At 43.5% G+C, this 72,089-nt stretch overlaps 1 pseudogene; it reads left to right on the forward strand.

The window, feature by feature from the left end:
• Positions 1–37,884: 37,884 nt before the first annotated feature.
• Positions 37,885–38,698, forward strand: LOC123440393 (annotated as a pseudogene).
• Positions 38,699–72,089: the final 33,391 nt, after the last annotated feature.

The raw sequence follows: 72,089 nt of genomic DNA on the forward strand, positions 1-72,089 counted from the left end.
GGCGCCAAAAATCCTTCTTGATACTTGTGATCTGCGTTGGGTTTTCTGTGAAGAGGAACGGGTTTATCGCATCACAATGTGGCTAAGTATTTCCCTTAGATATGAAACCAAGGTTTATAGAACCAATAGTAATATCAACCACAACCGTCTTCAGTGGCTGCACACAAAAGAACAAACGACTTGCACCCAACGCGGGCAAGAGGGTTGTCAATCCTCTTGTCTTGTTATTTGCAAGCAAGTGAGGTGTGTAGATAGTTGTAGATAATTGTAAATTGAAAAATAAAAATAAAACAAATAAATGGCAGAAAGGTATTTAAGGTTTTATCAATACGTTGTGAATAGACCCCGGGGGCTATAGCTTTCCCTAGTGGCATCTCTGATGGAAAATTGCATACAGTGGGTAAACAAATTACTATTGGGCAATTGATAGAAAAGCGGATAGTTATGCGATTTTCACGGCAATGATCATGTGTATATGGACATCACGTCCATAAAAAAATAGGTCGACTCCTTCCTGCACCTATTACTATTACACGACTCATCGATCGCTATCCAGCATGCATCTAGAGTATTAAGTAAAACAGAGTAATGCTTGGAGAAAGATGACATGATGTAGACAAAGTAAACTCAAAAATATGAATAAACGCCAACGTTTTATCCTTAGTAGCAGCAACACAAGGATGCATCTTGTTTCCTTTTGTCACTTAGATATATAAATTCACTAGGCTGAACCTACCACAATGGAACTCTCACGCCAAAGAAATATCAATTTAGTTGGCCAAACTATTCCAATAGATCGGACAGAATTATGAAGCTATCATAATCATGTGCATAAGAATCATATAAGATTCCAGAAAAGAATCAAATATTTATCATGAATAATTTGAACATAAACCCACAATTCATCAGATCCAACAAACGCAACGCACGAAAGTGAATTACATCATGTGGATCAAAGCGAAGATGTGATGATCATTGTATTGAATATCAAAAGAGAGAGAGATTGCCGTCTAGGTACTGCCATGGACCGGTAGGTCTGTGGTGAACTACTCACACATCATTGTGAGGGTAGCAAGGTTGATGTAGAGGCCCACCGTGATTGATCCCCTCTCCGGTAGGGTGCCAGAATGGAGCTCCAGATGGCCTCCCGCAGGAACACATACTTGCGGATACAAAGTGTTTTGGGACTCCCTCTGATGTTTTTAGGGTACCTGAGAATTTATAGGCCAAAAAAGGAGTCGGGAGGGCCACGAGAGATACACAAGCCATCACGGCACGCCCCTCCCCAGGCTGAGCCCCGTTGGCTTGTGGGCACACGTGAGGCCTCCATCCTTCTTCCGATGCTCGTTGAACTTCTTTCGGTCCAAAAAATTCACCCAAAAATATCAGGGCAATTGGACTTCGTCTGGTGTGGAAAATCTGAAAAGTGAAAAACACGCAGAAAACATAAACTGGTACTGGGCACTGGGTCAATAGGTTAGTGCTCAAAAATAATATAAACTGCTAAATAAATACCCCAAAAGTATCCTAGAATGATAATATATCAACATGGAACAATAAAAATTATAAATACATTGGAGACGTATCAACCACCACGGCTCACGAGGTGGCATGGTGACCGCACTCGCCTTGGTGGATGTCTCGGAGAATCTCTTGTCCCTTCTCCGACTCGACGCAATGCTGGAACATCCGAGATACGATGTGGTTGAAGAGCTCATTGTTGATGATGGTGTAGGCAGTGGACCACCATTGGATTTGTCGGGCCTCAACCTCGTTGACGGGTAGGTCCCATTCAAGAGGTAGTTGAGGAAGGCTTGCACCCAGGACAAGGCCGCGACCACTGTTAGAACGGTCGCCACCTGTAGGTCGGCTGGGACGGGGTTGGCAGCCGGTAGCCCGGCTGACGCAGTCCCCGAGTCAGACGTGGCACTCCCCGTGTCCGCGCTGGCAGCCTCAGGCCGTGTGGGGCGATTCACGGGTCAGGCGGGGCAGATGTTGAGTTGGTGGCGGCAGCCCCCGGGACGGACGGAGTAGTTCCTGGGCCGGCTTGCCCAGGCGGCGTGCTAGTGTCGCCCGAGTCAGTGTCGGCAACCCCCGGGACAGACGATTCTGGAGACAGCGTGATGGAGGGATTGCGCAGGTGCTCGAGGGACACGCGTGCTAGGATGGGTTGCCGGGTGGAGCTAATCTTGGCGTGCGTGTCGGCAGCTTTGTTGCCGTCTCAGAGGACGTGACGGAATTCACACCCTTCAAAACCGTCGGTCAGCTAGTGTACCAGGAAGCGGTAGTTGGCCATGTTTGCATCCCTTGCATCACATTCACCGGTTACTTGCTGCACCACCAAGTCAAAGTCGCCAAAGCACAAGATGCATCGGATGCCAATCTCCGTGGCCAGCCGGAGGCCGTGGGCGAGCGCTTTATACCCCGCCACGTTGTTCAAGACAATGAAGTGGATCTGCAGGACGTACTACAGTCGGTCCCCCTTTGGAGAGGTGAGGATGATGCCGACCCCGAGGCCGGTGCGCATCTTCGATCCGTCGAAGTGCTTGTGCCAATGTGTGGAATCGGGAGGCGGCGGTAGGTACTCCATCTCTGCCCAGTCAATGAGAAAGTCCACCAAGGCTTGCGACTTGATGGCCGTGCACGACTAATGGGTGATGTGGTGGTTGGCCAGTTTGATGGCCAACTTGGTAAACCGGCCGGCCGGGTCCCGGTTGCTCATGATCTTCCCTAGGGGAGCGGTGCTTACCACCGTGATAGGTGCTACGTCAACAAAGTACTTCCCTGGCAAGGGTGCCAGAGATCCTTCTGTAGTCTCTTGATCTTGCGTTGGTTTTTCCATTGAAGAGGAAAGGGTGATGCAGCACAGGAGCAGTAAGTATTTCCCTCAGTTTGAGAACCAAGGTATCAATCCAGTAGGAGAATCTTGTCAAGTCCAGAGTACGTGCACAAACACAAAAGAGCTTGCACCCAACCCTATAAAGGGGTTTTCAATCCCTCCAAGATTGTTTGCAAAGTGAGATCTGAAGGCGGAAAGTGCAATGAAGTAAAAAGTGTAAGGCTGAAAATATGGTGTGGAGTAGACCCTCGGGGCCATAGTGTTCACTAGAGGCTTCTCTCAAAATAGCAAGTATTGCGGTGGGTGAACAAATTACTGTCGAGCAATTGATAGAACCGTGCAAAGTCATGATAATATCTAAGGCAATGATCATACATATAGGCATCACGTCCGAGACAAGTAGACCGATACTTTCTGCATCTACTACTATTACTCCACACATCGACCGCTATCCAGCATGCATCTAGTGTATTGAGTTCCTGACGAACAGAGTAACGCCTTAAGCAAGATGACATGATGTAGAGGGATAATCTCAAACCAATGATGTGTTGTAGAACATCGCATGGGAAACAAAAAATTTCCTACGCGCACGAAGTCCTATCATGGTGATGTCCATCTACGAGAGGGGATTTCTGATCTACGTACCCTTGTAGATCGCACAGCAGAAGCGTTAAGAAACGCGGTTGATGTAGTGGAACGTCCTCACGTCCCTCGATCCGCCCCGTGAACCGTCCCACGAACCATCCCGTGATCCGTCCCACGATCCGCTTCGATCTAGTGCCGAACGGACGGCACCTCCGCGTTCAGCACACGTACTGCTCGACGATGATCTCGGCCTTCTTGATCCAGCAAGAGAGACGGAGAGGTAGATGAGTTCTCCGGCAGCGTGACGGCGCTCCATAGGTTGGTGGTGATCTAATCTCAGCAGGGCTCCGCCCGAGCTCTGCAGAAACGCGATCTAGAGGAAAAACCGTGGAGGTATGTGGTCGGGCTGCCGTGGCAAAAGTTGTCTCAAATCAGCCCTAATAGCTCCATATATATAGGAGGAGGGGAGGGGAGGCTTTCCTTGAGGCTGAAGGAGCCCCAAGGGCTGCGCCACCAAGGGGACGAGGAGTTCTCCTCCAATCCTAGTCCAACTAGGATTGGAAGGTGGAGTCCTTCTCTTCCTTCCCACCTCCTTTTTTTTCTTTTCTCTTTGATTTTCTATCTATGGCGCATAGGGCCTTCTTGGGCTGTCCCACCAACCCACCAAGGGCTGGTGCGCCACCCCCAAGGCCTATGGGCTTCCCCGGGGTGGGCTGCCCCCCCCCCCGATGAACATCTGGAACCCATTCGTCATTCCCGGTACATTCCCGGTAACTCCGAAAACCTTCCGGTAATCAAATGAGGTCATCCTATATATCAATCTTCGTTTCCGGACCATTCCGGAAACCCTCGTGACGTCCGTGATCTCATCCGGGACTCCGAACAACATTCGGTAACCAACCATATAACTCAAATACGCATAAAACAACGTCGAACCTTAAGTGTGCAGACCCTGCGGGTTCGAGAACTACGTAGACATGACCCGAGTGGCTCCTCGGTCAATATCCAACAGCGGGACCTGGATGCCCATATTGGATCCTACATATTCTACGAAGATCTTATCGTTTGAACCTCAGTGCCAGGGATTCATATAATCCTGTATGTCATTCCATTTGTCCTTCGGTATGTTACTTGCCCGAGATTCGATCGTTAGTATCCGCATACCTATTTCAATCTCGTTTACCGGCAAGTCTCTTTACTCGTTCCGTAATACAAGATACCGCAACTTACACTAAGTCACATTTCTTGTAAGGCTTGTGTGTGATGTTGTATTACCGAGTGGGCCCTGAGATACCTCTCCGTCACACGGAGTGACAAATCCCAGTTTCGATCCATACTAACTCAACGAACACCTTCGTAGATACCTGTAGAGCATATTTATAGTCACCCAGTTACGTTGCGATGTTTGATACACACAAAGCATTCTTCCGGTGTCAGTGAGTTATATGATCTCATGGTCATAGGAACAAATACTTGACACGCATAAAACAGTAGCAACAAAATGACACGATCAACATGCTATGTCTATTAGTTTGGGTCTACTCCATCACATGATTCTCCTAATGATGTGATCCCGTTATCAAGTGACAACACTTGCCTATGGTCAGGAAACCTTGACCATCTTTGATCAACGAGATAGTCAACTAGAGGCTTACTAGGGACAGTGTTTTGTCTATGTATCCACACATGCACTGTGTTTCCAATCAATACAATTATAGCATGGATAATAAACGATTATCATGAACAAAGAAATATAATAATAACTAATTTATTATTGCCTCTAGGGCATATTTCCAACATGATGAAAACCCCATCTTTTTACCCTTGATGGCAACAACACGATACGTGCCTCGCTACCCCTTCTGTCACTGGGTGAGGTCACCACCCGGTATGAACCCAAAACCAAGCACTTCTACCATTGCAAGAATCATAGATCTAGTTGGCCAGGCAAAACCCACAACTCGAAGAGTATTACAAGGATATGAAATCATGCATAAGAGAGATCAGAAGAAACTCAAATAAGATTCATAGATAATCTGATCATAAATCCACAATTCATCGGATCTCGACAAACACACTGCAAATGAAGATTACATCGGATAGATCTCCATGAAGATCATGGAGAACTTTGTATTGAACATCCAAGAGAGAGAAGAAGTCATCTAGTTACTAGCTATGGACCCGTAGGTCTATGGTGAACTAATCACGCATCATCGGAGAGGTCATGGTGTTGATGAACAAGCCCTCCGTATCCGAATCCCCCCTCCGGCAGGGCACCAAAACGTGCCCCAGATGGGATCTTGCGGAGATAGAAGCTTGTGGCGGCGGAAAAGTACTTCTGATGATCTCCTGATTTTTTGTGGAATTTTTGGGGATATATAGGCGCAAACCCTAGGACAAAGGAGGTCCAAGGGATCCACAAGCCTGTGGGTCGTGGCTTCCCCCTGGCCGTGGGGTGAGGGCTTGTGGGGCCCCTGGGGCCCCCTGCCTTGGCTCTCAAGTCTCCTTATCTTCTTTCGTTATGGAAAAAATCTTTTCGGGGATTTTATTCCGTTTGTACTCCGTTTCAAAATCTCCTGTGAAAGGGGTCAAAAACATGGAAAAAACGAGAACTGGCACTTGGCATTGACTTAATAAGTTAGTCCCAAAAAATATATGGAAGGCATGCAAAACATCCAAAGTTTGACAAGATAATAGCATGAAACCATCAAAAATTATAGGTACATTGGAGACGTATCAAGCATCCCCAAGCTTAACTCCTAATCGTCCTCGAGTAGGGAAGTGATAAAGAATGAATTTTTGATGTGGAATGCTACCTAGCATAGTTGTCCTTTGCAACTTCTTTCACGTGACATGAATGTTCAGATCCATAAGATTCGAAACAATAGTTTGCTATTAACATGAAAACAATAATACTTCAAGCAAACTAGCAAAGTAATCATGAACTTTCAAAATAACAAGGCCAAGGAAAGTTATCCCTACAAAATCATATAGTCTGGCTATGCTCCATCATCCTCACACAACTAATGTAAATCATGCACAACCCCGGTATTGGCCAAGTAATTGTTTTCGCACTCTTACTTTCTCAAACTTTTTATAACTATCACGCAATACATGAGTGTGAGCCATGGATATAGCACTATAGGTGGAATAGAGTGTGGTGGTGGTTGTGAGACAAAAAGGAGGAGATGATCACATTGACTCGGCGTATCAAAAGGCTATGGAGATGCCCATTAATAGATATCAATGAGAATGAGTAGGGATTGCCATACAAGAGATGCACTAGAGCTATAAGTATGTGAAATCTCAAAAGGAAAACTAGTGGGTGTGCATCCAACTTGCTTGCTCACGAAGACCTAGGGCAATTTTGAGGAAGCCCATCATTGGAATATACAAGCCAAGTTATATAATAAAGATTCTCACTAGCATATGGTAGTGACAAAGCAAGAAGCTCTCAATCATGAAGAACATGGTGCTATTATGAAGCACAAGTGTGGAAAAAGATAGTAGCATTGTCCCTTCTCTCTTTTTCTCTCTTTTTTCATTTGGGCTATTAGGCCTCTCTTTTTTCTTTTTTCTCTTTTCTCTATTTTTTTATTGTTGGGTTCTTTAGCCTCTTTTTTTTATTTCCTCACATGGGACAATGCTCTAATAATGATGATCATCACACTTTTATTTACTCACAGCTCAAAGCTTAGAAATGACTCTATAGGAAATGCCTCCGACAGTGTACCGGGATGTGCAATGATCTAGCATGGCGTATGACGTTGAAACATCTCGCTAGCTATCTTACGATCATGCAAAGGCAATATGAGAGTGACGGCACAAGTCATGAGACGGAATGGTAGGCGTTGCATGGCAATATATCTCGGAATGGCTATGAAAATTCCATAGTAGGTAGGTATGGTGGCTGTTTTGAGGAAGGCATATGGTGGGTTCGTGTACCGGCGAGAATTGCGCGACCCTAGAGAGGCTAGCAATGGTGGAAGGTGAAAGTGCATCTATACCATGGACTCACATTTGTCATGAAGAACTCACATACTTGTTGCAAAAGTTTTTATTAGTAATCGAAACAAAGTGCTAAACGCATACTCCGAGGGGAAGGGTTGTTAGGTATTAACCATCGCGCGATCCCGACCTCAACACAAAGGATGACAATCAATAGATCAATTAGGCTCCGACTTCCTAACTTAGCGGTTCACCATACGTGCATGCTACGGGAATCACTAACTTCAACACAAGTATTTCTAGATTCACAACACCCTACTAACATAACTCTTAATATTACTGAATCCATGTCTCAAAACTAATTGAGAGGAATCAAGACTTCTCTTTCTACTCAATGCACATGAAGTTGGAGGTTTTTGTATCCTCTTTGGGCACCTATCACATTTGGGACTACTTCCATAGCATAAGCCAACTACCAAGTCACGCACTGCCGTGCTCTAAAAGATATAAGTGAAGCACATAGAGCAAAAGTATGTAGCTCAAAAGATATAAGTGAAGCACTATGAGCAAAAGTATCTAGCTCAAAAGATATAAGTGAAGCACTATGAGCATTCTAGCAAAAATCACGATGAGTGCATGTCTCTCTCTCTCTCAAAAATGTGTGCAGCAAGGATGATTGTGACACAAAAATAAAAGACTCCTAAGATACAAGACGCTCCAAGCAAAACACATATCATGTGGTGAATAAAAATATAGCTCCAAGTAATGTTACCGATGGATTGAAGACGAAAGAGGGGATGCCTTCCCGAAGCATCCCCAAGCTTAGGCTTTTTGGTGTCCTTGAATTTGGCTTGGGATGCCCTGGGCATCCCCAAGCTTGAGCTCTTTCCACTCCTTATCTCTTTGTCCATGAGAACATCACCCAAAACTTGAAAACTTCACAACACAAAACTTAAACAGAAACTCGTGATAACATTAGCACATGAAAACAAACTACCACCTCTTTAGGTACTGTAGCAAAATTGAATTCTATCTATATTGGTGTTGGGCTACAGTATTCTCACTTTTCCATGGCTAGTACCCCCCCCCCGATACTGACCATAGTTTCATCAAAACTTGCAACCAACTCAACAAAAATAGAATCTGTCAAAAACAAACCAGTCTATAGCAATATGTATACTTTGTATACTTCTGATACCTCAAAAATTCTGAACAATTACGACTGCCTGGGAAAAAGGCATATCAACCAGCAGCAAAAAGAATCAACCCAACAGCTCTTTCTGAATAAAAATGAAAAATCATCTCGTGAGCAAAAAGTTTCTGTCTTTTTCCAGCAGGATCAAACAACCATCACCAAGACTAGTCATAAAAGTTTTGCTTGGCTGAAACACAAAAAGAAACACAAAGAACACAATCACAACAGAATGATGATGGTGTGGACGCAACAAAACAGAAAGAAAAAGATAAATTCATTGGGTTGCCTCCCAACAAGCGTTATTGTTTAACGCCCTTAGCTAGGCATTGATAATTCAATGATGCTCACACAAAAGACAAGAATTTAAGCACAACGAGAGCATCATAAAGCATGTGAAAATCACATCTAAGTCTAACATACTTCCTATGCATAGGCATTTTATAGGAAAACAGATTGTCAAGACAACCAATAGTTACCATATGCAAGGAAGAAGAAAGAGACAATAGCAATCTCAACATAAAGAGAGGTGATTTAGTGATATGAAAGTTTCTACCACCATATTTTCCTCTCTCATAATAATTACATGTGGGATCATATTCGAATTCAACAATGTAACTATCACATAGGATATTCTTGTCATGATCCACATGCATGCGAAGTTGACGCTCTTCAAAAATAGTGGGATTATCATCAACTAAAGTCATGACTTCTCCAAACCCACTTTCAATAGTATTGCAAATATAATATTCATCATGAGGTTTACACAAATTTTCAAGATCATAAGAAAAATCATCGTCCCACTCAGGATCATTGCAACAAGTAGTGGACATAGCAAAACTAGCATCCCCAAGCTTAAGGTTTTGCAAATTTTTAGCATGATTGTCACTAATAGAATTTATAGTGAAACCATTGCAATCATGCTTTTCATCCAAGGAGCCGTCATGAATCACTTCATAAATTTCTTCCTCACAATTTTCAGATTCACGCATCTCAAGCAAAACTCCATAAAGATAGTCAAGTGCACTCAACTCACTAGCAATGGGATCAACATAATTGGATATCTTAAAGAGATTAGCAAGTGGATGAGGATCCATATCACTAGATTTTCAGCAAGCGAAGATGCAAGCATATTGAAGGCACATGGCACACAAGCGAACAGAAAGAAAGCGAGAGAAAAGGGCGAACGAAAAAGGCAAACGAAAAAAGGCAAATTGTGAAGTGGGGGAGAGGAAAACGAGAGGCAACTCGCAAACAAAGTAAATGCAAGAGATGAGTTTGCAACACTTACTTGGATGAGTTCTTGACTTGATCCTCCCTGGCAACGGCACCAGAAATCCTTCTGCTACATCAACAAAAGTACTTCCCTGGCAAGGGTGCCAGAGATCCTTCTGTCGTCTCTTGAGCTTGCGTTGATTTTACCTTGAAGAGTAAAGGGTGGTGCAGCACAGGAGGAGTAAGTATTTCCCCCAGTTTGAAAACCAAGGTATCAATACAGTATGAGAATCTCGTCAAGTCCAGAGTACCTGCACAAACACAAAAGAGCTTGCACCCAATGCTATAAAGGGGTTGTCAATCCCTCCAAGATTGTTTGCAAAGTGAGATCTGAAGGCGGAAAGTGCAACGAAGTAAAAAGTGTAAGGCTGAAAATATGGTGTGGAGTAGACCCTGGGGGCCATAGTGTTCACTAGAGGCTTCTCTCAAAATAGCAAATATGACGGTGGGTGAACAAATTACTGTCGAGCAATTGGTAGAACCACGCAAAGTCATGACGATATCTAAGGCAATGATCATAAATATAGGCATCACGTCCGAGACAAGTAGACCGATACTTTCTGCATCTACTACTATTACTCCACACATCGACCGCTATCCAGCATGCATCTAGTGTATTGAGTTCATGACGAACAGAGTAACGCCTTAAGCAAGATGACATGATGTAGAGGGATAATCTCAAACCAATGATGAAAACCCCATCTTTTTACCCTTGATGGCAACAACACGATACGTGCCTCGCTACCCCTTCTTTCACTGGGTGAGGTCACCGCACGGTATGAACCTAAAACCAAGCACTTCTCCCATTGCGAGAATCATAGATCTAGTTGGCCAGACAAAACCCACAACTAGAAGAGAATTACAAGGATATGAAATCATGCATAAGAGAGATCAAAAGAAACTCAAATAAGATTCATAGATAATCTGATCATAAATCCACAATTCATCGGATCTCGGCAAACACACCGCAAAAAAAATTACGTCGGATAGATCTCCATGAATATCATGGAGAACATTGTATTGAAGATCCAAGAGAAAGAAGAAGCCATCTAGTTACTAGCTATGGACCTGTAGGTCTATGGTGAACTACTAACGCATCATCGGAGAGGTCATGGTGTTGATAAAGAAGCCCTCCGTATCCGAATCCCCCCTCCGGTAGGGCACCAGAACATGCCCCAGATGGGATCTTGCGGAGACAGAAGCTTGCGGCGGCGGAAAAGAACTTTCGATGATCTCCTCATTTTTTGTGGAATTTTTGGGTATATATAGGCGCAAACCCTAGGGCAAAGGAGGTCCAAGGGGCCCACAAGCCTGTGGCCGTGGCCTCCCCCCCCCTGGCCGCGGGGTGAGGGCTTGTGGGGCCCGTGGGGGCCCCCTGCCTTGACTCTCAAGTCTCGTGATCTTCTTTCATTATGGAAAAAAATCTTTTCGGGGATTTTATTCCGTTTGGACTCCGTTTCAAAATCTCCTCTGAAAGGGGTCAAAAACATGGAAAAAACAGGAACTAGCACTTGGCACTGAGTTAATAAGTTAGTCCCAAAAATATATAAAAGGCATGCAAAACATCCAAAGTTTGACAAGATAATAGCATGAAACCATCAAAAAATATAGATACGTTGGAGACGTATCAATAGGATGCTCCTAGAAGTAGGGCTTGAGCTTCCGAGCCGCCAAGAACACATCATAGCATATCTTCTGTTAGTGAGGTTAGTTCTACTTGGAGGCAGATAGGACCTTGCTCGGATAGTAGACCGGCCGTTGGACAGGCTGGGCCCGGCCCAGCTTTGACCATTTGACGGCCATGACGATGCTGACCACCCGGTTGCTGGCCATGATGTGGAGCAGCATCGACTCCTTGTCTGCTGGTGGGGCCAGGACGGGTGCGGATGAGAGCGCTCGCTTGGGATCATGGCGCACCTCGTTCGCCAGATCGCTCCAGACAAAGCCGTCTGCCTTTTGAGCAGACGGTAGCGGGGGAGTACTTACTCTCCAAATGGCTGATGAAGCAACTAAGCGAGGCCATGCAGTCGGTGATCTTCTGCACGCCAACCAGATTGATCGGCCAGGCCATGCACTCGAAGTCCCAGATCTTCTCTGGATTGGTCTTGCCCCTCGCTCAGAAACAATGAAACTGAGGAGCTGGGGCGCCAAACACGCACTTCTTCGGGTTTAGACAGATCTCGAACTCGTGCAGCCTCGTGAAAGTCTCTGTGAGATCGTCTAGAAGGGTCTGGCTTTCTATTGTCTTGACCACAACTTCATCCATGTAGACATGCACGTTGTGGACAAGTTTCCTGTAGAGGCATCGCTGCATGTAACATTGGAAGGCGACGTCGGTGTTTTTCAGCCTGAACGCCATGGTGATGTAGCAGAATGCCCCGAAGGGGGTGATAATAGTTGTCTTGATCCGGCTAGTCGGATTCACCTTGATATGTTGGTAGCCTGAGTAGGCGTCCAATAAGGATAGTAGCTCGCAGCCGGCCGTGGAGTTGATCACTTGGTCGATACTAGGCAGAGCGAAAAGGTCCTTGGGACAAGCCTTGTTCAGGCTCGTGTAGTCGATACACATGCACCAAGTTTTGTTTTTCTTTAGCACCAAGACTGGATTCGCTAACCAGTCCGGGTGGAAGACTTCCATGATAAAGTCAGCTACTAGCAGCCGGGCGATCTCTTCACCGATGATTTTCTACTTCTCCTATGAGAAATGGCACAGCGGTTATTTGATCGGTTTGCGTCCGGGTGGACATGTAAGAAGTGATCGGCGTACTTCCTGGGACTTCGGGCATGTCCTTTGAGGACCACAGAAGATATCTGGATTCTCACAAAGGAAGTAGACGAGCTTTCTTTCCTATTTGTCATTGAGGCCGGCCCTGACCACGACATACTTGTTGGTGGGATCGACCGGGTCGGGAGGGGCCCTCTTGGTATCCGGCTAGAATTGGGACTCCCGAGCCGACTGCTTCAGCTTGGCTCGGGCATGGCCAGCTGCTCGCGAGCGAGAGCCACGAGCCTGTTGATCTGGTGCTGCTCCTCGGCTATGAGGAGGGATTCGGCAAACTTGGAGTCGGCCAATGCGCACTCGATCGACTTCTTGTAGTCATCGATAATGGTGATGATGCCATTGGGACCTGACAGCTTCATCTTCACGTAGTCATAGGGGGGACCGCCATGCATTTTGCCACGTCTCGCCGGCCTAGGAGCGCTTGGTAAGGGCTCAAGAGGTCTACCATCTCGAACCAGATGGGCCCGCGGTAGAAGTTCTTCGTCGTGCCGAACAGCACTTCGAGCTGGAGCTTGCCGATCGGGGAGCAGGAGAGGCCGGGGACGATGTCGTGGAACACTGTCCGGGTCGGCTCGCACTTGGACTCCAGGATGCCGAGCTTGTCCATGCTGTCACGGTAGAGGATGTTGATGCTGCTACCGCCTTCCATGAGAACCCGCGTGAAGCGGTAGGTGCTCCGCGTGGAGACGGAGGTGGGGTTGAGTACGAGTATGGAACCGCTTGATAACCCACAAGTATATGGGATTACAATAGTTCTCGAGGGTATAGTATTCAACCCAAATATATAGATTTGACACAAGGGGAGCCAAAGAATATTTTCAGGTATTAGCAGCTGAGTTGTCAATTCAACCACACTTGGATATTTAGTATGTGCAGCATAGTGATCAGTAGCACAGTAATATGATAGTTTTTATAGCACTGGTAACACTAGCAGGAGTAACGGTAACAGTGTTAGTAGTTTTGTAGCAGTTGTAACAGCAGTAGCAATAGTAGAAACTTAGCAAGCACAGTATGTGGAAAACTCGTAGGCACTGGATCGAGGATATTGGTGGACAATATTTATCATATAACAATCACAACATAGGGCAAAACTGAACTAGTTCTCGGTCATCGATATAATGTAGGCATGTATTTCATAAATAGTCATACACGCTTATGGAAAAGAACTTGCATGACATGTTTTGTCCTACCCTCCTATGGTAGTGGGGTCCATAAGGAAACTAAGGGATATTAAGGCCTCCTTTCAAACGAGAATCGGAACAAGGCATTAACATATAGTGAATACATGACTCCTCATACTACGGTAATCACCGGAAAGAATCCCAATTATTGTCACTTCGGGGTATGTGGATCCTAACACGTAGTAGGTGCATATAACTTTCAAGATCAAATCAGGAACATAGATATAATGGTGAAAACATAAATGGTTCAGATCTAAAATCATGGCACTCGGGCCCTAGTGACAAGCATTAAGCATGGCAAAGTCATATCATCATCAATCTCCGAACATAGTGGATACTAGCGATCAAGACCTAACAAAACTAACTCGATTCCATGATGAATCTCATCCACCTCTTAACCAACCAGCAAGGCTACAAAGGGATTACTCACTCCTGGTGGAGAGCATCATGGAATTGGCGATGGATGAGGGTTGGTGATGACGAAGACCGAAGATTCTGCTCTCGGGAGACCCAAACGGACTCCGGATTAGGCCTCCTGATGAAGAACGGGAGGTGGAAGCGGCTCCGTATCGTGAAACGCGATGAAACTTCCTCTCCTATTCTTTTCTCCGGAAATAGGATTTTATAGCGCTGGAATTAGGGTGAGCTAAGCCCCGTGGGCCCCACTAGACACCACGCCACGCCAGGGGGCTGGCGCGCCCTAATCTCTAGTGGGCGCCTGTGGCCTCCCCTCTGGTGGGTCTTGGTTCTAGTAATTTTCATTTATTCTAGAGAAAATCTCCAAAAAGTTTTGTTCCATTCCAAGAATTTTTATTTCATCACAAAAACAACACCATGGTAGTTTTGCTGAAAACAGCGTCAGTCCGGGTTAGTTTCATTCAAATCATGCAAATTAGAGTCCAAAACAAGAGCAAAAGTGTTAGGAAAAGTAGATACGATGGAGAGGTATCGACTCCCCCAAGCTTAACCCATTGCTTGTCCTCAAGCAATTTAGTTGACAAAATTAAAGTGATAAAGAAAAAAAAATACGAACTCTTTTGTTCTTGTTTACATATAAATGCTTAGAAGGCACCCAGGTTTTCAGTATAAATCATGACTAATCATATCAACAATTACGCTTAGAAAATATATTAGCTCATATCAATGGCATAATCAACTAGCGAGAAATAATAAGATAACTCAAAAGCCAGCACTTGGTCAAAACAATCATGATATAATATGACAATAATGGTATCTTGCTAGCCCTTTCTGAGACCGCAAAACATAAATGTAGAGCACCTCTAAAATTCAAGCATCGACTAGACATTGTAATTCATGGTAAAAAAGATATAGTCATGCTGCAAACAAAGACTAACTAGACATAAAGCATGAGGATGATAGCAATTCTCTTCCATTTGGTGATTATTTGAGAAGATGATGAATCAAAGTAAAAATGTCATAAAATTAAAGTAAATAGAGAGTCCCTTCGCCGAGGAAAGAAGGGATTTGCAGTGGTGCCAGAGCTCATAAAAAAAATTAGAGATAAATTATTTTGGGAGGTACACCCTTCCTGTCAATGTTACGACCAAGAGTTATCGGTATCTTCAATGCTAAAAAAATAGCAGCGGTTCCCAAGAGGTAAAAGTAAAGGTTTACCCCCCCCCCCCCTCCACCAACAAACACACTCCATGGATAGCCGAATCCGCAGGTGTCGTCCATACAAACAACAATCCAGGGGAAGTTTTGTTTAGTTATTTGCGATTTATGATTTTGGGATTGGGAGTCCCTTTTTATACCAGCCCCTCTCGTGCAAGGACGAGTGAATAAACATTCATCATGAGAATAACATGTTTAGCATCGAAGATACTAACCGTCCCTTGTCGCTCCATGAGTGGTCCAGGCACGGAATAAAGAAGTTCATTTGAAATATTAGAAGTGGCACATGCAGATTTACTTTGAACAGCAGGGTAATACCACATATAGGTAGGTATAGTGGACTCATCTCGAATAATTTTGTTTCAAGGATTTTGAGACACAAGCAGTATTCCCGCTTAGCATAGGCGAAGGCTAGCAAATAGGTTGGTAAGCGACTAGCTAGAGAGCGAAGACGGTCATGACCATGCTTTATGAATAATCATTGTTGCATACTAGCATGAGTAGGATATAAACACCATGAACATAAATATCATGGAGGCTATGTTGGTTTTGTTTCAACTACATGCGTTAACATTCAGAGGCGGATACCATATCATCATACTACAACACAACCATTTTAATGCATGTTCACATCCAAGATAAATAAATATCCACTCCTAGCTACTTAAGCATGGCATGAACAACTACAATATCTAATTATTATTGCAATCATGTTTGGTCATAATACGCTGAATTATGGATACTGGTCTAAACATATTTACGATAACAAAAACAAGTTGAGTTCATACCCGCATTTCTCTGCCATAGTCACTTCATCAAATATCGTCATTATTGCCTTTCACTTGCACGACTGAACGATCTGAAAATAATAATAGTGCAAGAGTGTCATGGATTAAGCTGGAATCTGCAACATTTTATTCAAAAGGAGAAGACAAAGTAATATGGACTCTTTATTAGATCAATAACAATGCATATGAGAGCCACTCAACATTTTCATCGTGGTCTTCCCCTTAGGTATAACTCAAAGAAGGAAACGAAACTCAGAGAAACACACTAAAATATTTTTGGAGTTTTTAGTATTTCAAGAAGAAAGCAAATTAAAGAAGGGAAAGCTAAAACGAGAAAAACTATTTACACGGGAAAGCTCCCAACAAGTAAAAGAATAAAAGAGAAATCTTTTTGGGTTTTCTGCAAGTTTTTCAAACACACAAGAAGAAGGCAAGAAAATAAATCTAACATGGATAATACAGTGCAAGAGTCTGAACACCGACAACTAGAATATGCAAGCATGAATGTAAAATCGGTGGAAACATGTACTCCCCCAAGACTAGGCTTTTGGCCTAGCTTGGTAATCACCACCTGTAGTAGCCGTCCGGGCTCATTTCGAAGTGTTTGGGCGGTGGCACCACAGAGTCCCAATCCTGGGGCTCCTGCTTGGTCGTTGCGTGGGCGTTCCGGTAGGTAATAATGTCTCAGGCATGATCCACTATCCGTTCCTGCCACTAGAATCAAACAAAGCAGGTGCAGGCAACGGGATAATATCTCGGGTAACCTCACTAAAAACTAAGTTATACGAAAGGTTATCCAAGGAATGATCACTATGAATAAATTGGTGATCAACCATAGACTAGCGATCTAGATAAGCTTGTGGTAAAAGATAGTCATCATGACAAAAAGGGATGTTAAAACGTTTTGCTAAGCCATTGCCATAAATACCATCGTGGATTTTACCCTTAGATTTGTTATTGTGTAAACGTCTAGCAATAATAGCTCCCAAATTAAAGGTGTGATCATTATGGATTGCTCGGTACAAAAGGGCAAGGTCAGGAGCGCTAAGGATACTACCCTTCCCCGCAGCAGTTAAACATTTTATGATAAATAAAGCAAAGTAGTGCATTCAAGGAAACTACAGGCTCAGGGTTGTGGCTTTCGGACACGCCTCTTGTCTCGCAAATTGTTAAAGTGAGCAGGAAATCCTCATACTCAACCGGTTTGGGTTCTCTTAACTCCCCGTGAGAGGGAATTAAACACATCTCACAAAATTTAGTAAGCGGCATTTGGCGGGTTTCAACATATAGATTAAAACGCACTCAAGGTGGATCATACCTATTTATAAAATAGAAATTTTGAACAAAGGAATCATTGAGGGTATGGTATTGGTCACACTCATCTGCAATGAAGTTGGTCGACCCAGCATTTGCCACGAATTGTGCAAACTCATGGTGGAATTCGGCTTGTTCCATGAAAGGAGTTTGCGGCCATTCGCATGGCCGAACCTTTGTCAATTACGGAGTGGTGAGTCCAGCGGCGGATTATTCACCAATAACACCCTTGGCATTTTTTTTGGATGAACTCCTCCTAAAGAGGTTCATTTTTCCAAGAACAAATTTCTGAAATTTTGTGGGTCACAAACTGAAGTTAACAAAACTTCACAAGAATGATAGCAACTACTTATAGCGATGCCTAGAGCCTAAAACAAGCATTCAAACTACTTGGAAATTAAAGAGTTCAACATGCAAGCTCATATACAACAGCACCTAGAGTAGTTAATTACTTCTAAGATAAACCACCTAAGCAAAAACTAGTTGAAGGAGTGGGGTAATTACATACCAAGGAGCAATCCCTCAAAATAGTTTCAGAAATGGAGTTTCAAGCAAAGATATCGAAATCCACGGGTTTTAGAGCAAGAACACGAGAGAGACGGAGAGGTACATGTATTTTTTCGGCACGTAGGTGACAAAGTCAGCTGAAGGAATAAGTGAGTGGACCCCCCGAGGGGGCCACTAGACACGTGGCCACGTCTGGGGGGTTGGCGCGCCCTAGTGTCTATTGGCCGCCTCGGACACACCCCCTGTAGTGTTTTTAGTGCCAGATATTCTCAAATATTCGAAAAAAACATCGTGTGAAAATTTCAGGTCATTTGTAGAACTTTTATTTTTGGGCACCTTTTTTATTGCACGGAGAAATCAGGAAACTCGATAAACATGACATTTATTTTATTTCACTAAAAATGAGAGGAAAAGTAAAATGTATATAGAGAGCTGTGCCTACTTAATTCAACGACCTCATGCCTCTTGAAAATGATTCATTAACAAGGTTGATCAAGTCTTATTAACAACCACTTCTAATTAGCATGATCCCGAAGAATTTTCATGAAACACTAGGTTACCTCAATGGGAATGTGCATATCCCCAAAAATAATTATATCATATTTATTTTTGGCAACAGGTAGAGGTAGTTAAAAACTTTAAATTGTGGTAGTCGAAGATTTTTCAATAACATTAACACCATTCACTTGAAATTGTTTCCTCGGAAAATGCATCGTATGTTCTTTACCATTGACATGAAAAGTGACCTTGCCTTTGTTGCAATCAGTAACAGCCCCTACAGTATTTAAGAAAGGTCTACCAAGTATAATTGACATGTTGTCGTCCTCGGGCATATCAAGTATAACAAAGTGTGTCAAGATAGTAACATTTGCAACAACAACGGGTACATCCTCACAAATACCAATAGGTATGGCAGTTGATTTGTGATCCATTTGCAATGAAATTTCAGTAGGTGTGAGTTTATTCAATTCAAGTATTTTGTATAAATAGAAAGGCATAACGCTAACACCAGCTCCTAGATCACATAAAGCAGTTTTCAGATAGTTACTTTTTATGGGACATGGTATAGTCGGTATTCCTGGATCTCCTAGTTTTTTATGTACTCCATCCTTAAAGGTATAATTAGCAAGCATGGTAGAGATTTCAGCTTAAGGTATTTTTTTTCTTTTATTAGTGATGATGTCTTTCATGTACTTAGCATAAGGGGCCATCTTTAAAAGATCAGTTGAACGAGTACGCAAAAAGAATGGCCTAGGAATTTCAACAAAGCATTCAAATTCTTCATCATCTTTTTTCTTAGTTGGTTTAGGTGGATAAGGCATGGGTTTTTCAAACCATGGCTCTCTTTCTTTGCCATGCTTTCTAGCAAAAAAAATCTCTTTTGTCATAACGTTTATTCTTTGGTTGTGGGTTATCAAGATCAACAACAGGTTCTATCTCAACATCATTATGTGGTTCTTTATCATTGTGAGGTTGAGATTCTACATGAACATCATCATTATCATTTTCATTATCACTAGGTGAATGCGCACTACCAGATTGAGTTTCAGCATCACAGATAGAGATATCATTAGCATTAACAGAAGGTTTTTCTACTTCAGGTTCACTAGAAGTATGCAAGGTCCTATCATTTTTCTTTTTCTTTTTCTTCCTAGAAGGGCTAGGTTCATAAATATTAATTATTTGTGAATCTTTTTCTGTTCTTTTAGAATGACCTTGTAGATATAGTGGATCTTGAGTCATTGTTCCTCCTCTAGTCATTACACTAACAACATGATCATTCATTTTATTAGTCATTTCATGAAGTAACTCACTTTGAGATTTAGCAACTTGTTCTAGTTGGGTTTGAACCATGGAACCATGTTTTCCTACACCTCTTACATCATTGGTGATTATAAATAACAAGTCACTTAAGCGAGCAATCATATCAGAGTTTTGTTTCAATTGTTTCATGACATAGGAGTTGAAATGATGTTGCTTTATAATATAATTATCAAACTCATATAAGCATTGACTAGGATGTTTATAGTAAGGGATGTCACCTTCATCAAACTTTAAAAGAGAATTTACCTCTACCACCTCCGGTGGTGTTTTGAGACCACGGATTTCTTGGATAGGTGGCAAATTATTAACATCTCCAGCTTTAATGCCCTTTTCCTTCATACATTTCTTTGACTCTTGCATAGTTTCAAAACTAAGGAATAAGATACCCCTCTTCTTTGGAGTAGGTATAGGCGGTGGTTCAGGAAGTGTCCATTCATCATAGTTCTTCAATATGTTAGTAAATAATTCCTCAACTTGTTTGACAGTTCATTCCCTGAAAACACAACCAGCACAACTATCTAGGTGGTCTCTAGAAGCATCAGTTAGTCCATTATAAAATATATATCAAGTATTTGAGTTCTCTTAAGAGGATGATAGGCAAAGCATTAAGTAATTGGAGAAGCCTCCCCCAAGCTTGTGGGAGATTCTCTTCTTCAATTTGCACAAAGTTAAATATTTCCTATAAGGTAGCTTGTTTCTTATGAGCATGCAAAAAAAATTAGAGAAGTAATAAATCATATCCTGGGGACTACGCACACAACCAGGAGCGAGAGTATTATACAAAATTTTAGCATCACCCATTAATGAGAACAGAATTAATTTGAGAATATAGTAGTAGCGAATTTTCTCATCATTAGTAAATAGGGTGGCTATATCATTTAGCTTAACGAGATGTGCCACAACAGTTTCACTTTCATAGCCATTAAAAGGATCAGATTCAACAAAAATAATTATCTCAGGGTTGACAGAGAATTCATAATCCTTACCGGTAACAAAGATAGGTGAAGTAGCAACCTTAGGATCATATTTAATTCTAGCATTCAAGGATTTTTCTTTCAACTTGCATAGTAGTTTCTTAAGATCTTCTCTATCCATAAAAGTAAGAAAGTATCTAGCAATTTCTTCATCCATAACATAACCTTCGGGTATTTCAGGCATTTCAGTTCTAGGATAGTTGTGTCTAAAAGGTATTTCATTATTTTCGGTAGCAAGGACTTCATCAGTTTCAACTGTATCATTAGTTTTAGCATGCTCAATTTCTTTATCTCTAGCAACTTTTTCATCAAGAAATTCACCTAGTGGCACAATATCATCAAGAAAGGTACTAGCATCATAAGCATCATTCATAGCAGAGGTAGCATCATCAATAACTTGCGACATGTGAGGATTAATAGCATGTGGTGGAGGTGTCGCAAGTCTATTAAAAACATAGGGTGTATCAAGTGCAGAGCTAGATGGAAGTTCCTTACCTCCCCTCATCTTAGAGGGAAAGATCTTGGTTCTTGTATCTTTCACATTCTTCATAGTGATCAGTAAATAGATATCCCAAGTGACTCAGCAAATATAGCTATGCTCCCGGGTAACGGAGCCAGTAAACGTTCTTGATAACCCACAAATACATGGGATCGCAATAGTTTTCGAGGGTAGAGTATTCAACCCAAATTTATAGATTCAACACAAAGGGAGCCAAATAATATGTGTAGGTATTAGCATCTGAGTTGTCAATTCAACCATACTTGGATATTTAGTATCTGCAGCACAGTGATCAGTAGCACAGTAATATGATAGTTTTGATAGCAGTGGTAACAGTAGCAACAGTAAAGGTAACAGCAGCAGCAGTAATGGTAAAAGGGATAGGAGTTTTGTAGTAGTTGTAACAGCAATAGCAATAGTAGTAACTTAGCAAGCACAATATTTGGAAAAATCGTAGGCACTGGATCGGTGATATTGCTGGATAATATTCATCATATAACAGTCACAACATAGTGCGACACAGAACTACCTCCCGTTAATCAATATAATGTAAGCATGTATTCTATAAATAGTCATATGTGCTTATGGAAAAGAACTTGCAGGACATCTTTTGTCCTACCCTCCGGTGGCAGCGGTGTCCATAAGGAAACTAAGAGATATTAATGCCTCCTTTTAATAGAGAACCAAAACATGGCATTAACACATAGTAAATACATGAACTCCTCATACTACGGTAATCACCGGAAAGAATCCCAATTATTTTCACTTTGGGGTATGCAGATCCTAACACGTAGTAGGTGCATATAACTTGGAAGATAAGATCAGGAACATAGATATAATGGTGAAAACATAAACAGTTAAGATCTGAAATCATGGCAATTAGGCCCTAGTGACAAGCATTAAGCATAGCAAAGTCATAGCAACATCAATCTCCGAACATAGTGGATACTAGGGATCAAGCCCTAACAAAACTAACTCGATTACATGATGAATCTCATCTGGATCTCCATCGACCAGCAGGCCTACGAAGGGATTACCACTCCGGGAGTATAGCATGATGGAATTGGCAATGGAAGAGGGTTGGTGATGACGAGGACCGAAGATTACCCTCTCCGGAGCCCCAAACGGACTCTAGTTAGGCCTCCAGATGAAGAACATGAGGTGGCGGAGGCTTCGTATTATGAAACGTTTTGGAACTTCCTCTCCTATTTATTCTCTAGAAATAGGATTTTATAGCACTGGAATTAGGGTCAGCCGAGCCCCGTGGGCCCCACCAGACACCAGGTCGCGCGAGGGGTGCTTGCGCGCCCTAATGTCTAGTGGGCACTTGTGGCCTCCCCTCTGGTGGGTCTTGGTTCTAGTAATTTCATTTATTCCAGAAAAAATCTCCAAAAAGTTTTGTTACATTCCGAGAACTTTTATTTCTGCACAAAAACGACACCATGGTAGTGTGCGGAAAACAGCGTCATTCTGGGTTAGTTTCATCAAATCATGCAAATTAGAGTCCAAAACAGGAGCAAAAGCATTAGGAAAAGTGGATACGATGGAGATGTATCAAAGCTCAGCGTCGGCATCATGGGCGGGTCGTCCCCGTCTCCCCAGGTGACGGGCTTGTCCGACCACTGCATGTACTAGGGGACCGGAGGGATGACGATGTTCACCTCCTGTGCATGCATGCGCTGCTTGTGCTTGTCGTTGTCTTCTGTGGTGAAGACGGTGTAGGTCGCGTCGTGGCGGGGGTAATCATCCCAGGCCCCGCCGGCTCGTGGAGCACGCGCCGGCGTAGGCGGCGCCGGCTCGGGCGGCAACGCGTCGCCCCGCGCAATCTCAGTGAACCAGCTGCACTAGCAGGCCGTGTGCGTGGTTGGTTTGGCCCCGCTATGGAACTTGGAGGGGTCATCGAGCATCGCCTCGAAGGTGTACTTGGGTTGTGAGGGCTTCTTGCCCTCGTTCGTGCGCTGACGCCGGCTGGAGCCTGGTTCATCTGCCATCTTGCCAACTTCTACGGCGGCGACCTGCCGACTGCCATGTCGGGCATCCGGCTGGTCGGGCTTGCGCTTGCCCTGATCCAGCTGTGATCTACCGTCTACCGGAGCGGCAGTCGGGTTGGCTATGGTTGGCTTGCCGGCCGCGTCAACCAGCACCAGGAGCTTCATGGAAGACTCGTCCACGGCGTACTCGTCGATGATGGCCCTCAGTTGCGCCAGGGTCGTCGGCTCCTGGCGCATAAATTTGTGCTTGAGGAGGGTGCCGTCTCGAGAGCCGTCGATGAAGTACTGGATCACCTGTACCTCATGGACGCCCTATCAACAGTCGCGGAGCTTGGTCCATCATGTGAGGTAGTCCTGGAGAAGCTCCGCTGGCCCCTGGACGCAGAGGGCCAGTTGGCGGGGCCGGCCGAGATGCTTATATGTGTCGGTGAAGTTGCGCACAAACGCCTCATGGAAGTCCAGCCAGCCATTAATGCTCCCGGCCGGGAGGTTGTTGAGCCAGGTCCATGCTGATCCAAGCAGCTTGAGGGGCACGTAGCGCACCGCAACGCGCTTGTTGCCGCTGGCGATGTCGACGGTGGTGGTGTAGTCGGTCAACCAATCCTCGGGCTTGGTCAAGTAGTTGTACTTGGGGGTGTCACTCGCCAAGGTGAAGCCCTTGGGGAATGGTTCCTTTAGGATGCGCGGCTAGAAGCATGGCGGGCCGGTAATGCTTTCTTCCTCAGCGGCTTGTGTAACGCACAAGATGCGATCCTATCCTTATTTTGGTGTGAGGGCCTCGATAGGGATAGAAATGCATCTCGTCATTTCGCAAGAATGGATATCTTTACAAGTAGATGTACTGAGAAGATGATTATATGGAATTGGCTTACACTCGCCACAATCTACATCAAGTTCACATCAGTACAACAACATAATTAATCATCATGAAGTAGAGCAGGGTCCGACTACGGGCGAAATTAAACGACAAAAGAACGACGTCCATCCTTGCTATCCCAGGCTGCCGGCTTGGAACCCACCCTAGATCGATGATGAAGAAGAAGAAGAAACTCCAAATAGAAGAATCATCGTGCTCACGTCAAAGTATTGCTTTACCTGTACCTGCAACTATTGTTGTAGTAATCTGTGAGCCACACGGACTCACCAATCTCATTTCCAAAGGTATCAAGACTAGCAAAGCTCAATGGGTGAGGTATGGTTAAGTGGTGAGGCTATAGCAAGCCACTAAGCATTTATTTGAGGTGGCTAACTTACGAGTACAAGAATAAGAGGGGGATGATCTACGCATAACGAACGTGAACTAATGATGATCAAATGAATGATCCTGAACACCTACTTACGTCAAACATATCCACACTGTGTCCTCGGTCAGAGAAGGAGCTCATAAAAGAGATAGTCACGGTTATGCACATATTTGGCATATTTTATATCACGAACCACTCAAGAAGAAGGATTGAAATCACCTAAATGAACATGAATAAGAATTATGTTATGCTTATCCTTCATCAAGTTAAATTGATGACAAGCAACGGATTTAGCATTCCACTTATTCTTCTTGAAAAAGATTGGGGAGAGATATGAGCACAAAATTGAAGAAGTCTTGAAAGAAACATCGGTAAGAATTTGGAATGAAAGAGGACAACACAAATGAACTAGGCTACAAGGGCAAAGAGAGCATAATTCAATTAGAGCATGCTCGAACAAGGCACCGGTAAGAATTGCAAATGAATGGGCATGCCATGAATGAATGAAGATACACGAGAACAAAGAGATCATGATCAACCTAAGAGAAAAACTTGAATGAGGAACCAAAATAATTGAGAGACAGATGAAGAGACAACAAATGAGAAGAATTTGGCAATGGCAATTCAAAGCTGAGAACGAAGAAATCTTCTGAAATGATGGCCTTCGGAGGATCGAGAAATGAAAACAACTATGAAACACATAAGATAGACATGGAGAATTTCTCATGACCGAAACCAATTCGAGATGATAGCACCAAGCTGAAATCACAATCTTCAAAAGAATGGAAAAAGATTTAAGAGAAACCCTTCTTCAGCCTTACCCGCTGAGAATGAAGGCAAGAATCACCAACAAGAATTATTGAGACATCTGAAATGATGAATAAGGAAAAAGTTGAGCTAGCGATGGAAATTAATTAGAATGGTTCTTCTAGAAGGGATATGACTGATGGAATCCATACTTACGTCATATTTAAAAGAAATAGAGATCTCCGGAAAATATTAGAGGAGCCAGGAAAGATCCTAGGAAGAACCTGTGGGTTATGGGCCCACTCAAATAAAATCACTGTTGAAACAATTGATTAGAAAAGAGAGATTGCACCGGTACAAATAAAACTAGATGAGGTGAGACCCTCGAAATAATTGAAAGTATTTAAAACAAGAAACTTCGGAGATATCTTCGGCACTCCGGTTAGAAAAGAGAGAGATGAATAAACAAGAGAGGCTTGTATGAGAATCACCAACATAGGAAAGAATTTAAAGGATGAAAATGATATGATGAACACGGAAAGCTTGAATTGAATCCACCGGGTAAAAAACAAAATGAAGAAATGATGAACTCGAAACCCCTGAGAATCTTCACAATGAATCACCGGATACAACATAGAAGAGAAGATAGCGGAAGCATCCATGAAATGAACTACACGTGGACGATAACTGAATCATTGAAGAAAAGGGCGGGAGGACGGGAAAAAACAAAGACAACTTGGGATAGATGAGATAAACTCCGGAAAGAAATGAAATATTAGTCTTGCAAATGTTGGCGAAGATTGAATTGAGTTGAAGAGAAGCACTCCGGTTGGAAAAGAATTGACATGACGACTCTGGTTGAAAAGAATTGATAAGACAACTTGATTGGGCAACAGAATTAGCATTCCCATAGAAATATGAGAACACCACTTAGAAAATATATGAAATCACCATTTGATATCTAAGCAACTCGAATTACCATATTCAAACAAAACAAAGGATGAGGCTTACAACACATTCCGGAACAAATTCATGACAGAGATTTCGTTCGATATTTTCGTGGTATTCCACTAGATGTTGAACCCCAACCTCACACCATGCATCTGTTGGAAGATTGTCCTATAAGTAACTACTTGAATTCCCACCTAAGAACTCCCGAAATTTCTGGTCATGCAATGGGGTCCATAGATACAAGGAGTAAAATCCATCACTCAACTCCTAGAAATAACACTAACTCGTCCAGTGTATGACATCCGTCAACACATAACCAGAGATCTTGGAAACTCATCTATCTCACACCCTCGTAATCACAATGATACCAAGTATGGCAGTACATCCGAACTCTCTCCACCACTACTAGTATTGAATCAATTTCGAACATCCTCCGTCCTGAGATACTAAGAAATCCGAATGATAACGATGTGCTCAAGAATCCCATGGAGCTAAACTCCCTGGAAGAAATCAAGTCAGACAAGAGGCACCAAAACAGAACTCCATCACATCGAACTCACATAGATTCCAAAAATATCCGCATGATCCTAAAAAAATTGAGTGAGAAGAGGAGTAGAATTAAAATTATTACGTCAAGATTCCTCACCAGAGCATTGAAGAGGACAAAAAAGAATCCTACGCTCTGATATATAACTAGACTCAAAGCAGGTTTTCACTAGACTCCACTCGGCCAAGTTCGATCAATCAAGGGGGTCCTGGGATCGTAACCTGGCTCTCATACTAACTTATAAATCCCAAGATGTGATCCTATGCTTATTTTGGCGCGAGGGCCGCGACAGGGATAGAAACGCATCTCGTTGTTTCGCAAGAATGTATATCGTTACAAGTACATGTATTGAAAAGATGCGTATATGGAATTGGCTTACACTCGCCACAAGCTACATCAAGTTCACATCAGTACAGCAACGTAATCAATCATCATGAAGAAGAGCAGGGTCCGACTATGGACGAAATCAAACAACAAAAGAATGACGTACATCCTTGCTATCCCAGGCCGCCGGCCTGGAACTCATCCTAGATCGATGAAGAAGAAGAAGAAGAAACTCCAAATAGAACAATCATCGTGCTCACGTCAAAGTATTGCTTTACCTATACCTGCAACTGTTGTTGTATTAATATGTGAGCCATAGGGACTAAGCAATCTCATTTCCAAAGGTATCAAGACTAGCATAGCTTAGTGGATGAGGTATGATTAAGTGGTGAGGCTGCAGCAAGCGACTAAGCATTTATTTGAAGTGGCTAACTTACGAGTACAAGAATAAGAGGTGGTGATCTACACATAACGAACGTGAACTAATGATGATCAAATGAATGATCTGGAACACCTACTTACGTCAAACATAACCCCACCTCGTCCTCAGTCGGAGAAGGAGCTCACAAAAGATACAGTCATGGTTACGCACACAGTTGGCACATTTTAATTAAGCTTACTTCAAGTTATCTAGAACCGGATGTGAAACAAAGTTTCCAAGTTTGCCGCATAACCACGGGCACAACTTTCAGAAATATTTAACCCTGCAGCGGTGCTCCAACTAGTCCATCATAAATTACCACAAGCCGCATAGAAAGCCTCGATCACGAAACTCGTGATCTCCTCGGATTCCTTAGTGGAAAACCTCAATAAGGGGACGGAGACGCTATAGGAACCTGAGGGGAGGTGATCGAAGGTGGCTCAGCCATGGGTAGGGGCGTCATGTTGTGCGGGGCAGCAGCTAGGAGGCAGAAGGGAACCACGGACATGCAGCAACAAGCAGTAGCACGGCAGCCAACGACAGGGGCGGCAACATGATGCAACAAGGACAAAGCTGGAAGGGCGCAGCTCGGAGGAGGCACGGAGGCGCGCGGGCTCTCAAGCTCTATCCGACGGGCGATGTGGCACACGGGTCGCCGACCATGAGAAGGAGATGGCCGGAGCAGGGAGGCGGCCATGGCGATGGGAACGCGATGACAATGGATCAAGGCGAATGGAGCGGGCGCTCGTGATGTTTGGGTGTGAAGGCGTGGAAGAGGTGGGCGCCATGGGAGGCGAGCTCAAGGGAGAGCGGGGCCATGGCGTGGCGAGGAAGAGGCCGAGGGATGGGGCATGAGGCACGGCAGGCGGCTGGCAAGGCGGACCATAGGCGGCGCGAGGAGAAGGAGCAGTGGAGGCTCTGGCTCGCTAGCCGGCTTGCACCATGGCGAGAGGCGAGGTCGGGCGATGGGGATCAAGTTGAGGCTCTCGCTCCTCTCTGCATGGGCATGCGGGGGTTATGACGGCGTGAGGAGGGAGAGACGGGGATCGAGCCGAGTCTCTGCCTGTCGCTAGGGTAAGAAAGGGGCGGCTGAGCTGGGCCATGGTCCAATGGGTTGGCCTAGGTGCAATGGGCCTCTCTCTCTCAAATCTGCCATTGCAAAATAGAAAAAGAATAAGCAAGCAAGAAAGAAGAGTATTAGAGACAGATTTTTGTAGGCACGGGGGTTGATTTTACTGGACTCACAAAATGAGTTTTGATCCAGGAAAATGGAAATAGGCATGTGTGCAAAGTTTGGATTCAAAATCACTTGAATTAAATTCAAATGGGCTTGGATCGGATGTGGGTTCTAGGAAGTTCCAAAAAATGTTGAGAATTATGGTGGTGCTTGGAATAGTGACGAAATGATATATGGGCAAAGTTGGAGGCCAAGAATTGTGATAGAAAAGGCATGGAATTAAAATGCAAGTGACTTTTTAGTTAATTCCGATTAATGGAATGTTAATAGTAGCTCCCTAAAATATCGGGAGGATATGTTATAAAGAGAAACCACCATGTGAATTCCCTCAATTTATATAGATCAAGAGATCTATGCCATTTATTTATTTGAGGTGCAGAAAATTTAATGACATGATGACATGATGCAACACAACAAACAAATAATTTGCATAGCGACAATGAAATAAAAGGGGAATCTTCTGGAGCGTCGGTTCCGAGATGTTACAGTGTGGGGCTCTGCGTGCCGCTCGAGACGGAAACGGGCATCATGATCATCCAGGAGACGCGGGCCAACACGCTCGGCCGTCGGACGCGAGCTCTCGGATGCTTCGTCGCCTAGTCGCGGTCTACCCACTAGTGGAGAAATGGCTAGCCAGAACTCTTGTTGGTGGGGCACCATTTTTGTACAACGTGAGCACTATTTTTACAAATAGCGATGTCGTCAGCTAAGTTGGTACGCCAACTATAGACTATCAGTGTTGGAGTGGATACTTCTGGCCACACCATAAATCTGTTGGCACACGTGCACTTGCCATCTCAAATATAGTGGTGGAATTGCGTTTCTCTACACAATGTAGATAATTAGTTAGTCCTCGCGTGGGAGATTGTGATACGCCAGGCATTATATTTCCATTTAAACTAGTATTTAAGTACTTAAAAAGTATATATGCTAGTTAGAAAATAGCAAAGATTTTATTTTACATTTTGGACATGATTATTGTTAACACTTCTAATTTTGAGTATTCAATTATGTTTTGTCTTTCATTGAACCTAATTAGTAAAAAAATTATTCAGGCTTTTATTGGCTATGGCGTTGCATTTTAGACTCACGTCAGCGACGGCCCACCATAAAAGACCTAGTCCATCACACCTTAGTATTTGCCCTTTCATTTCCACGCCATCTCGACTAGCCGCCACTCATCGCCGCGCCATCGCCGCTCCGTCGCGCCCCTTCGCCGCTGATACGTCCCAAATGTATCTATAATTTCTGCTTGTTCCATGATCTTTTGGGTGACATTGCTATATGTTTTGCTACACTTTTATATAATTTTACACATATTTCAACTAACCTACTAACTCAGTGCACCCAGTGCCAGTTTCTCTCTACTAATGTCTATTAGGCAGGGGCTTTTACCCAATTTTACGAAGCCCCAAAAATTCCAGAAAAATATATAAAAAATCAGCGTAACGAAAGCTTTGAGATCACCAAAGATGGGCCAGAGGGGGGGCCAGGGGCCGCCCAGGCAACCTGCTAGCTCGGCCTACCCCCTGGTCGTGCCAGGAGCCGCCTGGGTGTGCCCCACCTCCTCCGGTGCCCTCCTTTGGCCTATATTTAGACTCCCAAGAGGAAACCCTTGCACAAATTCCAGAATTGCGAATTTCTCCATCGTTCCGCCGCCGTAACGCTTCCGAGATCGGGAGCGTTAGGAGACCTCGTCCCGGCACCCTGCCGGAGGGAAGATTGACCCCCGGGAGCTTCTCCACCCCATGGACGCTTCCCTGACGTGCCATGAGTAGTCCTCCTTGGACCATCGGTCCATGACCAGTAGCTATGTGATGTCTTCCCTCCAATCTTGTGCTTCAATGGTTAGTCCTTGTGATTTTCCCTACATGATCAAGGCATCTATGTAATTCTCTTGCTATTGCTATGCTCGGTTTGTTGGGATCCGATGTATTATGAGATTATGTTCAGATTGTTATGAGTTATATATTTGATTATCCTTTTATATTATGTTCCTTAGTGATTCATGCATGTTCTCCGTTGCTATTTATTGCTTTGGACGAGTAGTAGATTGTAACTCCAAGAGGGAGCGTTATGCATGATTGTGGGTTCATGCCCCTTGATGTCTAGCTTGAGTGACAGAAACATGAGACTAGGGGATGTGTTGTTGCCACCAGGGAGAAAACAACGGTGCTTGTGACCATGGTTGCAAGGATTGTTTACCTTACACATAGTTCGTTAATGCAGTTGTCCGTTGCTTTGAGTTTACACTTTGAGTGGGGCTCGCAACTTAATACCGGCGAGATTTTCTGGATAGATATCTCAAGGTGGATGATTTGTAAGTAGATGCTGGTGAATAAACGGTCTACTTGTCTTGGCGTACTGCCCATTACTATTGAACCTCTAACTATCAAGTAGCATAATTAGCAATGCGGTGCGTTCATAATTTTGTCTATTGCCCAACTATGATTTGTTTACACAAGCATAGTTGTTTATCGTCTTTTGGGAGAGAGACATCACTAGTGAACATCATGTGACTCCGGTCCATATCACCATCATTGTTTACACCTCCATCATTTACCGCTTTCATTTACTTTTCCATCGCAATAACTATTACTTTCCCGCTTGTGTTTTGATCCTTTGCAAACTACAAGGCCAGAGAGATTGACAACCTCTCTGTACTCATTGGGAGCAAAGTTATTTGTTGTGTGTGCAGGTCCACGTCTTCTGCTAGCGCCAGGGTGGAAGACACCTACTTGTTGATCCTTGGAGTCCTCCTAGTTCAATAAACCTTATAGTTACCGTGTGAGGGAAAACTTGCTGCTGACTACATCTCAACCTTCCACTTGGGGTAACCAACGAGGTGCGAGAAGTATATACATCATCTCATCATCAAGCAAAGTTTTCTGGCGCCGTTGTCGGGGACTTCAGTCTTCAAGATAGGGGAGTTGCACGCTATCCTTTACCTTTGCTTTTTAGTCTTGTTAGTTTGCTTTCTACTTTTTGCTTTAGAGTCTTATACCAAAAATCAGAAAGAAAAAAATTAGTTGCTTTGTTCTTGCTTGTTGCCACTGCCATGGGTTCCACTGAGAACACTAAGTTGTGTGACTTCACTAGTTAGGCTTATGGAAAACTACACTCTTAGTTCGCTTCTTGGGAAGGCCGCTATACCACACCCGTGGTAGAGATGTCTCCTCCACCTACTAAATGTATCTCATTCAAAATACCACTTGGGATAATTGAAATAATTAGGAATGATTGTTATGCAGGAGAAGGAACAGTCAATCCTAGTATTCATTTGTTGAAACTTATAGAACTTTGTGAGTTGTTTAAGATTTCAGGTTTGACAAGAGATGGAGTCATGAGGAAATTATTTGCCTTGTCACTGAAAGGAAAATCATTGCAATGGTATACGCTACTAGATGATTCTCACCTACGGGATTGGGAAGAGATTCAGTCTCTCTTTTACTCCAAGTTCTATCCTCTTCATGAAGTCCATGTGGATCATGGTAACAATGCTTTATGTGATACTTATATTGTTGAGTTTCCGACTGAAAATTATTATAAGAAGGGAACATATGCTTATTTGTATTTCAATAATATCAAGTTCCCTCTCTTTATGTCGAAGGTTTTGAAGCTGCACTTGTTTTGCCTTCCTGTGCTTATTACTTTGTGCTTCAATGAATTATTCTATTGCAATATTCCTATGCATAGGAAGCATGTTAGACTTAAATGTGATTGGTATTTGCTTCCTCATGCTCTATTTTGTTCTACAACTCTTATTCCTACGAGAGCATCATTAAAATCTTAAGCCTTTCTTTATGGCTATAAAGAAAGAGCTCTAGGGAGACAACCCTTGTTATCTTTACTTTGAGTTTTTACTTTCAGTTTTAGTGGTCTTGATGCTTGTTAGTACAGTAGAAACATAATTGTATCTTTATTTTTAAGCTTTGTGCCAAGTTATAGCCACCGATTGCAAGAATGTTCAAAAATTTTGACATGTTGTCCAGAAACAGATTATGTCTGCCTGACGGAAAAACTCACCAAAAATCACGAGATCATCTTTTTGATCTGAATTTTTTTTTAAATGCTCTATATAATTGCCTTTCTGGCATCTGTTCTGAGTTTTTTGATTTGAGTTGCAGAAGTGCCTCGAATAAATTATTTACTACCTGTTGTTCTGTTTTTCACAAATTCTGCCCTGTTTTGCGTTTTCATCATTTTGCAAATCCTAAGCTTACTTTTTATTTGCAAAAACCTTTTGGAAATCATGAGAAATGGTATCTATTCATGGAAATCTTTATTTATAGCTGGTAATAAATTATTTTATTAAGGGTACTAACCACTCTAATCAGCTTATGATGAGTTTCGTATGAAGGGAGTTTTCAAGTATGCGATGGGAGATGATGAAAGAAGATACAGGAGTGTAAAGCGCTCAAGCTTGGGGATGCCCCCATGCACCCCAAGAAATATTCAAGGAGACTCAAGCGTCTAAGCTTGGGGATGCCCCCGTGCATCCCCTTCTCTATCAACAATCATCAGTTCGTCCATCTCCATGCTATATTTTTATCACTTCATATGTTATGTGATATGTTTGGAGCGTCCCACTCTTTACCTTTTAGTTTGTTTTAGTTTTGCTTGCTTTTCATAACAAGTCGGAACCTATCCTACCTTGTTTGGGAGAGACACACGCTCCATTCCACTCTAGAACACAACATAGGTTTTCATGCTTATCTTTTTTGTGTGTTCTTCATCTTTCCATAGCTACTGTCATGCTTAGCTCTTTGTTTTCATGCTTACGTTTTTAAAGAGCTAGTATTTAGGTTGCTTTTGGAACTCTCTTGAGTTATCATGCTTATCTTGTTTAGATACTTGGCTCATTGCACTGAGTTGTGTGTCTTGCATGAGTAGGTAATTGAGGTTGCTATTTCAGTATAGTAATAACTTGCAATAGTTTTGAGGTATTGATTTGAGAAAAGTTTGGACTATTGGCGCCAAGAGCTTGAGCCTATTAGTGATAGGTGTCGTATTCTGGGAAATCCGTGTGTTTTTCAAAAACTAAAAAATAGTTGAGAACTCTAGCTACTAAATTGGTTGCTAACCTCTGGAGGGGTTGGAATATATAGAGTACCCTCACGTTACCATGAGTCGAGGATGCGCAAGGATAACCAAACCCCCAAACACTCCTCCTCAGGGTACTTGTCTCTTTGATAATTTCCTAACTAGATAGAGAGTTACTGATAATAAGTGTATGAGTTCTTCGGACTAATGTGAGTATTCGATTGTTGGCACTTCCACCATCCATATTTTGCTAGCCTCTTCGGTACCGTGCATTGCCCTTTCTCACATTGATAGTTGGTGCGAACTCCGCCGGTGCATCCAAACCCATGACATGATACGCTCTGTCATACATAAGCCTCATTATATCTTTCCTCAAAACAGCCACCATACCTACCTAATAAGGCATTTCCATAGCCTTTCCGAGATACATTGCCATGCAACATCCACCATCTCATGACTTGATCTTCATGTCATACATGCTTTTACTTGATCGTAGAGCCGCATGATAGTTGGGCCTTGCCCCAATTATTGCTACATGATGCGCTAGTATCATTGCATATCCTGCTACACTGGCAGAGGCATACATTTGCATACATCATGATCGTTTTCACTTGTCTTTATGTTGAGTACTTCTTATAAAGTGTGATGATCTTCTTTTTATTCATGTAAAACATAGAGTGTTGCCCTTAAGTGAGGAAAAGATCCCAAAGAGGACAAACAAAAGATCCCGAAGAGAACAAATGAGAGATAAAAAGAAAGAGCCAAAGAGGCCACAAAAAAATAAAAAAATAAAAAGAAAAATAAATAAAAAGAGAGAAGGGGCAACACTACTATTCCTTTGAAAGATCCACACTCGTACTCCTTTGCTATATTTGTACTACATAAAGATTATCATTCATGCATAACTATGTGGGGACCCTTGCACTATAGAACTTGGTTTGCATATTCCAATGATGAACCTCCTCAAATGGGCTCTAGGTCTTCATGAGCAAACAAGTTGGATGCACCCCCCACTAGTTCCATCGGAGAACTTACCTTAGCTCATATGTGCATCCGTTACATGTCAATCCCTACTCCTCACATCATATCTATCATTTGGCTTTCTCTCGCCTATGGTTGTCCTCATTGATGTGATCCTTTCACACCTTTTTGTCTTCCTTCCCCATCATTATTCTATTCGCCATCCTAAGTGCCAACATATCTTGCTTACGCTCATCCATTGCATGAGTGCTCAAAGTCGAAAGGGAGAAGATCATTTTGACTTTTGTCTGACTAGTGGTCTGGGGATGAGTCAAAATAAGATTCTGAAGGAGACCAAGTGTGACATTTAGTAGATTGAGTTCTCAATTAAAAATATATATATTATGATCTCAACCCATCTCCACTTCTTGCACGCAAACACCATTTGGAGACATTTGAGTCACGGACAATGAGAGCTCTTGCACCTTTATGTTCTTACTTTGCTAAACTTAATACTAAATATAGACTCTTGCTTGTTATTGTATTGACTTGAATTCCATATCTTACTTGCTTTACTTTGAAGTTCTTATATGTGTGTTAGCATGTCACCACAGAAATTATTGTGTTATCATTTATCTACTCGAGGACGAGCAGAAATTAAGCTTGGGGATGTTGATACGTCCCAAACGTATCTATAATTTGTGCTTGTCCCATGATCTTTTGGGTGACATTGTTATATGTTTTGCTACACTTTTATATCATTTTACACATATTTGTACTAACTTACTAACGCAGTGCACCCAGTGCCAGTTTCTCTGTGCCGATGTCTATTTTGCAAGGCCTTTACCCAATTTTCCGAAGCCCAAAAAATTCCAGGAAAAATATAAAAAAAATCAACGTAACGGAAGCTTCGAGATCACCAAATATGGGCCAGAGGGGGGCCAAGGGCCGCCTAGGAAACCTTCTGGCGTGGCCTACCCCCTGGCCGCGCCAGGAGGCCGCCTAGGTGGGACCCTCCTCCTCCGGTGCCCTCCTTTGGCATATATTTAGACTCCCGAGAGGAAACCCTTGCACGACTTCTAGAATCGTGAATTTCTCCATCGTTCCGCCGCCGCAGCGCTTCCGAGATCGGGAGCGTCAGGATACCTCTTCCCGGCACCCTGCCGGGGGGAGGATTACCTTCGGGAGCTTCTCCACCACCATGGACGCTTCTTGGACGTGTCGTGAGTAGTCCTCCTTGGACCATGGGTCCATGAAAGTAGCTATGTGATGTCTTCTCTCCAATCTTGTGCTTCAATGGTTAGTCCTTGTGAGTTGCCCTACATGATCAAGGCATCTATGTAATTCTCTTGCTATTGCTATGCTCGGTTTATTGGATACAATGGATTATGAGATTATGTTCAGATTGTTATGAGTTATATATTTGATTATCCTTTTGTATTATGTTCCTTAGTGATTCATGCATGTTCTCCGTTGCTATTTATTGCTTTGTCCGAGTAGTAGATTTAACTCCAAGAGGGTGCATTATGCATGATTGTGGGTTCGTGCCCCTCCATGTCTAGCTTGAGTGACAGAAACATGACACTAGGGGATGTGATGTTGCCACCAGGGAGAAAACAACGGTGCTTGTGACCACTGTTGCAAGGATTGCTTACCTTACGCATAGTGTGTTAATGCAGTTGTTCATTGCTTTGAGTTTACACTTTGGGTGGGGCTCGCAACTTAATAGCGGCGAGATGTTCTGGATAGATATCTCAAGGTGGATGCTTAGTAAGTAGATGTTGATGAATAAAAGGTCTCGTTGTCTTGGCGTATTGCCCATTACTATTGATCCTCTAACTATCAAGTAGCATAATTAGCATTGCGGTGCATTCATAATTCTGCCAATTGCCCAACTGCGATTTTTTTACCCAAGCATAGTTGTTTATCGTCTTCTCGGAGAGAGACGTCACTAGTGAACATCATGTGACTCCGGTCCATATCACCATCATTGTTTACACCTCCATCATTTACCGCTTTCATTTACTTTTCTGTTGCAATCATTATTACTTTCCCGCTTGTGTTTTGATCCTTTGCAAACTACAAGGCCGGAGATTGACAACCTCTCTGTACTCGTTGGAAGCAAAGTTATTTGTTGTGTGTGCAGGTCCACGTCTTCTGCTAGCTCCAGGGTGGAAGACACCTACTTGTTGATCCTAGGAGTCCTCCTGGTTCGATAAACCTTACAGTTCCCGTGTGAGGGAAAACTTGTTGCTAACTACGTCTCAACCTTCCACTTGGGGTAACCAAGGAGGTGCGAGAAGTATATACATCATCTCGTGATCAACCGCTAGCAAGGTTGAATCCTCTCCTTCCCCTCCCATTGAATCTCCTTTCATATGTGTGGGATTCATCTATATGTCGCTTTAGGATTGCTTTGTGTAGATTTTTTAGTAGATATATATATATATATATATATATATATATATATATATATATATATATACATACATATATATATATAATGGATTGCTTTGTGTGATGTAAAATCAAAATTTGTTTCCATGAATTGTTTTGTGTACAAATTTTAGTGATAATCCGATTTAATAGTGCATTTCGAGTAGAAATGTCTTGAGTGTCTAGAATGTTAATGATTCTAGTTCAACTTAATTTGGTAGTGTAGTCTAGAATTATAGAGGAATAAATAAAATGAACTCCTAATGTAAAATTTTGAGTATAATTTGTTTATTTGTGTGTCCCTTCGTGGATTTTGTTTATTTGTGTATACATGTCAGTAGTGTAGAATTATACATGTTACTTGTGTTGGTTCACTAGTCTAGAATCTGCTTATATACTTAGTTTTCAATATGTTTTGTGTAGAATGGCACAACCAACACCATGTCTAATGTGCAAGTCAAGGTATGCAACTAGCCTTGCAATTGTTACGGTGTTCGGCATTTACTTCCAGCCGTGTTTTGTTCCTGTCGTGGTAAGAAATTATGAACCTTAAATAGTTTGTGCTTTTGTTTCTATTGCTATTTCCACTAATGCATTGTGTGTTTGTTTTTGGTTTTTCTTACACAGATCGTTCCTTGCAATGTGAGATTGGATTTCAATGAGCTCATATCTGGGGACACTGTCATCTTCGACGCTCCTGGGGGGCCTACACTATGGAGGTCAATAAGGGATGGAAGATCACCGAGATTGAAAAAGATTAATGGGATTATTTCATTGCCCGCATGCATCTCACTCGGAGTGAATTGATCAGCTTCTCCTTCAGAAGAGAAACTCCAAGGCTTGTTGTTATCTATCTCAACTACGAGGAAGAAGATGATGATCCACTTGATGAAGCAGTATTTGCTGAAAGAATGATCAGGCTGAGCGAGGATGAAACTGACACGCTTTGGGAAAAACTTCCGCCACGTGATGCCTGAGTCGGGATACCATTCGTGACCCTCCTGACATGGACGATGGTTGACCACCATGTCATGGTATGTTACTTATTATTGTAGTAACTTCATATCCTTAGTATTTATTAATGTGGTGATATGCCGAATGTAGAATTTGATGATACCCTTAGTACATATATTAATGTGATGATATGTTTATAGTGTAGTAATGTTACATGATCATCATGTTTGTTTTTTTGGAAATTACCTAAGAGTCTATGTGTGAGATGTGGCATCGAGCCGGATGAAGAAGGCATTGCTGGACTACGCCTTACTACAAGGGGATCCGTCACCACCTATGCTTATGCAGTGCACACGGACGGGCACACTATCTTCAATACAGTTGGGTGGAGCAACTTCCTCACTGGCAAGAATCTCCGGAGTGGACAGGCCGTCTTCGTCACTATTGGGAACACCCCATGCCATAACTTTAGGATGATGATCGTTATCGACCTCCTTTAAGTATGTTATATATAGTTTGACCGTGCGAAATGAACTCCTTATTAAATATGCTCGTGTTTGTTAGGATTGTCGTTAATACCTACTTGTGAGCTTGGCACTTATTATTAACTGGAATGCATTGTTTTATTAGACTAGTTCCTCGTGTGCAATGCTAAATGGTAAATGTTATGTGCTGGGATTTTTTTGGCTGTATAAAACGTTCCTGTGTGCAATGTACATTCAACGCCGCTACGTGAACGATTATAGTGGTGGCATTTCCTACATGGCATGCCATCAGCACGTAGAATACTACTGATACAGGACCCAATGCCACCAATATTTTTTAACACTGGAGCGATATTGGTGATGTAGGGCTACTACGCCAGCAAATCCTTTTTTGCTACGCCATAGCTAGGCTTTCCTGCACTAGTGCCCTCCGCGCAGGTCACTTCGCGCTAGATGGAGGTTGCCCTGGCCTGTCGGGTCGCAGTTGTTCGCAGTCGACGGCCTGCAGTCTCACCGTCCGTAGCTGCCCGTGTGCCGGCTGTCGTGGTGACGATTAGACAAGCGAAGATGCCTGGTGCGTGTCTCGCCGGCTGGCCACGGGCTGGCAAGGGTCGATGGTATCGTTGTTGGTCCTAGAGCGGGAGTCGGTCGGGTCATGATACGTCTCCAACGTATCTATAATTTTTGATGGTTTCATGCTATTATCTTGTCAAACTTTGGATGTTATGCATACCATTTATATATTTTTTGGGACTAACTTATTAACTCAGTGCCAAGTGCCAGTTCCTGTTTTTTCCATGTTTTTGACCCCTTTCAGAGGAGATTTTGAAAAAAAGTCCAAACGGAAGAAAATCCCCGAAAATATTTTCTGGAAAATATCAAAAATACTGGAAGAAAAAGATACCGGAGAAGAGTCCGGAGGAAGCCACAAGCCTGTGGGGCACCCCCACCCCCCTGGCCGCGCCCCAAGGGCTTGTGACTCCCTCGTGGGTCCCCCTGACTTGTTCTCGACGCCATCTGGTCTTATAAATATGGAAACCTCTAGAAAGAAACCTAGATCGGGAGTTCCTCCGCCGCAAGCCTCTGTAGCCACCAAAAACCAATCTGGAGCCCGTTCCGGCACCCTGCCGGAGGGGGAATCCATCTCCGGTGGCCATCTTCATCATCCCGGTGATCTCCATGATGAGGAGGGGGTAGTTCACCCTCGGGGGTGAGGGTATGTGCCAGTAGCTATGTGTTTGATCACTCTCTCTCTCGTGTTCTTGAGATGTCTTGATCTCGATGTACCGTGGGCTTTGCTACTATAGTTGGATCTTATGATGTTCTTCCCCCTCTCCCTTCTTGTAATCAATTGAGTTTCCCCTTTGAAGTTATCTTATCAGATTGAGTCTTTGAGAACACTTGATGTATGTCTTGCACGTGTCTATCTGTTGTGATCAACTTGCGGGTTTGTGACAATGGGGAAACTATGCATATGGGTTGGCACACGTGGATTCATGTCAGTACTCGATGTATGTTTTGGTGATCGACTTGTGGGTTCGTGACATTGGGAACCAATGCATAGGGGTTGGCACACGTTTTGGCTCTCCGATAGAAACTTCGGGGCACTCTTTGATGTTCTATGTGTTGGTTGAATAGATGATTCTGAGATTGTGTGATGCATATCGTATAATCATGCCCACGGATACTTGAGGTGACAATGGAGTATCTAGGTGACATTAGGGTCTTGGTTGATATGTATCTTAAGGTGTTATTCTAGTATGAACTCTTGAATAGATTGATCAGAAAGAATAACTTTATGGTGGTTTCGTACCCGACAATAATCTCTTGGTTTGTTCTCCGCTATTAGTGACTTTGGAGTGACTCTTTGTTGCATGATTGAGGGCTATTTATATGATCCAATTATGTTATCTTTGTTGAGAGAACTTCACTAGTGAAAGTATGAACCCTAGGCCTTGTTTCCACGCATTGCAATACCGTTGGTGCTCACTTTTGTTACTAGTTACCTTGTTGTTTTTGTAATTTCAGATTACAAAAACCTATATCTACCATCCATATTGCACTTGTTTCACCATCTCTTCGCCGAACAAGTGCACCTATACAACTTACCATTGTATTGGGTGTGTTGGGGACACAAGAGAATCTTTGTTATTTGGTTGTAGGGTTGCTTGAGAGAGACCATCTTCATCCTACGCCTCCGGCGGATTGATAAACCTTAGGTCACCCACTTGAGGGAAAATTGCTACTGTCCTACAAACCTCTGCACTTGGAGGCCCAACAACGTCTACAAGGAGAAGGTTGCGTAGTAGACATCAAGCATTTTTCTGGCGCTGTTGCCGGGGAGGTAAGCGCTTGAAGGTATATCTTTAGATCTTGCAATCGAATCTTTTTGTTTCTTGTTCTTTCGCTATAAAACTACAAAAAATGGAATTGAGGATGCCTCATATGCTCCATCTTTTCAATGTCTTTCGTGAGCATGATGGGAAGGAAAATTGTGCTCAAGTGCTGAAAGAAGAATTACATAGAATGCTTGGCATAGAATATGTGAATGATGAGCATGATTGCAATGTTGTTAGCATGAATTCTATGAATACCCATGATGCTAATGATATGCAAAGCCACAAGCTTGGGGATGCTATATTTGATGAAGATGATCTTTTCAGTTCTTCCACTTTGAATGATCAAAATTATTTTGATGAAAGCATGCCCCCTATCTATGATGATTATTGTGAGGATACTTATGCTCTAAAGAAGAGGGATGATAAAACTTGTTATACTTTCGAGAACCCCTTTGCTAAACATTGCTTTTTCATTGTGGACACAATTTGTAGTGCTCAAGTCTTTTACGATACTCCCACTACTATTCTTGAGAATAGATTTCCTTATGTGGAGAGTAGTAAAATTTCTATGCTTGTAGATCATGAAAAGAATGCTTTAGGTGCTGGTTATATTGTTGAATTCCTTCATGATGCTACTGAAAATTACTATGAGAGAGGATCATATGCTTCTACTTATTGCAATAGTATCAAGCTTCCTCTCCATGTGTTGAAATTTTTGAAGCTATGCTTGTTTTGCCTTCCTATGCTAGTTGATTCTTGCTCCAATAAATTGTTTGATCACAAAATCCATATGCATAGGAAGTGGGTTAGACTTAAATGTGCTAGCCATATGCTCCATGATGCTCTCGTTGTGTTTCAATCCTTACCTTTTATGTGAGCATCATTGAAATAAATGCCTAGCTAAGGGCGTTAAACGATAGCGCTTGTTGGGAGGCAACCCAATCAATTTATCTTTTTCTTTCCGTTTTGTTGCGTCCACACTTTCATAATTCTGTAGTTATTGTGTTTTTTGTGTTTCTTTTTGTGTTTGATCCAAGCAAAACCTTTATGACTAGTGTCGGTAATGGTTGTTTCATCCTGCTGGAAAAAGACTTAAACTTTTCGCTCACGAGATGATTTTTCATTTTTATTCACATAGAGATTTTGAGTTGATTCTTTTTGCTGCTGGTATATATGCTTTTTTCCCAGGCTGTCGTAATTGTTCGGAATTTTTGAGGTACCATAAGTATACAAAGTATACATATTGCTACAGGATGGTCTGTTTTTGACAGATTCTGTTTTTGTTGAGTTGGTTGCTTGTTTTGATGAAACTATGGTTAGTATGAGGGGTACTAGCGATGGAAAAGTGAGAATATAGTAGCCCAAGATCAATATAGGTAGAATTCAAGTTGATACAGTACCAAGAGAAGTGGTAGTTTGTTTTCTTGTGCTAATGTTATCACGAGTTTCTGTTTAAGTTTTGTGTTGTGAAGTTTTCAAGTTTTGGGTGATTTCTCATGGACGATGAGATAAGGAGTGGAAAGAGCTCAGGCTTGGGGATGCCCAAGGCATCCCAAGCCAAATTCAAGGATACCAAAAAGCCTAAGCTTGGGGATGCTCCGGGAAGGCATCCCCTCTTTCGTCTTCAATCCATCGGTAACATTACTTGGAGCTATATATTTATTCACCACATGATATGTGTTTTGCTTGGAGCGTCTTGTATCTTAGGAGTCTTTTCTTTTTATTTGGTCACAATCATCCTTGTTGTACACCTTTTTGAGAGAGAGAGAGAGACATGCACTCATCGTGATTTTGCTAGAATGCTCATAGTGCTTCACTTATATCTTTTGAGCTAGATACTTTTGCTCTTGTGCTTCACTTATATTTTTAGAGCACGGCGGTGTGTGATTTGGTAGTTGGCTTATGCTATGAAAGTATTCCCAAATGTGATAGGTACCCAAGGAGGATGCAAAAACCTCCATCTTCATGTGCATTGAGTAGAAAGAGAAGTTTTGGTTCCTCCCAAATAGTTTTGAGACATGGATTTGGTAATATTAAGAGTTATGTTAGTAGGGTGTTGTGAATCGAGAAATAAGTGTGTTGAAGTTAGTGATTCCCGTAGCATGCACGTATGGTGAACCGCTATGTTAGGAAGTAGGAGCATAATTGATCTATTGATTGTCATCCTTTGTGTTGAGTTCGGGATCGCGCGATGGTTAACACCTACCAACCGTTCCCCTCGGAGTATGCGTTTAGCACTTTGTTTCGATTACTAATAAAAACTTTTGCAACAAGTATGTGAGTTCTTCATGACTAATGTGAGTCCATGGTATAGATGCACTTTCACCTTCCACCATTGCTAGCCTCTCTAGTGCCGCGCAATTCTCACTGGTGCACAAACCCACCAAATTCCTTCCTCAAAACAGCCACCATACCTACCTACTATGGCATTTTCATAGCCATTCCGAGATATATTGCCATGCAACTCCCACCGTTCCGTCTCATGACTTGTGCCATCACTCTCATATTGCCATTGCATGATCGTAAGATAGCTAGCGAGATGTTTCAACGGCATACGCCATGCTAGATCGTTGCACATCCCGGTACACTGCCGTAGGCATTTCCTATGGAGTCACCATCATTGTGATCTTTGAGTTGTGAGTAAATAAAAGTGTGATGATCATCATTACTAGAGCATTGTCCCATGTGAGGAAATAAAAAAAAGAGGCCAAAGATCCGAAAAGCAAAAACAAAAAAAAGAGAAAAGAAAAGAAAAGAAAAGAGGCCTAAGAGCCCAAATGAAAAAAAAGAGAAAAAGAGAGAAGGGACAATGCTACTATCTTTTTCCACACTTGTGCTTCATGATAGCATCATGTTCTTCATGATTGAGAGCTTCTTGCTTTGTCACTACCATATGCTAGTGGTAATCTTCATTATATAACTTGGCTTGTATATTCCAACGATGGGCTTCCTCAAAATTGCCCTAGGTCTTCGTGAGCAAGCAAGTTGGATGCACACCTACTAGTTTTCCTTTTGAGCTTTCACATACTTATAGCTCTAGTGCATCTCTTCTATGGCAATCCCTACTCGTTCACATTGATGTCTATTAATGGGCATCTCCATAGCCTTTTGATACGCCGAGTCAATGTGACCATCTCCTCCTTTTTGTCTCACAACCACCACCACACTCTATTCCTCCTATAGTGCTATATCCATGGCTCGCGCTCATGTATTGTGTGATAGTTATAAAAAGTTTGAGAAAGTAAGAGTGTGAAAACAATTACTTGTCCAATACCGGGGTTGTGCATGATTTACATTAGTTGTGTGAGGATGATGGAGCATAGCCAGACTATATGATTTTGTAGGGATAACTTTCCTTGGCCTTGTTATTTCAAAGTTCAAGATTACTTTGCTAGTTTTCTTGAAGTATTATTGTTTCCATGTCAATAGCAAACTATTGTTTCGAATCTTACGGATTTGAACATTCATGTCACGTGAAAGAAGTTGCAAAGGACAACTATTCTAGGTAGCATTCCACATCAAAAATTCGGTCTTTATCACTTCCCTACTCGAGGACGAGCAGGAGTTAAGCTTGGGGATGCTTGATACGTCTCCAACGTATCTATAATTTTTTCATGGTTTCATGCTATTATCTTGTCAAACTTTGGATGTTATGCATACCTTTTATATATTTTTTGGGACTAACTTATTAACTCAGTCCCAAGTGCGAGTTCCTCTTTTTCCATGTTTTTGACCCCTTTAAGAGGAGATTTTGAAACAAAGTACAAACGGAAGAAAATCCCCGAAAAGGTTTTTCTTAGAAAATATCAAAAATACCGGAAGAAAAAGATACCGGAGAAGAGTCTCGAGGAAGCCACAAGCATGTGGGGCGCCCCCACCCCCCTAGCCGCGCACCAAAGGCTTGTGACTCCCTCATGGGTCCCCCTGACTTGTTCTCGACGCCATCTAGTCTTATAAATACAGAAACCTCCAGAAAGAAACCTAGATCGGGAGTTCCGCCGCCTCAAGCCTCTGTAGCCACCAAAAAGCAATCTGGAGCCCATTCCGGCACCCTGCCGGAGGGGGAATCCATCTCCGGTGGCCATCTTCATCATCCCGGCGATCTCCATGACGAGGAGGGAGTAGTTCACCCTCGGGGCTGAGGGTATGTACCAGTAGCTATGTGTTTGATCTCTCTCTCTCGTGTTCTTGAGATGTCTTGATCTCGATGTACCGTGGGCTTTGCTACTACAGTTGGATCTTATGATGTTCTTCCCCCTCTCCCTTCTTGTAATGAATTGAGTTTCCCCTTTGAAGTTATCTTATCGGATTGAGTCTTTCAGAACACTTGATGTATGTCTTGCACGTGTCTATCTGATGTGATCAACTTGCGGGTTTGTGACAATTGGGAACCTATGCATATGGGTTGGTACACGTGGATTCATGTGAGTACTCGATGTATGTTTTGGTGATCAACTTGCGGGTTCGTGACATTGGGAACCTATGCATAGGGGTTGGCACACGTTTTGACTCTCCGGTAGAAACTTCGGGGCACTCTTTGAAGTTCTATGTGTTGGTTGAATAGATGATTCTGAGATTGTGTGATTCATATCTTATAATCATGTCCACGTATACTTGAGGTGACAATGGAGTATCTAGGTGACCTTAGGGTCTTGGTTGATATGTATCTTAAGGTGTTATTCTAGTACGAACTCTTGAATAGATTGATCAGAAATAATAACTTTATGGTGGTTTCGTACCCGACAATAATCTGTTCGTTTGTTCTCCGCTATTAGTGACTTTGGAATCACTCTTTGTTGCATGATTGAGGGCTAGTTATATGATCCAATTATGTTCTGTTTGTTGAGAGAACTTCACTAGTGAAAGTATGAACCCTAGGCCTTGTTTCCACGCATTGCAATACCGTTCGTGCTCACTTTTGTTACTAGTTACCTTGCTGTTTTTGTAATTTCAGATTACAAGAACCTATATGTACCATCCATATTGCACTTGTTTCACCATCTCTGCGCCGAACTAGTGCACCTATACAACTTACCATTGTATTGGGTGTGTTGGGGACACAAGAGACTCTTTGTTATTTGGTTGCAGGGTTGCTTGAGAGAGACCATCTTCATCCTATGCCTCTCGTGGATTGATAAACCTTAGGTCACCCACTTGAGGGAAAATTGCTACTGTCCTACAAACCTCTGCACTTGGAGGCCCAACAACTTCTACAAGGAGAAGGTTGCGTAGTAGACATCAGGTCACGAGACGACTGGGCGGGCTGCTCCTGCTGCGCATTTGCAACCTCCACAAGGACGCGGATGCGCTACTGCTACGCCTCGCGGGCGGTCCCTCGAGATTTCCTAGCTTTCTAAGGGAAGCCCACGCGGCTCTCATGTTCTTGACATGAGTGTCGTAGACGGGGCGGTCGTCGGCCAACTCCTGGCCGACGACGGCGCCGCAGCGTCGTACTTTTGGGGAACGTTGCATGGGAAACCAAAACTTTCCTACGCACACGAAGACCTATCATGGTGATGTTCATCTACGAGAGGGAGATTGGATCCACATACCCTTGTAGATCGCTAAGCGAAAGCTTTAATAAACGCGGTTGATGTAGTGGTACGTCTTCACAATCTGTCCCTCGAACCATCCCACGATCCGTCCCACGAACCGTCTCGCGATCCCTCCCATGATCCGTTCTGATCAAGTGACGAACGGACGGCACCTCCGCGTCCCGCACACGTACAGCTCGATGACGATCTCCGCCTTCTTGATCTAGCAAGAGAGACGGTGAAGTAAATGAGTTCTCCGGCACCGTGACAGTACGCTGCTGATGGTGATGACCTATTCCTGTAGGGCTCCGCCCGAGCTCCGTAGAAACCCGATCTAGAAGAAGAACTATGAGGTATAGGTTTGAGTTGCACGTGGAAAAGTTGTGTCTCAAAAACCCTAAAACCACCAGTATATATATGAGGAGGGGAGGGGCTAGCCTTGGGCCTCAAGGGAGCCCCAAGTGCGTCGGCCGAGAGAGGAGGAGGTGGTGCCATAGCCCACTTGGGCTGGCCTCACCAGCCTACTAAGGGTTGGTGTGCCACCCTAGGACTATTGGGCTCACTCTCGGGTGGGTGGGCCCCTCCCGGTGAAAACCCAGAACCCATTCGTCACTCCCGGTACAGTGCCGGTAATGCCCAAAAATTTCGAATGACCAAATGAAATCATCCTATATATCAATCTTCATTTCCGAACCATTCCAGAAACCCTCATGACGTCCGTGATCTCATCCGGACTCCGAATAACTTTCTGTCACCAACACCTATAACTCAACTATACTAAAACGTCACCGAACCTTAAGTGTGCAGACCCTGCGGGTTCGAGAACTATGTAGACATGACCCGAGACACTCCTCGGTCAATATCCAATAGTGGGACCTGGATGTCCATATTGGGTCCTACATATTCTACGAAGATCTTATCGGTTGAACCTTTGTGCCAAGGATTCATATAATCCCGTACAACATTCCCTTTGTCCTTCGGTATGTTACTTGCCCGAGATTTGTTCGTCGGCATCTCTATACCTATTTCAATCTCGTTACCGGCAAGTCTCTTTATTCGTTCCGTAATACAAGATCCCGTGACTAACACTTGATTCACATTGCTTACAAGTCTTATAGGTGACGTTGTATTACCGAGTGGGCCCCAAGATACCTCTCTGTCACACGGAGTGACAAATCCCAGTCTTGATCCATGCTAACTCAATGGACACCTTCGGAGATACCTGTAGAGCATCTTTATAGTCACCCAGTAACATTGTGACATTTGATACACACAAGGTATTCCTCCGGTGTCAGTGAGTTACATGATCTCATGGCCATAGGAATGAATACTTGACACGCAGAAAACAATAGCAACAAAATGACACGATCACATGCTACGTTCATAGTTTGGCTCTTGTCCATCACATCATTCTCCTAATGATGTGATCACGTTATCAAGTGAAAACACGTGTCTATGCTTAGGAAACCTTAACCATGTTTGATCAACGAGCTAGTCAACTAGAGGCTTACTAGGGACAGTGTTTTGTCTATGTATCCACACATGTATTTGAGTTTCCAATCAATACAATTCTAGCATGGATAATAAACGATTATTATGAACAAGGAAATATAATATTAACTAATTTATTATTCCCTCTAGGGCATATTTCCAACAGTCTCCCACTTGCACTAGAGTAAATAATCTAGTTCACATCACTTATGTGATTGTAATGAATCTAACACCCATACAGTTCTGGGGTTTGATCATGTCTTGCTTGTGAGAGAGGTTTTAGTCAATGGTTCTGAACCTTTCAGATCCGTGTGTGCTTTACAAATATTTATGTCATCTTATATTTGATGCTACTACGTGCTATTCGGAAATATTCCAAATGTCTACTCTACTATACGAATCCGTTTTATTACTCAGAGTTATTCGGATTAGTGTCAAAGCTTTCATCGACGTAACCCTTTACGACAAACTATTTAACCACCTCCATAATCGAGAAAAATTCCTTAGTCCATTAGTTACTAAGGATAACTTTGACCGTTGTTCAGTGATTCAATCCTGGACCACTCTTTCTACCCCTTGATAGACTCATGGCAAGGCACACATCAGGTGCGGTACACAGCATGGCATACTTTAGAGCCTATGGCTAAGGCATAGGGGACGACCTTCGTCCTTTCTCTTTCTTTTGCCGTGGTTGGGTTTTGAGTCTTACTCAAACTCACACTTCACAACACAACCAAGAAATCCTTCTTTGCTGATTTATTGTGAACTCCTTCAAAAACTTGTGAAGGCATGAATTCCACTGAAAGTTCTATTAAGTGTTTGGATCTATCTCTATAGATCTTGATGCTCAATGTTCAAGTAGCTCTATCCAGGTTTTCCTTTGAAAAACTCCTTTCAAACAACCCTTTATGCTTTACAGAAATTCTACATTACTTCCGATCAACAATATGTCAACCACATATACTTATCAGAAATTCTATAGTGCTCCCACTCACTTCTTTGGAAATACAAGTTTCTCATAAACCTTGTATAAACCCAAAAGCTTTTATCATCTCATCCAAGTGTATATTCCAACTCCGAGATGCTTGCACCAGTCCATAGAAGGACCGTTGGAGCTTGCATACTTGTTAGCCTCCTTGGTATTGACAAAACCTTCTGGTTGTATCACATACAACCTTTACTCAAGGAAACCATCGAGGAAACAATGTTTTGACATCCTATCTGCAATATTTCATAAATAAGGTAGCAACTGCTAACATAATTTCAACAGACTTTTAGCATCGCTACAAGTGAGAAAGTCTCATCATAGTCAACTCTTTGAACTTGTCGGAAGCATCTTTGCGATAAGTCGAGCTTTTCTTAATTGTGACTTCTCACCATCATCGTTTGTCTTCTTTTTAAAGATCCATCTTTACTTAATAGTCTTACAACCATCAAGTAGTTCTTCCAAAGTCTACACTTTGTTTTAATACATGGATCCTCTCTCGGATTTCATGGCCTCCAGCCATTTGCCGGAATCCGGGACCACCGTCGCTTCTCCATAACTCGTAGGTTCATTGTTGTTCAATAACATGACCTCCAAGACAGGGTTACCGTACCACTCTGTAGTAGTATGCGACCTTGTTGACCTACGAGGTTTGTAGTAACTTGATCTGAAGCTTAATAATCACAATCATCAGCTTCCACTTAAATTGCTTTAGGCGCCACAGGAACAACTTCATGCGCCCTACTACACACTGGTTGAAGAGACGGTTCAATAACCTCATCAAGTTCCATCACCCTCTCACTCAATTCTTTCGAGAGAAACCTTTCCTCGAGAAAGGATCCATTTCTAGAAACAAACACTTTGCTTCCAGATCTGAGATAGAGATGTACCCAACTGTTTTGGATATCCTATGAAGATGCATTTATCCGCTTTGGGTTCGAGCTTATCAGACTGAAACTTTTTCACATAAGCGTCGTAGCCCCAAACTTTCAAGAAACGACGGCTCACGTTTCTCCAAACCATAGTTCATACTGTGTCATCTCAACGGAAATACGTGGTGCCCTATTTAAAGTGAATGCGGTTGTCTCTAATGCATAACCCATAAACGATATTATTTAATTCGATAAGAGACATCATAGTATGCACCATATCAAACAGGGCGCTGCTATGACATTCGGACACACCATCAGACTATGGTATTCTAGGTGGCATGAATTGCGAAACAATTTCCACATTGTCTTAACTGTGTACCAAAACTCGCAACTCAGATATTCATCTCTATGATCATATCGTAGACAGTTTATACTCTTTTCACGACGATCTTCACTCTAAAATAGATTTGAACTTTTCAATATTTCAGACTTGTGATTCATCAAGTAAATACTCCTGTATCTACTCAAATCGTCACTGAAGTAAGAACATAATGATATCCACTGCATTCCTCAGCACTCATTGGACTGCACACATCAATAATGTATTACTTCCAACAAGTTACTTTCTTGTTCCATCTCACCGGAAAACGAGGCCTTCAGTTATCTTGCCCATGTGGTATGATTTGCATGTCTCAAGTGATTTAAAATCAAGTGAGTCCAAACGATCCATCTGTATGGAGTTTCTTCATGCGTTAATACCAATAGGTATGGTTTGCATGTTTCAAACGTTTCAAAAATGAGTGAGTACAAAGATCCATCACTATGGAGCTTCTTCATGCATTTTATACCGACATGACTCAAGCGGCAGTGCCAGAAGTAAGTGGTACTATCATTACTATGTATCTTTTGGCATCAATATTATGAACATGTGTATCACTACGATCGAGATTCAATAAACCATTGAAGGTAATTATTCAAGCAAATAGAATAACCATTATTCTCTTTAAATGAATAATCGTATTGAAATAAACACGATCCAATCATGTTCATGCTCAACGCAAACACCAAATAACAATTATTTAGGTTTAACACCAATCCCGATGGTAGAGGGAGCGTGCGATGTTTGATCACATCAACATTAGAATTACTTCCAACACACACCGTCACCTCACCCTTGCTAGTATCATTTTAATGCGTAGCCATAACTTCGAGTTACTAACACTTAGCAACTGAACCGGTATCTAATACCCTTGTGCTACTAGGAATACTAGTAAGGTACAAATCAATATCAAGTATATCCAATATACTTTCAGTCGACTTTGACAACCTTCTCATCTACCAAGTATCTAGGGTAGTTCCGCCTCAGTGACCGTTCCCCTCATAACGGAAGCACTTAGTTTCGGGTTTGGGTTCAACCTTGGGTTTCTTCATTAGAGCAGCAACTCGTTTTCCGTTTCATGAACTATCCCTTCTAGCCCTTGCCCTTCCTGAAACTAGTGGTTTTACTAACCATCAACAATTGACGCTCCTACTTGATTTCTACTTTCGCAGTGTCAAACATTGTGAATCGCTCAAGGATCATCATATCTATCCTTGATATGTTATAGTTCATCACGAAGCTCTAGCAGCTTGGTGGAAGTGACTTTGGAGAACCATCACTATCTCATCTGGAAGATTAACTCCCACTTGATTCAAGCGACTGTTGTAGTCAGACATCTGAGCACATGCTCAATGATTGAGCTTTTCTTCTTTACTTTATAGATAAAGAATATAGTCGAAGGTCTCATACCTCTCAACAAGGGCACGAGCATGAAATCCCAATTTCATCTCTTAGAACATCTCTTATGTTCCATGACGTTCAAAACGTCTTCAGCGCCTTGCTTCTAAGCCGTTAAGTATTACACACTGAACTATCACGTAGTCATCAAAAACATGTATGTCAGATGTTCGCAACATCCACAGACGACGCTCGAGGTGCAGCACACTCAGTGGTGCATTAAGGACATAAGCCTTCTGCACAGCAATGAGGACAATCCTCAGTTTACGGACTGAGTCCGCAATGTTTCTACTATCATCTTTCAACTAAATTTTCTCTATGAACATATAAAAACAGTAGAGCTACAGCGCAAGCTACAACATAGTTCGCAAAGACCTTTTGACTATGTTCATGATAATTAGTTCAATTAATCATATTACTTAAGAACTCCCACTCAAATAGACATCCCTCTAGTCATTCGAGTGGCGCATGATCCAAATCCACTAACTCAAGTCTGATCATCACGTGATTTGAGCATAGTTTCAGTGGTGAACATCTCCATGTTGATCATATCAACTATATGATTCATGCTTGACCTTTCGGTCTCCTGTGTTCCGAGGCCATGTCTGTACATGCTAGGCTCGTCAAGTTTAACCCGAGTGTTCCACGTGTGCAACTGTTTTGCACCCGTTGTATGTGAACATTGAGTCTATCACACCCGATCATCACGTGGTGCCTCGAAACGACGAACTGTCGCAACGGTGCACAGTCGGGGAGAACATAATTTTATCTCGAAATTTTAGTGAGGGATCACCTTATAATGCTACCGTCGTTCTAAGCAAGATAAGGTGCATAAAAGGATTAACATCACATGCAAGTCATAAGTGACATGATATGGCCATGATCTTGTGCTTCTTGATCTCCATCACCAAAGCACCGGCATGATCTTCATCGTCACCGGCGCCACACCATGATCTCCATCATCGTGCCGCCATCGAGGTTGTCGTGCTATATATGCTATCACTACTAAAGCTACAACCTAGCAATATAGTAAACGCATATGCAAGCACAAGCGTTAGTTTAAAGACAACCCTATGGCTCCTGCCGGTTACTGTAGCATCGACGTGCAAGTCGATATTAACTATTACAACATGATCATCTCATACATCCAATATATCACATCATGTCTTTGGCCATATCACATCACAAGCATACCCTGCAAAAACAAGTTAGACGTCACTACTAGGAAAAGGCCTGCTAGTGGCGCACCTGTTTTGGCTACTAATGGCGCACTATAGGTGCGCCACTAGCATCACGCCATTAGAATTTTTTACTAATGGCACACCAAGCAGTGTGCCATTAGTAAAGCTCATGGTGCGCCATTAGGATGCCTCCCAGGTGCGCCATTAGTATGCCTCCCAGGTGCGCCATTAGTATGCCTCCCACGTGCGCCATTAGTATACCTCCTAGTTGCGCCATTAGTATGCCTCCCAGGTGCGCCATTGGTATGCCTCCCAGGTGTGCCATTAGTATAGCTCATGGTGCGCCACAGGTTATACTACCAGCTCTAAAAATATTCAATTATTATCCTCACACCCACAAGAAGGTTCAAGATAAACACATATTACACCACAATGAAAATATCTTTATAAACATGCACATACATTGAACGCAAGTTAACAAACAAATTAACCTAGAGGAAGCATAGTTTTGACCATCTTAACAATCATCTAGAACACACAAGTCACGCTCAAGCAGGGACAGTTCCCTTTTCGTGTCGAAGCTCATCCAGCAGTCCTCGATGCCACAAGTGTACCCTTCGACGCGCATCGGATGATCTCTTGGAGTCCTCTCCTCTCCTGTAGCCTTCTTCAGTTGCTTCGTCGTTTCGGTGTGAACCTCGCGGTGCTGCAGCAGATGCTTGTGCGTGAAGAACATCTTTCCACAGCCATCCACCGGGCAGATGTGGCGCTCATGCAGGGATAGTTCATTCTTCATGTCGAAGCTCATCGAACAGCCCTCTATGCTGCACGTGTACCCTTCGACGCATTGGATCATCTCTTGGAGTCCTCTCCTCTCCTGTGGCTTTCTTCAGTTGCTTCATCGTTTTGGTTCTGGTTATGTGCTTACTTCAGTTACCATTGTTACTAATAATGAAAACATAGCAATCATATGGCCGATGTGTACTGACTTATCAACTAAAGTAAAAAAATAAGTCAAATACATGATAGCCTCATTCAAGGTCAGTAATAAAAAAGAATATAATCGTGTAATACAGGCGGGTGCACATGGAGAAGACATGCTTGACACGTCCGATATCCTGGCACATTTGAGTGGAATAAACAACTATAGCTACAAGTATAATTATACCATTGAATCATGGATATGATCACCACAACTGCACAAACTAAAGTCTGCGTTCTGTTTTCAGTTGTGCAACCATAATCCATAGTTTTCCCTTGATCCTAGTAAAATAAGGCTACAACTTTACAAGTTCTATCACAAGAGAAGTGCTTTTAGTTTAAGTTATTGTAGACGTGGTGTATTGCATCAATCTGTTCTCACTTGATGACATTCTTACAGTGAGTGTGATAGTTAGAGTCTCCAGAGAAGTGATTTGTAAATAGAATTGTGTCCTTGTTAGAATAAACAGTATCAAGAATTACCCAAACTATTTGTCATTCTAAGGTCTCCCTACTTGGTGTACATAATAACAACTAGCAGGCAGTAGGTGCGGCGACACGCCGCCCCCGTGGTTGAGTCCATGCATATTTGTGTGTTGTTTTTTCTTTGAAGTAGGAGAAGGGGTGGCAGTGGTATTAAGGGCGCGCGAGCAGGCCGCGTAGTAAATCCATTGTCCAATTAAAACTAAGTCATGTGCATACCTGACTGTACTATATAAATTAAGCTGGAAAAACAAAACAGGTGTGACCCAAAGAATTATTCTTACGTCCAACAAATTGTGACTCTGTCTCGCCATGATGACCCAGAAGGTACTGACATTAGCTCATTGATGCATACAACATGAATCGGATTTGTAAAAAGCACATTATAATGTAAATATGTATGAATGATGAAAAGTATAACTTCATTGTTACTCCTATATTTGTGATGAAGATTCTTAAAAGACAACAATGATCTATATATCATGAGTATTATAACATTAGATATTTATTTGGAGTGGCATACTAAGAGTTTACATTTCTCATTTGTTTAAGTTAGCTTTAAATAAAGGAATGCATTGCAAGAGCATACGTCGTTTTAATCTCTTTGGACGAAGATCAGTGCTAGTTGTGCTATCAACATATTTCTTTAGCCCTTGTTTGTTCAGTGTGCAGTTTATATTTTTGTCTAGTGCAAAGTACTGACAGTGCTATAAAACCAATTAAATAGAGTGTATACTACACGGGAACATAAAAATGTGAATTGGTGGAGAAAAATGATCTAAATGAAAAAGGAGGAATGAGAATAGCTGACATACCCGCATATCACAAACATGCTGAGTTGAACCAAGAAAACCAATTTTCAGCCTATTTAAGCAAAAAAAACTCAATTGCCCTATGTGAGCATGATGAAGCAGAGAGGCAAAAGCAATCTATATGATATTGTTCTGTGATTGCTATCTTGGCATACATTACATATGGGTGTGTAACTTTTAGTATTAAATTGGTGCTGAAATGGTGCTATATAATGTTTGTGTAAGTGTTGAAAAAACTGATGATATTTTCTTTCTCTTCTACGAATACAACAATTTTCTCTATGCAGACAATGGGCACAGTTAATCCATCATAGAAAAGTTTTCTTCTGCTAAACTGAGATCCAAAATATGATTAATAAGTTATAGGCAAGAGCAGAGGAGCCAGAACATCATTGATTTGGGTACTAACATTCTAGAACAAAGTGAACTGATATGGCAAAAGTTTTTCCTCTGCTATACTTAAGAAAATACAACAAAATAGCAGATAGGTAGATGCATTGAGCACAGTGTATCTCCATCGCATATCGCTCGACCTTTTTAGAGCTAAATACAATAGTAGATTTAAATAATATAACTAATGGAGTGAGCGTAGCCACCAAAATGGCTGGTCTTTAGTTAGGATCTCCGTAGCAGCATTCTAAAAACAGAATTAGTTAGAGAAAAGACACAACATAGAAATTTTGAACAAAAAACAATTAATCCAGTGGAAGTTTTCTCTGCCAAGAAACTTATTCTTAATTACCTATAAAAAAAGGAGTTTGTGTTAATTTATTAGCTCGGTGTTAAGTTTGGTCGGCATGGTGAGACACATTATATAGTATATCATCTAAGGAACAAAACTGATTTCATCATATAGCATCATACTACTCATCTTGACACTATGAATGGCTTTGATTTTTTTCTGATTATAAGTTTGCATACCCTATGAAAACCCCACAAATTATGTTGTGCAAGAAATAAAAAGTAGATATCACTTTCTAAAAAAAAGCAAGTTGATAAAACACTTGCCCAAGCAGGAGGAAGCAAAGTTGTTGTTGACGCGCCGGAGTACGTGAAGTTGGAACAAAAAGGGTATGCTTAGTATACAATAGACTTGCAAATTTAGAAGTACAAAGCTGAAAAACTCATCACCTCGTGCTGTTGTTGCTGGATTATCGTGCTTCAACTGAGCACGCACATAAATTAGTTATCTCTCACCTGCACATTTTCCATGGAGGTAGAGCGATGGGCTGCCATCCCCGTGTGCATGATGATGTTGTGCGCATTGTACAGCCATGCATGGTGATCTTTATCAACTAAATTCATCTTAATAGTTCTCACACTCCAGCAACTTAGGTTATATGGCTCATCCGTTCTTCAAGATAAACGCCGCCACATAGAATGGGGAACACTGATTGTTGGGGTTGTCCTACACACACAGAAGTGTCCTAATTGGATCACAAACTAGCTGAGGGCTTCTTGTGTACCTTTTCTTAAAAGTAGAATGATGCAAGAATATGAACCATGATCAATGAAAAAAGACAAAATTTGTTATGCTATTTCTTTACGGTTGTAGTTGTAATCCGGGTATTTCTACATGTTAGAACATGCTTGGATACAGAAAATTCGGAGAAACCTTGCATAAACCGGCCTACTTCTACATAGGGAAAACGATTTTATATGATATATTGACATTACAAATATTAAATACGTAGAAAAATAAACATCATATGGCCCATACATATTTCTTTTAGAGATTGGCTTCTGGCACATTGCCCATAAATAGCAAAGATCAATCTGATGTAATTCAAAAGACGACCTCAAATAGATAAAAAAAACATCATATTGTTTATAGGCAAGGAGAATTGTTTTTTAGCAGATTTCTCCATTTCTAGGTCTTCATGAAAGAGCCAGGAAAATGTGCAGGATAGGTGGAGCATAAGAGGTGTCAAAATATGGAGAAGCTGCTGCTGAAAGAGGTCTGCATTTGCACATGAGGAAGATGCTAGGGGACGATGAGGACTCACCGCATCCTTCAATCCTCTAGGTTCAGAACAATTGGACAGACAACTCAAGTGAACTAGCAGCAAGGGAACACAAATTTTCACCTCATCATCTTCCACCTCCTGCCAATCCTCCTTGTCCCGTCCTTCGTCCTGCAAAATGGCAGAGCATTACTTGTAAAAAGTTCTTTCCAGCTCCAGCACAGATGGGGTGCCCGAGATCCTACAGCCAAGAACTCTAAATCCCCACCAGCTGGGCACAAGAAACATGCCAAGAACGACATAAAGAACACCCAGACGCGCCAAATCTCACAAGACGAGCGAGATTTTGGAGAAAAGATCGCCGAGCAATCATCACCCAAGGTACTGGGAACTCACCGTATCCTTGTCGGCGGTACGCGGCGAAGGTCCTGGCAGCTGAGGCGGGGGCGCCGAGGTGGGAGGCGCCGAAGCGTCGAGAGATGTCTACAACGGCGCCGAGAGATGGCTACAAGTAATGGAGGAGAGGGTGCGGTCGATGTTCTCGTGGGCGGTGTGGACGGCGTTGGTGCGAGTTGGATGGGGCGCATGGTGGCGTCGAGCGCGGAGAGGCGGCTGTTGAAGGAGCCGAGGATGGAGACGACGGCGTCCGTGGCCGCCTGGCTCTGGCCCAGCGATTCCCGCAGCAGCGCAGCACGCTGCGCCGGACCCTCCATCCCGCTGCCCGAGGACGGATGCTCCTCCTCCTCCTGGAGAGCTTGGGCCGGAGAGGCGGGGCGGATCTGGGCGACGGGATCCGGGGCTGCGCACTGGCTGCGCGCAGGCACAGCGGAGCGCGGGGGGGGTGTCTGGGGGACGGGATCCGGGGTAGGCACTACCGGTTAGCAATGGCGCACCCCCGAGCGGTGCGCCATTAGATTTTTTTTGATAGCAATGGCGCATCCCCATGCAGTGCGCAATTAGTAAATATATTTTTTATATAGAAATGGCGCATTTCAGAGAGGTGCGTCATTAGTAATCTTTTTTTTGGATAGCAATGGCGCATCCCAGAGAGGTGCGCCATTAGTAATATTATTATTTTTGGATAGCAATGGCGCTCGGGGGGGAGGGAGGGGGTGGGTGGTGCGCTCGGCCGATTCCGTTCGGGGGAACCGAGCGAGGAGACAAGGGAGGGTGCTGGGGGTCGTCGCGGCGGTGGAGCGTGGGAGGGTGCGGGGGGTCGTCGGCGGCGGTGGAGGGGGGAGGGTGCGGGGGGGGTCGGCGGCGGCGGTGGAGCGGGCCAGGGAGGGTGCGGGGGGTCGGCGGCGGCGGTGGAGCGAGGAGGGTGCGGGGGGTCGGCGGCGGCGGTGGAGCGGGGGAGGGTGCGGGGGGTCGTCGGCGTCGGTGGAGCGGTGGCCATTAGTAGTTCTGCAAAAAAATATAGTAGTGGCGCACCACCTACAAATGCGCCATTAGTAACCCTGGTTACTAATGGCGCACTAGCTGGTGGTGCGCCATTAGTAGTTTTGCAAACAATTTTTTTTTATAGTAGTGGCGCACCACCTACAGATGCGCCATTAGTAACCCTGGTTACTAATGGCGCACCAGCTGGTGGTGCGCCATTAGTAGTTTTGCAAAAACAAAAAAAATTAGTAGTGGCGCACCGAGTGTGTGGTGCGCCATTAGTGTCCATCATACTAATGGCACACCTGCACATGGTGCGCCACTACTATATAGTAGTGGCGCACTACTTGTCTGGTGCGCCATTAGTGTCTATAGCCCTTTTCCTAGTAGTGTGTCCTCTAATTTGTTGTTGCATGTTTTACGTGGCTGTTATGGGTATCTAGTATGATCGCATCTTACTTAAGCAAAACCACAACGAAGATGTGCACATTGCTATTTAACCTCTCTCCAAGTACCGCCTCGGTCAAATCCAATTCAACTAAAGTTGAAGAAACAAGCACCCATCAGTCATCTTTATGCAACGTGTTGCATGTTTGTCGATGAAACCGGTCTCTCGTAAGCGGAGGAGTAATGTTGGTCCGGGCCGCTTCAATCCAACAATACCGTCGAATCGAGAAAATATTAAGGAGGGCAGCAAATCGAACATCAACGCCCACAAAAACTTTTGTGTTCTACTCAAGATTACGTCTACGCATGAACCTAGCTCATGATGCCACTGTTGGTAACGTTGCATGGGAAACAAAAAATTTCCTACGCACACAAAGACCTATCATGGTGATGTTCATCTACGAGAGGGAGATTGGATCCACATACCCTTGTAGATCGCTAAGCGGAAGCGTTAACAAACGCGGTTGATGTAGTGGTACGTCTTCACAATCCGTCCCTCGAACCGTCCCACGAACTGTCTCGCAATCCGTCCCACGATCCGTTCCGATCAAGTGTCGAACGGACAGCACCTCCGCGTCCCTCACACGCACAGCTCGATGACGATCTCTGCCTTCTTGATCCAGCAAGAGATACGGGGAAGTAGATGAGTTCTCCGGCAGCGTGACGGCGCGCCGATGATGGTGGTGATCTATTCCTGCAGGGCTCCGCCCGAGCTCCGCACAAATCCGATCTAGAGGAAGAACAACGAGGTATAGGTTTGAGTTGCACGTGGCAAAGTTGTGTCTCAAGAACCCTAAAACCACTAGTATATATAGGAGGAGGGGAGGGGCTAGCCTTGGGGCTCAAGGGATCCCCAAGTGCGCCGACCGAGAGAAGAGGAGGTGGACTCCCACCCCAATTCGGTTTGGGGAAGGAGGAGTCCACTCCTTCCTTCCCACCTCCCTCTTTCCCTTTTTTTATTTTCCTTTGGTTTTTTTCTCATCGCGCCATAGCCCACTTGGGCTGGCCTCACCAGCCCACTAAGGGCTGGTGCGCTACCCTAGGACTATTGGGCTCACTCCCGGGTGGGTGGGCCCCTCCTGGTGAATACCCAAAACCCATTCGTCACTCCCGATACACTGCTGGTAATGCCCAAAATCTTTCTGGTGGCCAAATGAAACCATCCTATATATCAATCTTCATTTCGGACCATTCCAGAAACCCTCATGACGTCCGTGATCTCATCCGGGACTCCGAACAACCTTCGATCACCAAGACCTATAACTCAACTATACTAAAATGTCACCGAACCTTAAGTGTGCACACCCTCCGGGTTCGAGAACTATGCAGACATGACCCGAGACACTCCTCGGTCAATATCCAGTAGTGGGACCTGGATGTCCATATTGGATCCTACATGTTCCACGAAGATCTAATCGGTTGAACCTCTATGCCAAGGATTCATATAATCCCGTACTACATTCCCTTTGTCCTTCGGTATGTTACTTGCCCGAGATTTGATCGTCGGTGTCTCTATACCTATTTGAATCTCGTTACCGGCAAGGTTCTTTACTCATTCTGTAATACAAGATCATGTTACTAACACTTGAGTCACATTGCTTGCAAGGCTTATATGTGATGTTGTATTACCGAGTGGGCCCCGAGATACCTCTCCATCACACGGAGTCACAAATCCCAGTCTTGATCCATGCTAACTCAACGAACACCTTCGGAGATACCTGTAGAGCATCTTTATAGTCACCCAATAACGTTGTGACATTTGATACACACAAGGTATTCCTCCGATGTCAGTGAGTTACATGATCTCATGGTCATAGGAATGAATACTTGACACGCACAAAACAATAGCAATAAAATGACACGATCACATGCTACGTTCATAGTTTGGGTCTCGTCCATCACATCATTCTCCTAATGATGTGATCCCGTTATCAAGTGACAACACTTGTCTATGGTTAGGAAACCTTAACCATCTTTGATCAACGAGCTAGTCAACTAGAGGCTTAGTAGGGATAGTGTTTTGTCTATGTATCCACACATGTATTTGAGTTTCCAATCAATAATATTCTAGCATGGATAATAAACGATTACTATGAAGAAGGAAATATAATAATAACTAATTTATTATTGCCTCTAGGGCATATTTCCAACATGTACTTCTCCCAGTCGGCTAGGATGAACGGCAGCCGGCGTAAGGTCGTGGGACGCGTTGAACTCGCACTGCGCGTCCTCGAATTCATGTTTCGTGGCCTCGAGTGCCTCCGCCTCCGCGAGCACGCGCTGGCGATGGACGTCGAGCTCCATGGTCGCAGCCGCCGGGTCAGCCGCACCCGGGATGGGTGCGCGCATTGTGTCCACTATCGCACGAAGCGGGGTTCGCCACGCTGATGTGCCGCCCAGCGAGGCGACAGTCATCACCTGCACATGAGTGTAGAAGTCTCAAGGTCGCTGTCGTCAGATGACGACAGCTCGTAGCAGCTGAGCACTTCGACGGGGTACTCGTTGGGCACGACTGCGATGTAGACGTGGTGCGCGTCTTTGGTGATGATGGAGCCGCCGCGAAGGAAGTCTGTATCCTCGAGGCGGTGGGTGTTGTCGTTGACGCGGTCGAGCGTGCTGTAGCACAGGACCAGGCCGTGCGTGGCTCACTCACCAAAAGCGGTGAAGGGTCCTGCCCGAAACATAACTCCGGTCGGGGTCGATGCCGTCCCCATGGTGGGCGCCAACTGTCGTGATATTTCTGCGACAGATGCTAGGGGTGGCTTAGATCGTGGTTTGGGGCCAACCCAGGTTCAGGCCCTCCAATGGAGGTAAAACCCCTAGTCCTGCCAGAGTGACTATAGGTGATTACAATACAGGATGCTCCTCGAACTGTTTCTGAGGAGGAAGATGGAGCTCTACCAGTCTAACTACCTCTATGGTGTGTGGAGTGTGGTGTGCGTCAAGTGTTCGTGATCCAACCCCTCTCTTTAGGGGCTGGGGTTCGGCTTTATATTGTAGACGGATGGTTACAATAAAGAGGGAGAAGAAGGTGTGGGCCCCGATGTTGGAAATATGCCCTAGAGGCAATAATAAATTAGTTATTATTATATTTCTTTGTTCATGATAATCGTTTATTATCCATGCTATAATTGTATTGATTGGAAACACAATACTTGTGTGGATACATAGACAAAACATTGTCCCTAGTAAGCCTCTAGTTGACTGGCTCGTTGATCAAAGATGGTCAAGGTTTCCTGGCCATAGGCAAGTGTTGTTACTTGATAACGGGATCACATCATTAGGAGAATCATGTGATGGACTAGACCCAAACTAATAGACGTAGCATGTTGATCGTGTCATTTTGTTGCTACTGTTTTCTGCGTGTCAAGTATTTGTTCCTATGACCATGAGATCATATAACTCACTGACACCGGAGGAATGCTTTGTGTGTATCAAACGTCGCAACGTAACTGGGTGACTATAAAGATGCTCTACAGGTATCTCCGAAGGTGTTCATTGAGTTAGTATGGATCGAGACTGGGATTTGTCACTCCGCGTGACGGAGAGGTATCTCGGGGCCCACTCGGTAATACAACATCACACACAAGCCTTGCAAGCAATGTGACTTAGTGTAAGTTGCGGGATCTTGTATTACGGAACGAGTAAAGAGACTTGTCGGTAAACGAGATTGAAATAGGTATGCGAATACTGACGATCGAATCTCGGGCAAGTAACATACCGAAGAACAAAGGGAATGACATACGGGATTATATGAATCCTTGGCACTGAGGTTCAAACGATAAGATCTTCGTAGAATATGTGGGATCCAATATGGGCATCCAGGTCCCGCTATTGGATATTGACCGAGGAGTCACTCGGGTCATGTCTACATAGTTCTCGAACCCGCAGGGTCTGCACACTTAAGGTTCGACGTTGTTTTATGCGTATTTGAGTTATATGGTTGGTTACCAAATGTTGTTCGGAATCCCGGATGAGATCACGGACGTCACGAGGGTTTCCGAAATGGTCCGGAAACGAAGATTGATATATATGATGACCTCATTTGATTACCGGAAGGTTTTCGGAGTTACCGGGAATGTACCGGGAATGACGAATGGGTTCCGGGTGTTCACCGGGGGGCAATCCACCCCGGGGAAGCCCATAGGCCTTGGGGGTGGCGCACCAGCCCTTGGTGGGCTTGTGGGACAGCCCAAGAAGGCCCTATGCGCCAAGGATAGAAAATCAAAGAGAAAAGAAAGAAAAGGAGGTGGGAAAGAAGAGAAGGACTCCACCTTCCAATCCTAGTTGGACTAGGATTGGAGGAGGACTCCTCCTCCCTTGGTGGCGCAGCCCTTGGGGATCCTTGAGCCTCAAGGCAAGCCTCCCCTCCCTCCTCCTATATATAGTGGGGTTTTAGGGCTGATTTGAGACAACTTTTGCCACGGCGGCCCGACCACATACCTCCACGGTTTTTCCTCTAGATCGCGTTTCTGCGGAGCTCTGGCCGAGCCCTGCCGAGATTAGATCACTACCAACCTCCAGAGCGCCGTCATGCTGTCGGAGAACTCATCTACCTCTCCGTCTCTCTTGCTGGATCAAGAAGGCCGAGATCATCGTCGAGCTGTACGTGTGCTGAACGCGGAGGTGCCGTCCGTTCGGCACTAGATCGTGGGACGGATCGCGGGACGGTTCGCGGGGCGGATCGAGGGACGTGAGGACGTTCCACTACATCAACCGCGTTCACTAACGCTTCTGCTGTGCGATCTACAAGGGTACGTAGATCGGAAATCCCCTCTCGTAGATGGACATCACCATGATAGGTCTTCGTCCGCATAGGAAAATTTTTGTTTCCCATGCGACGTTCCCCAACAGTGGCATCATGAGCGAGGTTCATGCGTAGATGTCTTCTTGAGTAGAACACAAAAGTTTTTGTGGGCGGTGATGTGCGTTTTGCTGCCCTCCTTAGTATTTTCTTGATTCCGCGGTATTGTTGGATCGAAGCGGCTCGGACCGACATTACTCGTACGCTTACGAGAGACTGGTTTCATCGCTACGAGTAACTCCGTTGCTCAAAGATGACCGGCGAGTGTCGGTTTCTCCAACTTTAGTTGAATCGGATTTGACCGAGGAGGTCCTTGGATGAGGCTAAATAGCAATCCATATATCTCCGTTGTGGTGTTTGCGTAAGTAAGATGCGATCCTACTAGATACCCATGGTCACCACGTAAAACATGCAACAACAATTAGAGGACGTCTAACTTGTTTTTGCAGGGTATGCTTGTGATGTGATATGGCCAACGATGTGATGTGATATATTGGATGTATGAGATGATCATGTTGTAATAGTTAATATCGACTTGCACATCGATGGTACGGCAACCGACAGGAGCCATAGGGTTGTCTTTAAACTAACGTTTGTGCTTGCAGATCTGTTTACTATATTACTAGGACGTTGCTTTAGTAGTAATAGCATGAGTAGCACGACAACCCCGATGGCGACACGTTGATGGAGATCATGGTGTGACGCCGGTGACAAGAATATCGTGCCGGTGCTTTGGTGATGGAGATCAAGAAACACATGATGATGGCCATATCATGTCACTTATGAATTCATGTGATGTTAATCCTTTATGCACCTTATCTTGCTTAGAACGACGGTACCATTATGAGGTGATCTCTCACTAAAATTTCAAGACGAAATTGTGTTCTCCCCGACTGTGCACCGTTGCGACAGTTCTTCGTTTCGAGACACCACGTGATGATCGGGTGTGATAGACTCAACGTTCACATACAACGGGTGCAAAACAGTTGCACACGCGGAACACTCGGGTTAATCTTGACGATCCTAGCATGTGCAGACATGGCCTCGGAACACATGAGACCGAAAGGTCGAGCATGAATCGTATAGTTGATATGATTAGCATAGAGATGCTTACCACTGAAACTATTCTCGACTCACGTGATGATCGGACTTGAGATAGTGGATTTGGATCATGTACCACTCAAATGACTAGAGAGATGTACTTTTTGAGTGGGAGTTCTTAAGTAATATGATTAATTGAACTAATTGTCATGAACATAGTCTAATGGTCTTTGCGAATTACGATGTAGCTTGCGCTATAGCTCTACTATTTGTATATGTTCCTAGAGAAAATTTAGTTGAAAGTTGATAGTAGCAAACTTTGCAGAGGATTGTCCTTGTTGCTGCGCAGAAGGCTTATGTCCTTAATGCACCACTCGGTGTGCTGCACCTCGAGTGTCGTCTGTGGATGCTGTGAACATCCGACATACACGTTTCTGATGACTACACGATAGTTCAGTGAAAAATACTTAATGGCTTAGAAGCAAGGTGCCGAAGACGTTTTGAAACGTCACGGAACATAAGTGATGTTCTAAAGAGATGAAATTGTGATTTCATGCTTGTGCCCTTGTTAAGAGGTACGAGACCTCTGACAAGATTCTTTGTCCACAAAGTAAAGGAGAAAAGCTCAATCGTTGAGCGTGTGCTCAGATTGTCTGAGTACGACAATCGCTTGAATCAAGTGGGAGTTAATCTTCTAGATGAGATAGTGATGGTTCTCCAAAGTCACTGCCACCAAGCTGTGAGAGCTTTGTGATGAACTATAACATATCAAGGATAGATACAATGATCCTTGAGCGATTCGCGATGTTTGACACTGCGAAAGTAGAAATCAAGAAGGAGCATCAATAGTTGATGGTTAGTAAAACCACTAAGTTTCAAGAAAGGCAAGGGCTAGAAGGGATACTTCGTGAAACGGCAAAACAATTGCTGCACTAATGAAGAGACCCAAGATTAAACCCAAACCCGAGACTAAGTGCTTCTGTAATGAGGGGAACAGTCACTGAGGCGGAGCAACTCTAGATACTTGGTAGATAAGAAGGCTGGTAAAAGTCGAAAGAAGTATATTTGATATACATGATGTTGATGTGTACTTTACTAGTACTCCTAGTAGCACGAGGGTATTGGATACCGGTTCGGTTGCTAAGTGATTAGTAACACGAAATGATATCTACGGCATAAACAGAGACTAGCTAAAGGCGAGGTGACGATACGTGTTGGAAGTGTTTCCAAGGTTGATATGATCAAAACATCGCACGCTCCCTCTACCATCGGGATTGGTGTTAAACCGAAATAATTGTTATTTGGTGCTTGCGTTAAGCATGCACATGATTGGATCGTGTTTATTGCAATACGATTATTCATTTAAAAGAATAATGGTTACTCTATTTGCTTGAATAATCACCTTCAATGGTTTATTGAATCTCGATCGTAGTGTTACACATGTTCATGATATTGGTGCCAAAAGATACGAGGTAATGATGATAGTACCACTTAGTTGTGGCACTGCCGCTTGAGTCATGTTGGTATAAATTGCATGAAGAGGCTCCATGCTGATGGATCTTTATACTCACTTGATTTTGAATCACTAGTGACATGCAAATCATACCACATGAGCAAGGCCTTGTTTTCATTGAGATGAAACAAGATAGTAACTTGTTGGAAGTGATACATTTTGATGTATGCAGTCCAATGGGTGCTGTGGCACGCAGTGGATATCATTATGTTCTTACTTCAATGACGATTTGAGTAGATACAAGAGTATTTACTTAATGAATCACAAGTCTGAAATATTGAAAAGTTCAATTCTGTTTCGGAGTGAAGTTCGTCGTAACAAGAGGATAAACTGTCTACGATATGATCATAGAAATGAATATCTGAGTTATGAGTTTTGGTACGCAGTTAAGACAATGTGGAAATTGTTTCGCAGTTCATGCCACCTGGAACATCATAGTGTGATGATGTGTCTAAACGTCATAACCACGCACTATTTGGTATGGTGCATGCTATGATGTCTCTTATCGAATTACCACTATCGTTTATGGGTTATGCATTAGAGACAACCGCATTCACTTTAAATAGGGCACCGCGTATTTCCGTTGAGATGACACAGTATAGACTGAGGTTTAGAGAAATCTAAACTGTCGTTTCTTGAAAGTTTGGGGCTTCGACACTTATGTCAAAAAGTTTCAGTCTGATAAGCTCGAACCCAAAGCGGATAAATGCATCTTCATAGGATAACCAAAACAGTTGGGTACATCTCCTATCTCAGATACGAAAGCAAAGTGTTTGTTTCTAGAAACGGATCCTTTCTCGAGGAAAGGTTTCTCTCGAAAGAATTGAGTGGGAGGGTGGTAGAACTTGATAAGGTTATTGAACCATCACTTCAACCAGTGTGTAGCAGGGCGCAGGAAGTTGTTCCTGTGGCGCCTACACCAATTGAAGTGAAAGCTGATGATGGTGATCATCGAGCATCGAATCAAGTTACTACAAATCTCGTAGGTTGACAAGGTCGCGTACTACTGTAGAGTGGTACAGTAACCCTGTCTTGGAGGTCATGTTGTTGAGCAACAATGAACCTACGAGTTATGGAAAGCAATGGTGGGCCCGGATTCCAACAAATGGCTGGAGGCCATGAAATCCGAGAGAGGATCCATGTATGAAAACAAAGTGTAGACTTTGGAAGAACTACTTGATGGTCATAGGACTATTGAGTAAAGATGGATCTTTAAAAGGAAGACGGACGATGATGGTGATAAGTCACTATTAAGAAAAGCTCGACTTGTCGCAAAGATGTTTCCGACAGATCAAACAGTTGACTATGATAAGACTTTCTTACTCGTAGCGATGCTAAAAGTCTGTTTGAATTATGTTAGTAGTTGCTGCATTATTTATGAAATATTGCACATAGGATGTCAAAACATTGTTTCCTCGACGGTTTCCTTGACCAAACATTGTATGTGATACAACCAGGAGGTTTTGTCGATCCTAAAGATACTAGCAAGTATGCAAGCTCCAGCGATCCTTCAATGGACTGGTGCAAGCATCTCGGAGTTGGAATATACACTTTGATGAGATGATCAAAGATTTTGGGTTTGTACAAGGTTTGTGAGAAACTTGTATTTCCAAAGAAGTGAGTGGGAGCACTATAGAATTTCTGATAAGTATATGTGGTTGACATATTGTGGATCAGAAGTAATGTAGAATTTCTGTAAAGCATACAAGGTTGTTTGAAAGGAGTTTTCAAAGGAATACCTGGATTGCGCTACTTGAACGTTGAGCATCAAAGATCTATGAAGATAGATCGAAAGCGCTTAATGGAAGTTTCAACAAGATGCATGCCTTGACAAGTTTTTGAAGGAGTTCAAAATAGATCAGCAAAGAAGGATTTCTTGGTTGCGTTGTGAGGTGTGAATTTGAGTAAGACTCAAAACCCGACCCCAGCAGAATAAAGAGAATAGACGAAGGTCGTCTTCTATGCCTTGGCCGTAGAATCTGAAGGATGCCATGCTGGGTACCGCACCTGATGAGTGCCTTGACTCAAAGTCTGTTGAGAGGTACAGAGAGTGATCCCTGATTGAATCACTAGCAGCGGTCAAAATTTATCTTTAGTAACTCATGGACTAAGGAATTGTTCTTGATTATGGAGGTGGTTAAAGAGTTCGTCGTAAAGGGTTACGTCGATGCAAGCTTTGACCCTAATCCGAATAACTATGAGTTGTGAAACGGATTCGTATAGTAGAGTAGATATTTGGAGCATTTCCGAATAGCATGTAGTAGCAGCATCTATAAGATGACATAAAGATTTTTAAAGAACGCATGGATCTGAAAGTTTCAGAGCCGTTGACTAAAACCGCTCTCACGAGCAAGACGTGATCAGACCCCATGACTATATGGGTGTTGGATTCGTTGGAATCACATGGTGATGTGAACTAGATTATTGACTCTAGTGCAAGTGGGAGACTGTTGGAAATATGCCCTAGAGGCAATAATAAATTAGTTATTATTATATTTCTTTGTTCATGATAATCGTTTATTATCCATGCTATAATTGTATTGATTGGAAACACAATACTTGTGTGGATACATAGACAAAACACTGTCCCTAGTAAGCCTCTAGTTGACTGGCTCGTTGATCAAAGATGGTCAAGGTTTCCTGGCCATAGGCAAGTGTTGTTACTTGATAACGGGATCACATCATTAGGAGAATCATGTGATGGACTAGACCCAAACTAATAGACGTAGCATGTTGATCGTGTCATTTTGTTGCTACTGTTTTCTGCGTGTCAAGTATTTGTTCCTATGACCATGAGATCATATAACTCACTGACACCGAAGGAATGCTTTGTGTGTATCAAACGGCACAACGTAACTGGGTGACTATAAGGATGCTCTACAGGTATCTCCGAAGGTGTTCGTTGAGTTAGTATGGATCGAGACTGGGATTTTTCACTCCGTGTGACGGAGAGGTATCTCGGGGCCCACTCGGTAATACAACATCACACACAAGCCTTGCAAGCAATGTGACTTAGTGTAAGTTGCGGGATCTTGTATTACGGAACGAGTAAAGAGACTTGTCGGTAAACAAGATTGAAATAGGTATGCGAATACTGACGATCGAATCTCGGGCAAGTAACATACGAAGGACAAAGGGAATGACATACGGGATTATATGAATCCTTGGCACTGAGGTTCAAACGATAAGATCTTCTTAGAATATGTGGGATCCAATATGGGCATCCAGGTCCCGCTATTGGATATTGACCGAGGAGTCACTCGGGTCATGTCTACATAGTTCTCGAACCCGCAGGGTCTGCACACTTAAGGTTCGACGTTGTTTTATGCGTATTTGAGTTATATGGTTGGTCACCGAATGTTGTTCGGAATCCCGGATGAGATCACGGACGTCACGAGGGTTTCCGAAATGGTCCGGAAACGAAGATTGATATATAGGATGACGTCATTTGATTACCGGAAGGTTTTGGGAGTTACCGGGAATGACGAATGGGTTCCGGGTGTTCACCGGGGGGGGCAATCCACCCCGGGGAAGCCCATAGGCCTTGGGGTGGCGCACCAGCCCTTGGGGGGCTGGTGGGACAGCCCAAGAAGGCCCTATGCGCCAAGGATAGAAAATCAAAGAGAATAGAAAAAAAAAGAAGGTGGGAAAGAAGAGAAGGACTCCACCTTCCAATCCTAGTTGGACTAGGATTGGAGGAGGACTCCTCCTCCCTTGGTGGCGCAGCCCTTGGGGCTCCTTGAGCCTCAAGGCAAGCCTCCCCTCCCTCCTCCTATATATAGTGGGGTTTTAGAGCTGATTTGAGACAACTTTTGCCACGGCAGCCCGACCACATACCTCCACGGTTTTTCCTCTAGATCGCGTTTCTGCGGAGCTCGGGCGGAGCCCTGCCGAGATCAGATCACCACCAACCTCCGGAGCGCCATCACGCTGCCGGAGAACTCATCTACCTCTCCGTCTCTCTTGCTGGATCAAGAAGGCCGAGATCATCGTCGAGCTGTACGTGTGCTGAACGCGGAGGTGTCGTCCGTTCGGCACTAGATCGTGGGACGGATCGCGGGACGGTTCGCGGGGCGGATCGAGCGACGTGAGGACATTCCACTACATCAACCGCGTTCATTAACGCTTCTGCTGTGCGATATACAAGGGTACGTAGATCGGAAATCCCCTCTCGTAGATGGACATTACCATGATAGGTCTTCGTGCGCGTAGGAAAATTTTTGTTTCCCATGCGACGTTCCCCAACACCCGACTGTCAGCCTCTCCGGCTGGCTGTGGGGCCCTGTCGGTTGTGGGGTCTTGTCGAGTGCGGGGCCCGCCGGCTGCGCGCCACTATGGCCAACGCGCTTCGTCGTGAGGGAGTAGGTAGGCAGACATCCGCTACATGCCGACTCGCCCGGTTAGCCTTACTGGTGACCGTGGTCGTGCAGCCTTGTTCCGCTTGCTTCAGGGGGTCTCGTAGCCATGTGAGGCCTGTCAACGCACCATGTAGCCATGCACGCCCCTCGTTGGGGCCTTGTCTTATCACTGTATGCTCGTACGGGAGGATGGGATGGGCGCTGACCCACCGGCTGTCGTTGGGGCTAGCCGGACAAGCCGGCTATCGCCAGCCGACCAACAGCGTGGCAGCCGGACAGGACGCTTGTCGCCAGTCGGCCTAGGGGTCTAGCCGGCCCCCGAATGTATTGGAATGGGGTTTCCTCCGCTTCGATATACCGAGGAACTATATCCACATCAATAACCTACTCCCTCTGTTCCTAAATATAAGACCTTTTAGAGATTGCACTATAAACTACATACGGATGTATTTAGACATATTTTAGAGTGTAGATTCATTCATTTTGCTCCGTATGTAGTCTCCTAGTGAAATCTCTAAAAGGTCTTATATTTTGAAACGGAGGGAGTACATGATAGATATAGAATTACACTTAATGGTACTCCCTCCGTCACAAAAAAAGTATCGCTGCTTTAGTACAAAATTTGTACTAACTTAGTGCAAAATTTGCATCATTTATTTTGGGATAGAGGGAGTAGAAAATAATAAAAATGCCCATATGAATTGGATGGCTAAAAATCAAAAAAATACTTTTAGTACGTTCTATTCCTTCGAGCCATGAAATAATCAACCACTTGAGCATTGGTTACCTTTTCTTATTTCTTCTTTCCAAACATAACAAATAAAATCATCGTTCAAACTTTCATCATTGAGGCGATTGCGCAAAAAGGTTTTGAGGAGTTACATAGCTGAAAACCACGTGCGATGGTGCATCTATATTACAAATACAAAATACAAATGAGATTTTTACAAATAAATAAAATACATCATAATTAGAGTTATAATCCTAGAAAGTGCCCCACGGTTTATCAAACCATAGTCATCTATATATATTATACTTGCTACAAGTTTATACAAGATTGTTGCGGTTTGTCGAGAAAACTAGGAGAAGTAAGACAAAGCCGCTACCTCAATTGTGCTCTTTCTAATCTATATGGACGGAACCATTTCATGGAGATGAAGATGGTGACCATTACGAATCAGCCGGATGATTTCCTAGTGAAATCATCCGCCTAATCAACCGTTGGATTAGCGCGTATGTGGTCGTCCGATGCAACAACACTCCGGGAGCAGTGTCAAAGCTCCATTGTACCACAGCCCAGCCGCAGCCATAGCTCATGTGCAGCAGCGATGGCTTTCGACAAAGCTCCAGTACAACACCGCCTACTTCCGGTGAAGCTCCATTGTAACTCCGACAAAGCTTTAGTGCAACACCGTCTACTTCCGGTGAAGCTCCATTGTAACTC

The sequence above is a fragment of the Hordeum vulgare genome, chromosome 3H, assembly GCF_904849725.1.
Source record: "Hordeum vulgare subsp. vulgare chromosome 3H, MorexV3_pseudomolecules_assembly, whole genome shotgun sequence".
Lineage (NCBI taxonomy): Eukaryota > Viridiplantae > Streptophyta > Magnoliopsida > Poales > Poaceae > Hordeum > Hordeum vulgare.